Source organism: Nicotiana tomentosiformis, chromosome 6, assembly GCF_000390325.3.
Source record: "Nicotiana tomentosiformis chromosome 6, ASM39032v3, whole genome shotgun sequence".
Classification (NCBI taxonomy): Eukaryota; Viridiplantae; Streptophyta; class Magnoliopsida; order Solanales; family Solanaceae; genus Nicotiana; species Nicotiana tomentosiformis.
Genome location: NC_090817.1, coordinates 26,949,466 through 27,021,186, shown reverse-complemented (window position 1 = coordinate 27,021,186; position 71,721 = coordinate 26,949,466). Strand labels below are relative to the sequence as shown.

The window sequence follows — 71,721 nt, the reverse complement described above, 5'->3', positions numbered from 1 at the left end:
TGATTTCTGAAAGAGAAAGAGAAAAATTCTCACTTCAAAGGAAAAAGAAGGAAACATTATATTCTCTATCTTATGAAGCTAAGGTTGTCCAACGGGACGGCACGACCCGACCCATAAAAATTAGGGGGGGAGGGTGAGATATGGGCTAAAAGGGATAAGGGATGGGACAGGCCACCCATTTTGCCCTGGTGGGCCAGCCCGATAAGGGCCCGGTCTCGGCCCAACAGTCCGTGAAACTTTTTTTTAAAACCAAAGAGTCGTTGGCCAATGGTTGATTTTTCAAAAATAGTCGTTGGCAACGACTATAAACGGCCAAAATGGCCCCTCCCCCAAACACCCCCTACCCCCCCAAACTTTTAATTTAATCCCTATGTTTATTAAATTATACTTTGGCTCTATTTTTAACTATAAATACCCCCATCCTTCTTCATTTTTTTCCACAATAATCTATCATTCTTTCTCTAATTTCTTACATTCTATCTATATTCTTCTCTCAATTTTCTCATAATCAACTACGTTTTAAGTATTTGGGTAAATTTTTGGAGCAAGTTTCAAGCTTCAAATTAATTCGTCAACTATTTGGAGTATTTTTTTGGGCAATTTATTCAAATTTTAATATTTAATCACGGTGCACTCATTTCATTTCTTATTTTTTATATTTAAATTTTGCGTATCATTTTAATGTTTACTTTATGTGTTTTATTTTCGTGTTTTATTTTTGTGTTTACTTTCGTATTTAGTTTTCGTATTTAAATTATTACTCCTAGCAAAGTATTTGGCAAGCTCAATCCATTTAGAAAAAGTAGTAAAGATGCTAGTAGTACCCCTAATCCTCTTCCTAGAGTTAAACAACATATAGAAGAAATGACTCATGTTGATGAAACTTCCTTTACCCAACCCCTCATATTTTATGATATTAATCTGGGAGGTCCACTAAATCATGAAACTTTACAAAGATAATTTGGCAATGATATTAATTATAATAGGGAAGAAGAAAATAAGGAAGAAGAATTAGATGAATCACCCACTAGTCCAGCAACACAAGCTCCAACTCAGAGTCAATCTCGGTCTGGAGCTTTACTTTTCCCTTACCTCCTGTAAGGGGTAAGGCTAAGGTTGAACCTATAAGAACATCACTTGTATGGAATTTTTTTGAATTAGATAAAGTCACTTTAGTTGCTACCTGTATAAAATGTAATGCACAATTTGCACATGGTACGGGTGGAAAATCAGGTGGGACCGGGGAGGGGGTGAGGGGGTTAACCAGGCACTTGAATAAAAAGCACGAAGATTTATTGATAAAAGCTCAAAAGATGTTTGCACTAGGTGAAATTCTACTTATTAAATGCTTATATTTGCTTATGTGTATCGTTGCCTATACAAATAGTATTTAATATGCGTAATGCTAACCCTGTTGATCAAATTGTTGAATCTAATTAGAATGACATCTGTAAACTTACTAAACTTTTTGAATTTTTTTATTATGCTACAAAATAATTTTCTGATATATTATATTATCTTACTGTCACACAAATATTATGGTATTTGTGAAATTTTTGTTGTATTTGCTAAGTGTAAAAATATAAAGACTATTCACAACCATTAATGAAATAATTTCAAAATTTAAAAATTATTTTTTTCTATTTTTCAAGTTTATTTAAGTGCAACTATACTTAACCCGTCTTTAAAATTAAAAGAGATTTGTTCGTAAAATTTATGAGAATTTAAAAACTAAAGAAAATGAAAAACTAACTCTCGAAGATTGCCAAGTTAGCATATATGTTTATGTAACTTCAGATGGTGTAAATGCTTCTACTACTTTTAAGGCAAGAGTAGAAAACGTGTGGAAAGGTATGAAGGATTTAATAGGACTTGATTTCACTATTGATGATAAACTTGATTCTTATCTTAATCAAGGATTGGATACGAAGAAGGCAACAAATAATTTTTAGCATGGTGGAGGGGGCGTGACAAGGCATTTCCAACACTTTCAATAATAGCGCGAGATATACTGGCTATTCAAACATCATCAGTAGCATCGGAGAGTGCTTTTAACGCTGCAAGATTTCAAATCGGAGATCATAGACATTCATTAACGGAGGACAGCATAGAGATTTCCGTCTTATTCAAAGATTGGATTAATTCAGAAAGAAGAAATCTTGTTTTTGAAAACTTAAACACTAGGAAGAAGAAGAATACAATGAGATACTTTGAATTGGGAGCGATGACGACATGGAACTCATGGAACATCAAGCGACATTGCCAATTCCACAAGAATGTCCCACATATATTATAGTTAAGTTAAAACAAAACTATATAGGAGCTTACATATATTAGTATGATAATTTGTAATTAGCTACTAAGAGGCTTATTTCATACAGAATCCTTCATAAAAGGTGGCTGTGTAGATTAGGTGCTCTTCAAAATACTTGTATTTGTGTGTAAAATTTGAAATTTCTATAAAATAAAATAAAAGGTTTTAGCCTTGATTTTTTATTTTATGAATTGTCTTACTTAATTACTTTATAGCTTGAGATTATATTAAATAAATTACAAGTTTATTATAATTACTAAAATATTTCGCTACAAGTCTTTTGTTTTAATATTTTATAATTCTTTACTTAGTTTCTTTATAATTTATTAAGTTTTAAGTTCATTTAAAAGGTAAAAATATTTAGCCGTTGCGAACTTTAAAAAATTACTCATTGCCAACTTTAAAAAATTAACAGTTGCTATCTATAAAAATAAAATATCTGTTGCTAACTTTAGTGCTTAAATATTTAAATTTAGATTATTTTTTTTAAAAACAAAAGCCTACTTAGGGCCCATGTCCCGTCCCATCCCGTTTCTTAGTGGGACGGGACGGGCCTACCGGATGGTCCTGTTTATCCCGTCCCGAATAAGGCCTGGTCCCTTTTCGTCCCGATAAAATTTCGTCATGTCCCGTCCTGTCTTATCTCGGTAAATTCGTTCCGTCCTGTTGAACAACCTTATATGAAGTATAGAAGTTCCTTTTCTTTTTACAAAAGAGTTGTAATAGTAGTTTTTGCAAAAATTGATTTCAACCTCTTTATTTTACACGTTCCATGTAGTGTAGAAGTAATTTTTCCTTTTGTATCATAACTTTTCTGCAGTAACTTCCTTTATATTTATGAGCAACCATTACCCAATATTCAACACGGGTAACTTTAAGATGAAAGAAAATCACATACTAGTATTTTTTTGTTTGACTCCTAATCTTTAAGATTTACACTAATTTTATTAATCACTATGTAATACCCTTGAATACGTGAGTTTAAATGTATGTATATGTATCTAGAATAATTGCAATCAAACTTGTAAAAAAATATGTAAACTTATGCTTTTGCAGACATACCTGGAATAATTGTATGCAGGTAAAGCGCACAAAAGGGTATGTTATACAAAGCGAGTCATATTACTGATTGTTACACTTTAATATAACCATTTACGTCTTAGGGGAAAATGGTTCAATATAACCATTTACAATTTGAATAAAAATGATCATACAAATATTTTTATGTTTTATTTTCAGATTTCTTATATGTAAAATAAAGATCTTTAGGAATATTTAATATAGAACGAAATAAAATTTGTAATTGACCACAAAATCAATTAACCAAATTAACGAATATAGTAATCCAAGCAATTACCGCGATCTCGTGAGGTCATCATTAGTTTATAAGTAGTCATCCTAGTTCTCTCCTGTTCATTTGTTTTTCAGAATTGATGGAACATGTCAACGTAAAGTTGACTATCCGTTACCAATTTTTCCGATATCTTTGGTACGCGAGATGAGGTGTGATAAGAAAATGTGAAATTCAATTTATACTATTATATTTGGTTAACGAGGATAAATTGATACCGCCAACCAAATATAGTATAAATTTAATTTCATACTTAATCTTGGATATCTCACCTTATCTCATCTTATCTTATCAAATCTAGAATTATTATATCCTACTTCCTGCGTGGAATAAATTAGTCAGGGATTATAATCTCGAAATAATTTAGTTTGCATACCAACGATTATCAAATATCGGATAAAGTGGGATAAGGTGGTATAGAATTGGGGATCAAATTTATTCCATATTTGGTTTGAAATATAAAATTATACCACAAACTAGAATTAAATTATACCATCTCCTAGGTGGAATAACTAATAACGGATTAGTTATCATGAGATAAAGTTATGGCCAGATTATCCTTATTCTGCAAACCTTAATGAGGCTTAATCAGATTCTGCATTATGAGGACCATTTCATTTCCTGTTTCCTGCTGCTCATCTCCGCATCCTTGTAGTTAATGAGTAGACAATTTAAATTTTGAGAACATAAATAAAATAAATTAAATTCTAAGTCCAACTCCACAAATGCAAATTAAATATGACAAGATTAAAATTTCTTCTCCAGGTATAGAAACGATGACAGCAACACCAACATGAACTATTTTTCCGGAATATATTGTTCATGCATGTCCCATGTAGGTTTCAGTACATAATGTATATCCAATCCATACTAGAAAACTTTCGGTATTACATATGCAATTGACTTAAAATTCAATATTCAGAAATCATACGTTTATTTATAACTTAAAGAAGCCAGCAGTCAAGAACCTTAGCTTATAACAATAAATTCAGTTTCATTACTAAAGGCGCGCCATTTCGAATCTCAATTTTCAAAAGATTACAATTTGCACGAAAATACAGATTCTCTCTTCCCCATGCCATTTACACTAATACTGCATACCAAAACTCTATTGTGTCTGTGATTATGTTTCCCTTACTTTTTAGGTTATCTGAATTTAGGTTTGAATTGTTCATAACTATTTGGTTTTCAATTTCAGCAACAATTTGTTGAAAAGTTCCATTTTTTCTTTCATTGAAAATGGAGAGGGCATGAACCATGTGTATTCATATAGGCGGCCCAACTTATTTGGGATTGAAATGCAGTTGTTATTATTGTTTGTTGTTTTATCCCTTCATTCGGTTCGGATGTTGATGATTGGGAAACATAGCTCATAAACGGATGTAGTATATGGTACATTATGTAAAGCATGAAATTTCAACCTGAAATTTGTGCATTCATGGTACTCTATAGGAGTGCCAAACGGGTGGGTCGGATTGGATATAGTTCGGGTTCAAAACGGGTAATGAAAAAGCGGATAAATTATCTGACCCGACCCATATTTAACACGGATAAAAAACGGGTTAACCGACGGATAACCATATTATCCATGACTTCTTGAATATGAACACTTTTGGGAGAATTCCTAATTTCTCAAACTTATGAACCCCCAATTGAGGTTTTTTACAAATATAAAAGTTAAACTCATTAGTTATCCATTGGTTACCCATTGGTTATCCATTTTCTAAATGGATAATATGGTTCTTATCCATATTTGACCCATTTTTAAAAAGTTCATTATCCAACCCATTTTTTAGTGGATAATATAGGTGATTAACTGTGTTCTTTTAACCATTTTGTCGCCCCTAGACTACTCTATAAGCACTTCATTTAACACTTAGTAGAGGCCATAGTTGAGCCCAAGGGCTGCTGGAAGAACTTAAAATAATCCAAATAGTACCAAGAGGGTAATAGTTTTCACATTAACCGAGTTATTTTAAGTGGCACAGTTGATATATGGTAGTGCAATTATACTATGACAGAAAACCTAGAATTTATATTTTTAACAATTCCCAGTTTTGTTTTCCCCAGTTGACAAATTATAGAAGGACATGAACATAGCATCGCCTGTCGGAAGGAATTGCCTTAATTTATAACCACAGAAGAATATGTACACTGATACGTCTCAGTTGGCATTTGGCAAGTAGGAGACACTTACTGGATTTACATGTAAAACCTTTTTCAGCAACACAAACAAGTCATTTCAGTAGGATTTTTCTTTTAGTTTTTAAAAAACTCGAAAACCTTTCTTAACAAACCGGCTAAAGCAACATAACCTTAACAAGGCTAGCTACTGTATTTGCATAACTTGACAACTGCAAATCAAATGTGATGTATGATATCCATGCACCATTCATTACAACTCTTCCTATTAGAAAGTCAAATAAAAACTTTCAATAAATAGGAATTCAAAATAGATGGCAAACAAATACGACAACATGGAAGATATCTGAGGTTTGTAATGAAGTAACACATTGTACTTCATCAGATCTCAAATATCTAAGGCGTTCCTGTTATAATATAGGTAAGTTCAAAATCACCTCCTCGTTCGCACCGCCTGCTGAATTGGCTCTTCTCCTTTACTCCCATAACTATGTAAAAGAGAATCTACCTTCTTCGCTTCCTCCTCACAGTTTGAAATTTCAGTGGAACGGGAAGTGTAGCCAATAATACATGTTTCTCACGAACAAGCTTGCAACCTAAGTACTCATAGTGAGGCCGCAATGTTCCAATATTCATTCTCAAATCTTTGGCTATATCAGATAAATCGCTACGAAAATCATCAACGAAGAGAGTAAGCACCAACACGTAGTTGATAAGAAGACTTTTTTTTTCTTCCGGAAGCCTTTTTGAATCTGGAACAGCAAACATTGAAGAGAACTTCTGGAACAACATGCCAGGAATCTTGTGATGCTTTGCAGATGATACACCATCCATAGAATGTTTATCCTTGAACTTAACAAGATGCGTAATGTATGATAATATGCCTGCCAGCCTTCTCTTCTCCTCTTCATTCTACAATAAAGAATTGAGTTTGGTCACACTGGAAAAGGAAAATATGAAACTGCTAGGTCTAATATGACTACTGCTAATACAAGGAAAAAATAATAATGATCAACATATGCACATCAAACTCAACTATAGTGTAAACAAGACCACATCAGTTCTGCTTACTGCTTTAAATTCAACTTTTAAGGATCAGAGCGAGGATAGCCCCGAATTGGTGCTAACATTGAATATTAGAAGGTAGGAAAAAGCAGCACCAAAATAACTATAGTGCAAGAAAGCAAGTGAGCAATCAACTTGCGCTCTGTGCCCTCAAACTAGCAGAAAATCACTCTTTAGTTAAAAAAAGAAACATAAATCATGTAACTCATGACTCATTCACAATATGAAATTTCAATCGTTTGTTTACCTGTATATGTTCCAATTTGTAGGATCTGTTGCAAACAAAGCTTGGGTAAAGATCAGGTTTCATTTCTGCTCCAGCTTCTGTGAGCTTCAAAACATCCAAAAGATAATCCCACTCTCCTTCGAGAATAATCCTGTTCAGTGGATATGCCAACTGTGGCACCGTGGCTGCCAGATCATGTGGTGGTATATTTCGAGCATTATCTGTGGTAATGGCTACTTCAAGAGCCTCTTTGTTTATTGCCCCGGCTATATTCCTGTCAAATTCCTCTTGATTTCCAGTATCTTCTTGTTGACGTAGGGAATCAAGCTTCCTAGCCTGGAAAGCAAACATAATAACTATATAAAGATGGAAATACTCAACAAAAAAAAAAGTAGAGAATTTTTTCACGATTATCTGTCATTAAACATAAAATTTCCTTGTTTCATGCAAAGAAAAAAAAATTCCACAATGTTCCCCGTGCCTGTCATAATTCGTAGGGAAAATGGGAGGAACAAACCTGTCTTATAGATTTCTTTGATGAGTACATTTGAGTTAATTCTCTCATTTTGTCATTCCTCTCTTCTGCAGTGAGTTCTTGCTTGACCGTATCTGGATCTTCATTTTCCGGTACATCCGACCCTCTAACTCTAGGTTCCAACCTAATTATCTGCAATCATAAGCCAGCAAATATAAAGGAGAATAAGATATCGATAATAAAACAACTATTGCACTCATCGCCTGCATATCGTTACTTAAGATCAGGATTTACAAGATCACCAAAGATGTGTGATAGCCTAGATAATATAACAACTATTGGTTAGACAACAAACCGCATTTATTAAAGTAGAATAACCATTCTAATTTCTAAGCATTTCAAAATGGTAAACACACTTAAACTTCCTTCGTAAGAAGCCTTAACAAAACAGATTAGCACACAGGGAAGCACATAGCACTACGTTAAGCAAAGCAAGAACTCTCTGTTTAATGATTACATGAGTCGAATTGCTTTTTTCTGTTATCAACTTGATTCTACCATAACAAAATTCACTTAATTGATACATGTACATACACCAACTAATTCAACATAATTTTAAGATATTTCATCAAATCATGGAGTTTAGAGATTCTACTTGTCTCCTGAACAAAAATCTTGGAGAACAAAGAATAGATTTCTCGTTTATAATTCCTATCTTGGCGGGAGGGAGATAAGTATATCTCATGTTAACAATGAATCGAACGAATTTCACCCTTTTTCCTTTTCATTCAACCAAAACTATAAGAATGATACAGATCAACTACGATAAATGTTCCGCCCAATCAAAGTTAGAGTGGCATCCGATTTTGACCAACTACAAGAGTACAACCAGGCATACCCTAACATATTCACACCATCTGTTAATTACTTAAATACTGTGTTAATCTAATAATATCTCAGCAGGACTATGCTAATTACTGTGTTAATCTAACATATCCACACCATCTGTTAAACCATATTTCCATCTCTGATTGAGCATCTACATAAGATCAGAAGGAGCCAATTAGCAAAAACTACTCTGCCCAATCACAGCCAAAGAAGCAGAACACCTTCCTTTTACTCACCAATCACACAATATATCCGTCAGAACCATTTACCTTGTTTGCTGCAATGGAGAATATTAAATCCTACATTTTACTCACTTATCATACAACAAAAACTTTCTGAATCAAATTCAATTTGTTTGCTCCAATGGGGATAATTCCTCTTAACAAAATAGCTTTTTCTTACTCATCAATCAAAGACAATAGCCAAGAAAAAGCAAATTGACCTTGTCTGCTAAAACAGGGATAATTCCTAGTGATAAAATACCTTTATTTTGCACCTAAGGGTGTGGCAAATTGGTCAATGAAGTGAGAGGAGAACCATGAGGCCCCCGGTTCAATTCCCAGCGGAGGCAAAAATCAAAAAACATTATGATGATTTCTTAACATCTACCTAAGCCTTCAGGTATTTGGTGAATAGTGCGCGGGAGTTGGCCCGACATTATCATAAAAAATACCTTTTTTTTACTCACCAATCAAACTAAAAAAACAACCTTGTAGGAATAAAAAAAGTACCTTATTAGCAGCAATAGGTACAATCTTAAGAGTTTGGGTTTCCTTATCCAGCACCCCAAGCGAGTAAGTGCATAACTGAGCGGACGTTGCCTCACCGGAATAATTGGTCCCTACAAAATCCACCTGCGCCCCATTGGGGCTGACCACAAGCTGTAACCGGTTGTTCCTTTTCACATTCCTATATAACTGAGCGCTGTTGTTGTTGTTCCTTAACGGGTCATAACCTGACGAGAAGTAACCAACAATCGGAGATGTTTTATTAGGGTTTTCAGCAATGGTTTCAATTGTCACGGCAAGCTGCTTCTCTTTCTTTTTCTTCTTCTTATCGGATTTTACTTTGTCAATTTCTTGATGTCGGGAGTATTGTGTATCATTTTTGCCTTCTTGTTCTGCTTCTTCATCGGCGGGTTTGCTAGGGTTTTGGTGCTCTAGCTTCTTCTTCTTTTCTTTAGCCATGGTTCTTTAGGGAAACTGGAATGAGAGGAATGTGCGACAAGCTTATAAGTATAAACCCTAGTATATGTACTTAAAAACAAATTCGGTCATTATTTTATAAAATTTGTATCATACTAATTTTTTTAGATATTTAATTATTTATAATTAAAATTAGACTTTTATAAATTATACCAATCATGTTGATTTTTCTTTAGTATCGGTTCGATTAAGTTTTGGTATTTTTTTAAATATTATTTAAAAGTCAGTAGTAGAAACACAATGTAATAACATACGTACTTTTATACTACTTAGCAAAACTTTTTAGATATTTTTACTATTTAAAGGGTAATGATTAAGAAAAGATGAAAGATGACTAGAGTATAGATCCATCAACTATTATATAGCAGCGTAAAGGAAACTAAGCAAAGACAAAAAAAAATATAAATCACACGAGTGGAAAGATATTAAGCAAGTTGTGGCTCAAGATTAAAGTCTATAGAAGATTAAATATTCGAAAATATAAATTTAAATCATACGAAAAGGAAACATATTCAATACATTGTAGGTAGTTTGTTAGTCATAATCGCTAGAATACGTTGTGTCTTGCTAGTGAATATGCTGGAAATAATTTAGTTTCAATAGGAGTAGTATAATAGATTTGGGAATTAGGATTTTGAGTTAAATTACTTGTTGGTTAGTAACCGTTTTCATAATTCCAAGGCTCAAGGAAAAATTTAATGCTTTGTTATTTTTACACTTAATATATAAATATTTTTTTCTATGTAAATTTTTTCGGTACGATTCAGTATTTATTTGATTTATTTTCATGAAATAAGAAAATCTACCCTAATTATCGATACGGTTATATATTTATATAAAAACCTACGATTTTATTTAAAAAAATCTAAAATCGGTTCAGTGCGGTATGGTTCTATTAGTTTTGTCGATTTTTAAATATTCATTGACACCGCTACTTATTACTGTGTATAACTGTATTATACATCAAGGGTAGGAAAGGGAAATTATTTAACCTAAAATTCAATTAATATGTTAAATAAATTAAATTGCTATAATAAAGCCACAAGCAATTCATTTAATCTAATTAAGTTGATTTTTGCCAGAGTGTTCTAATTTCCAGGTTGCTTCTCAGTTTTGTTCTGAAGCATGCAATCCAATTTGGATTCAGTTTCTTTACATTATCTACGAAATAGAAGGTTCGTGAAGCTTTCTTGTCAATAGTACTTCTTCTTCTTCAACTTCATCAACGTCATCGATGATAGCCGGAAAATGCATCTCAATGGCATCAGGACTAGGAAAGGTAGAGGTTTCAGCCACTTGAAGGTTGCAGTTCTGATAACCATGGCAGGAAATTGAAACAGAAGATTAAATTGGAGAGATTCTAAAAAAAAAAACAAGGGTTTGAAAGAAGATTGAGACTGGTGAAATCTGACGGAGTTGAGAAAATTAGAAGATTAAGTCATGAATAAAGAAAATGAAGGTTTCTTATGACATCAACTCCAATCGGAATGTGCCATATGCCTTGAGCAGTAAATGAAAGTGCATCAATTTCACAATGGGGTGCTTTGCAACTTTTTTCACTTCCCGAAAAGTAAGGAGACTATATGTATTAATAAAATACGTATGTGATGCGTGGCTAGCAAAGAGAACGATACATGGTATGATTTTTTTTTAGTCGGCGTCACTTCAATCACGGTTACTTTCATCAAAGATTAAAGATCTGTAGAGTTTTTTTTGTAGATCTGGATAGTTACCCCTGAAGTTGCATAGCGCAAATCAGACCAAGGAAGATCCGGAACCAACATTTCAAGGGACGCGAGTGTCCACCATGAACCAACAGACTCCAAGGATACCGGGATCCTCATTAACCACGGCTATCAATTACGCCCCAAATAATTGTAACTGACAAGATTTGCTCTTTTCTCGTTTTATAGGCAGAACAGCTACGCAGATATGGGGGAGCAGTCCTTATTTTTGTTTAACGATTAAGATGTCTAAATCTAAATTCACATCTTAATATTAAAATGTGTATTAAGATTAAAATGTCTTAATCTGAATACACATCTATATATTAAGATGTATATTAATATTTGAATACTAAATAATTAAGATTATTTATTTTCTCAACATCTGGATATATAAGATTTATATTTATTTAAAAATTAGTAAATAGAAAAAATAAATAAAGTACTAATTACTTTAATATTTTATTAATAAAATATATTTTTAAAATAATATGATAGTAAGTGATGGTGGTGGCCAACAAGTGGTGCTAGTGGATGTCGACCGGAGGCGATAGTTGGTGGTGATTCTGGGTAGTAGCTAGTGGTGATTGGTAGTGATAGTTTCGATTGAGGAATGTGGTGGTGAGTGGTAGTAGTTTGTACTAGTGGAAAGTGTCGGCTATGGTTGATGATGGTGGTGGGGGTGGTTGGTGGTGGAATTGAGATGGGTGGGTGGGTGGTTGTGGTTAAGGATGATGGTGGTAGTGTTAATCGATAATGATGAGGGCGGTGGATGGTGGCAATCAATAATGGTAGGGTGGCGTGTGATAGTAGTCGATAATGGTAGTCGTGACAGTTATGGTTGAGGATGGTGGTTGGTGGTGGTAGTTGAGTACGGTGGTGGTGGATGGTGCATGGTGGTAGGTGATAATGGTAGGTAGTGGCGGCGACAACAGTTAGTAGTAATGTGAATGATAACATCTTAATAAAGCCACAAGCAATTCATTTAATCTAATTAAGTTGATTTTTGCGAGAGTGTTCTAATTTCCAGGTTGCTTCTCAGTTTTGCTCTGAAGCATGCAATCCAATTTGGATTCAGTTTCTTTAGATTATCTGCGAAATAGAAGGTTCGTGAAGCTTTCTTGTCAATGGTACTTCTTCTTCTTCAACTTCATCAACATCATCGATGATAGCCGGAAAATGCATCTCAATAGCATCAGGACTAGGAAAGGTAGAGGTTTCAGCCACTTGAAGGTTGCAGTTCTGATAACCATGGCAGGAACTTGAAACAGAAGATTAAATTGGAGAGATTCTAAGAAAATACAAGGGTTTGAAAGAAGATTGCGACTGGTGAAATCTGACGGAGTTGAGAAAATCAGAAGATTAAGTCATGAATAAAGAAAATGAAGGTTTCTTATGACATCAACTCCAATCGGAATGTGCCATATGCCTTGAGCAGTAAATAAAAGTGCATCAATTTCACAATGGGGTGCTTTACAACTTTTTTCACTTCCCGAAAACTTCTCGAGAATTATCCGAAAAGTAAGGAGACTATATGTATTAATAAAATACATATGTGACGCGTGGCTAGCAAAGAGAACGATACATGGTATGATTTTTTTTTTAGTCGGCGTCACTTCACTCACGGTTACTTTCATCAAAGATTAAAGATCTGTAGAGTTTTTTATTGTAGATCCGGATAGTTACCCCTGAAGTTGCATAGCGCAAATCAGACCAAGGAAGATCCGGAACCAACGTTTCAAGGGACGCGAGTGTCCACCATGAACCAACAGACTCCAAGGATACCGGGATCCTCATTAACCACGACTATCAATTACGCCCCAAATAATTGTAACTGACAAGATTTGCTCTTTTCTCGTTTTATAGGCAGAAATAGCTATGCAGATATGGGGGAGCAGTCCTTATTTTCGTTTAAAGATTAAGATGTCTGAATCTGAATTCGCATCTTAATATTAAGATGTATATTAAGATTAAAATATTTGAATCTGAATATACATCTATATATTAAGATGTGTATTAATATTTGAATACTAAATAATTAAGACTATTTATTTTCTCAACATCTGAATATATAAGATTTATATTTATTTAAAAATTAGTAAATAGAAAAAATAAATAAAGTACTAATTACTTTAATATTTTATTAATAAAATATATTTTAAAAATAATATGATAGTAAGTGGTGGTGGTGGCCAACAAGTGGTGCTAGTGGATGTCGACTGAAGGCGGTAGTTGGTGGTGATTCTGGGTGGTAGCTAGTGGTGATTGGTAGTGATAGTTTCGATTGAGGAAGGTGGTGGTGAGTGGTAGTAGTTTGTACTAGTGGAAAGTGTCGGCTATGGTTGATGATGGTGGTGGGGGTGGTTGGTAGTGGAATTGAGATGAGTGAGTGGGTGGTTGTGGTTAAGGATGATGGTGGTGGTGTTAATTGATAATGATGAGGGTGGTGGATGGTGGCAATCGATAATGGTAGGGTGGCGTGTGATAGTAGTCGATAATGGTAGTCATGACAGTTTTGGTTGAGGATGGTGGTTGGTGGTGGTGGTTGAGTACGGTGGTAGTGGATGGTGCATGGTGGTAGGTGATAATGGTAGGTAGTGGCGGCGAAAACAGTTAGTAGTGAATGTGAATGATAACATCTTAATAAAATTAGGTCTTTGTTAAATCTTAATCATTTAGGCCTATTCATATCCATTAAGTAGGTGTGAAATAAAAAAATAAACGCATTTAATGTCTGAGATCTGAATGATTATGATTCGACTTTCATTAAGTGCTAAGAGGCCTTACACTAGATTAACATTATAAATACTCTCTTGCTCCCACGATTGTACCTCATCTAAATTCCCATTCCTATTGTTGCTATCTGAAATCACTATTGATTCAATTATTCTAAACACCACGATCAAATCCAGAGGGGAATCCAGGATTTCAAGAGGATGGATGCACCGTCGTGAAGTGGTAGATCTAGAATTTACATTTGACGGGTTTACCTTTAGTCTTTTACCATGAACCCACTGCATTTCTGAAATTATAGGTTCAAAATTATATTCTTTTTAAAATTTTAGTAATTTTCACACACACACACACATACACACACACAAACACACACACACACACACACACACACACACACATATATATATATATATATATATATATATATATATATATATATATATATATATATATATACACACACTCCGTGCCGAAAATAAGACCGTTCAGATTGGAATTTGAACCGCCAATTTACTTGTAAAGGTGCACCCAATAATAATTGCACCATAAGAGCCTTTGAGCATGGGTTCACGCACATATATTTAAGTAATTTTGAAGAAATATAACATTATTATATATGATTTAGGGTGAGGAGTATGGGTTCACGTGAACCCATATCCTTCAACCTGGATATGCCTCTGCGATCAACTATAAATTTTCTTAAGAGGATTATGAATAAGAATCTCTTTACTTATTTTATTTCCGCGTTACTTTGTTCTCATTTGCAATTGTTAATCTCAGTCGTCTATTTTTCATTAATTGAAGCTTCATGCTGGAGATACAATATTTTTTTGGCCTAGGTGGGTACGAGGGTATAGATATTAGCCGCATGCCTTGGGTTCTTATCTTTTGAAGGTCGGAGAAGAGTTCACTCTTAACCATTTCTTACATTTGTTCTCCCCATAACTCTATTAAGGTGGGGTATATTCACAATTGCCTCCCGAAGCAAACAATCTCTTATCTCTGATACTGAAGATGAACATGACGGGGTATGGTATGAAAGATTTGTTGATGTCTAACCAGAGTCTAGTTTATTCGGATACTCTCCATCCTTTCCCGGAAACTTGAAATGACAAGCATAAGTGTTTGCCCGTAAAACGGTATAGTTAAATTTTTATGTGGTTTCTAGACAAGTGAATTAATTTAATCCTGAAATAATAAAATAATTAAAGAAATGCGCAATACTTAGCCTTGAAATGAAGATAAAATCACGAAAATCAGTAATTCGGGCAGAGCTTTCGGACACAATAGTGATGAAATAACGGAACAAGAAAGTAAAATTATAAGCTTTTAATCGATTATAGCGTAAGTTTGCCAGAAAATTCGTGTCCCTTACAATGATAACAAAGCTCACTATTTATAGTTGTACCTAGGGAACAAGGTCCTAGGATCATGCCCTTCTTCAATGTCAATTATGAGGGCCATTGAAGAAGGTGTAACGGTGAGCATAAATGACGAATTCTCTGTAACAGGCAGCGCACTAAGGGTGTGTTTGGTATAACGGAAAATATTTTCCAAGAAAATATTTTCTTGGAAAACAAGTAGTAATCTTATTCATTTTCCAGTGTTTGGGAAAATTAAAAAATATTTTTTGGAAAATATTTTCCTTCATACCAAACACACCCTAAATACTGTGAAATATTCTCCATTAAATGCTATCAGACGGAGGGTATTTATTGCGTCTTTATGAGCATTATTCTTTCTGGTGACAGACGAGACAATTTCCTTCGATTTTAGCTATCCCCCGCCTTAGGTTCCACGTGTCCTTTTTTTGGACGGCCACGTGGCATAGCATATTTTAGCCTATACAGATAGTCCCCCTGCTTTCCGGTGACACAATATTGTATCACCGGGAAGTTGGTAGAAGCACTCTTTTTGGTGATAATTACTATGATTCCTTCTGAAAAGCTTCTAACGGTTGACTAGTCGTACGTCTCTCAGCATTTAATGTCCCGAACAAGCATCATCCCACGATTCAGCATAACTTTTGCCGGTTATCAAGGTAATCAGGGCCACGAATTTAGCCGCCTAAACCGTTACTTATACGCATCAACCTCTTTTATTCACACTCCATAACTCTCCAAACTCTCTAAAACTCTTTTTATTCAACTTGCATCCTATTTTTCAGCCTTTCTTCAACTCTCTTCAAACGGAAAAGCTTTTTCTTCTTCCATATAATGGGTTCTTCTTCAAAGAATACCAGTTCTTCAAAGAACAAGAACAAAGTCGAGGACTCTACTCCTCCAACAGTGGGAACCATTATCCCCAGAAGTCTTGTTACAACAAAAGACTTCGAAGAGAAATTTTCTTCTGTTAGCCCTCGTACATGGGTCATTAACAGATATCCTTCTTCCATCTGTCCTTCCAGCATTCCTATTGTGAAGGAAGACTGTCATTTCCAGGACCTAGCCATTTTCGCTCCCGACCTGGCGGAGCGGGTAACCTTACCCAAGAAGGGTTTTACGTACTTATATACGTATTCCTTCACTTTGGGGATATTTTCTATGAGTGGAAATCTTGACTCTGTTATTGAAGTGTTTTGCCTCCGCTATCAAGTGTGTTTGGCACAAGTGAGTTCCTCCTTATGGAGGATGATTGCTTGCCTTCAGCACATGTGCCAGGAAACGGGAGAGGAGCTAACTTTAACTCATGTGATGAACCTTTATTCACCCAAGATCTTCCGTGGGGGAATGATCAACTTCAACAAGCGGGGCCACCATGCGCTGCTGTCTAGTATGGATGATGATAACGACCGTAGGTGGAAGGAACGGTTTGTTTTAGAGTCCACTGGTGACATCATTCCGGCTTCGACTTCTTCCTTCCCAGAATTGTAGAACCGCACTCGTGAGTATATAGTCTGTTTCTTTCCTTGTTAAAGATCTTTTCCTCATCATTATTAACTCTCCTTCTATATCCTGCCTCAACGGCTCAGTGGGTTCCCCCTAGGGTTCAAGGCCTGAACCAATGGGTTCAGAAGATTTTGGACGTTATCACGCCCGAAACCCGCTCGTGGAAATAGCTATCCCTAAAATATAGGTGGAAGGCCAAAAATTATGGTAAGTTTAACTCGTTATGTCCTTACCTTTTCTTATGAGAAAATTATCTGACTCCTTCCTTCTATTGAATTTAGGTCTACCCCAAGGCTCAGTTGTTCTCCCCGAGGAGGACATTTTGGTTGATCCTGCTGATGCGACAAGGCTGCTGCAAAAAGCTTTTTCACAGACAGGCATCTCCGGGCCTACCTCTGGTGCAGGTGCTTCTTCTCGGAGTCCCCCGCCAGAGAACAAGCAACCAAAAAGAAGACGTTCCTCTGCGGCCGGAGGGAAAAATAAGAGGGCAAAGAATGATGCCCTGAGTCATCTCCGAAAGTTGTGGTGACGAGCCCTCCGCCGAGTCGGCCATTGATACCGTGATGATTGACGATGATGGAGAAGCTAGCAAAGAAGGAGATTCTCTACATAAAAGATGACGGCCTTCCTCAACTCAACAAACCGCTCAATCCGTTGAGTTAGTTACACTAGCCGACGATGATGTCTCGGCACTCTGGGGGGAGTATGAAATGGTGGAAAATGCCAACTCCCGCTTCCGTGTCCCAGTCGCTTCGCCCGGTACTTTGGGGCTGAGTACCGGTCCCTTCCGTCCTCGGTTGATGAGCAAGCAACAACTAGCACTTCGTTTGTCGCAGCTGCTTCTCACCCTTCAACTCCATCAGCTTCATCTCAATCTTCACCAACACCAGCAATTGCTACATCATTTTCACCTTCATCAACTCTTCCCCCAGCAATTGCTATATCATCTCCACCAATCGCATCTACCCGAGAAGAGGGTGTACTTCTCCCCCAGTCCCCAGTTCATGGGAATTTGGGGCAAAATTATGCTCCCCCCTCAGAAGATCCGCACATGAGGAGGAGCTTTACTCTCTCGGTCTCCACCGGATGCAATTTGATATCCCGATCAGTGGAACTTGCTAACTATCTAAATCCTTTGGCTTCAGAAAAAGAATGGGAAAAGATACGGGCTCTCTCGGGAGAGTGCTTTTTGAACAATGCCACGCACAACGCCGCAACGGTACATTCTTTACTTCTTTTGTTTTTTCTTTTGCTTTTGCCTGAAAATATCCTAAGTTTCCTTTCTTGCTTTGTAGGCCAACTTTCTTGCTTTCGAGGGTCTCTAAATGTTGATTCAGGAAAAGGAAGAACTTACCCCCGCACGGGATTAACTTTTGGCCGAGCAGGAGCAAATTGCCGCTCGCGTCTCAGAATTGGAAGCCAAAGTTGTTGAGGCCGTTGTATTGGAGACTCGTTTGAAGCAAAGTGATCAAGAAGTGGTAACCCTTAGCCAAGAGATTGGCCTGTTGAGGGTTAAATCTGACGAAGCCAGGGCCAAATGGGTTGAAGTCCATAATGTCGTTCTTGCTGCAACCGACCGTGAGGCTGCCTCCGCTGAAAGATTGACCAACTTATAGGTAGCCTTGAACTCCAAAACTAAAGAGCTTGTTGTTGCGGGAGTGAAAAATGCCCATTTGTCGTTGAAGTATAGGAAAACTATCGAGCATAATAGGATCTTTAGCTCAATTGTCTGTGACCTTGATGTTAGTCTCATATCCATTAGATCCGCCTGGGAAAACCTTTCTACCGAGGTAACCCAACTCAAAGAAGAACGTAAGCGCCGAGCAGGTTCCCTTGTTGTTGAGAAAACTTACGTTATGTACAGCATGAGGAGAAAAACCTTAGAAGAGGACAAAGCTGGTATCACTGACTTTGATGCCGAAATTGCTAAGGCACGTGAGCTTGAATTAGCTTTTAAAAGTGGTCTCCCGGTAGAGCATGATGCTTCCGGTTCTGAAACTTCAGAAATGGAAGGCGAAGATGATGAAGGCCAAACTGACGAGGGTCAAAATATTGAGCCATTTGCGGATCTACCCACTTCTCCTAGGGGCGCGAACACTTCTCTTCCTCCGGGTTCCGGAGATGCAACAATTTAGCTTCTGATTTCTTTTTTCAATTTTTGTATCCGTGCCATTTTGACACGTTATTGTAAATAAAAATATTCTTTTGCTCAAGTATTGTTTGAGTCTTTCTTTCGTTTGAACATTTACGCAAGTTTTAACCTTTGCATTCTCTTCTTTTTGCTTAAGAGTTTTGCGCAAGTTTTACTATTTGCGTCTTATTATGCGAAGCCTTGGGTGTATTTTTCCCTGCAAGCATTTTGATTCTGGGCATAAGTTCAACTGAAACCAACCCTTTAACATGAGGGTTTTCATAAGAGAGGGTACTCTTATGTTTACGGTGCTCTTGAAAAGGACGTCTCCTGTTCATTACGACACTAGCATTTGAAGTACTTTTTTAACTTTCAAATGATAAAATCAACTCATCGATCAGACAAGAAACAAGATAAAAAATAAAAAGACTTTATTTTATTCCTTCTGTTTTCAAAAAGTACATAAGCATTCGTTATGTTAGAGAGAAATTATCATTTCTTGTGGCTAATTTGTACAACTTGTTTCTAAGGGGATGGTCGCGTAGTCCTCGATCCCGATGACACAATTATGTTCCCAAATTTTGTCTTCCGGTCGACGTGGCAGTCATTATTGTTGCACTCTCATATCACCCCCCCCCCCCCGGTGTTCAAATTCAAAGAATGTGAATTAGAACACTGGAAATCTTGCACCTTCGAGGATCCCACTAATGAATTGCTAGAGAATCTTCCACTCGGCAACAAACTTTGCTTCCCCTTCGGAATTTATGCTATCAAGCGAAAGACTATCTAACAATCCTCTAGTGGTTTGCACTTGTGAACGATTGGGTAACCTTTGCTTTATAGCAAACTTATTTTCCCGGTGGGAGTTTTGCTATAGAGCCAAAGATTATCTAACCACCCCGGAGTGGTTCTTCACTTGTGTGCCTTGCTATTAAAGGTCTTATTGTTGTCGTTGAAACTTTCTTCGTAGTATGATTTCCTGCTGCCATGTTAAATACCTTCCCAAAAAACCCAATTGGGACAAAAACTGAACGAATGAAAAAAGAGTGCAGCGCATTCTTCCAGTACAAACGATGTTTGTCAATAATAATCTCTCTTGAGGTGTGCCACATTCCAATTGCTTGGCAACTTTTCTCCATTCTGATTCTCTAACTCGTACGAACCTTTCCCGATGACAGCTGAAATCCGGTAGGGTCCTTCCTAAGTTGGGCCTAACTTCTCTGTGTTGCGTTCCCAGGTGTTTTGAGTTACTTTCCTTAAAACCAAATCTCCCACTTTAAAGTAATGAAGGTTGGCTCTTCGATTGTAATATCTTTTCATTATCTGATTTTGTGTCGCCATCTTTATATATGCCAAGTCCCTGCGCTCATCGAGTAACTCCAAGTTTACCAGGATCACTTCATTGTTCGCTTCTTCACTTGCCTGGAAATATCTTAAGGTAGGCTCCCTTACTTCTACCAGAATTAAGGCTTCTGCTCCGTACACAAGGGAAAAGGGAGTTTCCCCCGTGCTCGATTTGGCCATTGTTCGGTATGCCCATAAAACTCCGGGTAGTTCCTCAAGCCATTTGCCTTTATCTCCTTCCAACCTTTTCTTGAGGTTTTGTATAATCACTTTGTTCGTTGACTCTGCTTGACCATTTGTGCTCAGATGATAGGGGTGAAGATATGATCCTCTTTATTTTCAAATTTTCAAAGAACTTTGTAATCTTTGCACCGATAAATTGCGACCCATTATCGCATGCTATCTCTTTTGGTATTCCGAACCTGCAGATTATATTTTCCCATAAGAAATCCAGCACTTCATGTTACCGATCTTCTGATAAGGACGTGTTTTCACCCACTTAGAAAAATAATCAGTTAAAATTAAAAGAAATCTTACCTTACCGGGAGCCGGCGGCAGCGGTCCGACGATGTCCATCCCCCACTTCATGAATGGACATTGAGATAGGACCGAATGTAGTGGTTCCGCCGACTGATGTACTAGCGATGCGTAGCATTGGCACTTATCGCATTTTTGTACGAAAGCTTTGGCGCCTTGTTCCATGCGGGGCCAGTAATATCCTATCCTTACCAGTTTTAACATTAAGGAATCTGTGCTCGAATGGTTTCCGCATATCCCTTTGTGGACCTCTCGCATAACGTAATTTGCTTCAGATGCTCCCAAACATCGGGCCAGCAGGCCTTGGAAAGATTTTCTGTACAATTGTCCTCCTTTAAAGTTATATTGTGCTACTTTGACAAGCAGCGCCCGAGATGCCTTGGAATCTTCGGGCAATTTGCCATGCTCGAGACAATCGATGATCTCATTCCTCCAGTCCCAGACCAAATTAGTAGTATTTACCTAATAATAGTATCTTCATCCAGGACCGGGTGCATCAGTTGTACTACCATCCCGGACTCTGATCCCTTCATTTTCGTCAATGAGCCGAGGTTAGCCAGTGCATTTGCTTTCGCATTTTCTTCCCTCGGGATGTGAGTAATCGACCACTCCCGAAATCGAGCCAGCAGAGCCTGGACCTTCACCACGTATTGTTGCATGCGCTCTTTTTTGGTTTCGAAGATATCGTAGGCTTGATTTACCACCAGCTGTGATCGCACTTGGTTTCTATGACCTTCGAATCTATTCCCCGGGCCAGTTCGAGTCCTGCAATCAAAGCATCATACTCTGCTTCATTGTTAGTTAAAGGGACCATTCTGATGGCTTGCCTTAGGGTTTCTCCCGAAGGCGTGGTTAATACTATGCCAAGCCCGGACCCTTTTATGTTAGAGGCTCCGTCCGTAAATAAGGTCCAAAGTCCCGATGTTGATTCTGACACCATCACTGCTTCTTTGATTGCTAGAGGCAGCAATCCTAGACTGAAATTGGCCACAAAGTCAGCCAAGACTTGTGACTTAATCGCAGTCCTTAATTTATATTCTATGTCGAATTCACTCATTTCGATGGCCCATTTGGCCAGCCTACCCGAGAGTTCGAGTTTGTGAAGGATATTTCGCAGGGGAAATATGGTCACCACAGCTTCCGAGCGGCTACTATGAGAGCTAAGGCCAGCTTATCCAAGTGCGGGTAGCAATTTTCTACTCCTGTTAAAATTTTACTAACGTAATAAATGGGAGATTACGTACCTTTGCCCTCTCGGACAAAAACTGCACTTACCGCTACTTCCGAGACTGTGAGCTATACCAACAATGTCTCACCTTCCTTTGGTTTCAAAAGTAATGGAGGGCTTGACAAGTACCTTTTCAAATCTCTCAAAGACTGCTGGCATTCCGGAGTCCATTTGAAGTTGTTTTTCTTTTTGAGCAGTGCGAAGAAACAATGGCATTTCTCTGATGACCGAGAAATGAATCTGCTCAAAGCGGCCAATCTCCCTATGAGCCTTTGGACTTCTTTCACGCTTGACAACTGGTCTGGGATGTCTTCGATGGCCTTGATCTTATTAGGGTTTACCTCAATCCCTCTTTGCGATACCAAAAATCCTAGGAACTTACTGGAGCTGACCCCGAATGCGCACTTCTCGGGGTTAAGCTTCATGTTATGCTTCCTTAGGATGTCAAAGTTTCTTTCAGATATTTAAGGTGATCACCTGCATTCAAAGACTCAACGAGCATATTGTCTATATAAACTTCCATAGTTTTCCCTATTTGTTTTTCAAACATCTTGTTTACAAGCCTCTGATAAGTGGCTCCAACATTATTCAAACCGAAAGGCATCACATTATAGCAATATGTGCCGAAATTTGTTATAAACGAAGTCTTTTCTTGATCCTCCGGGTTCATCTTAATTTGGTTGTACCCGGAATAAGCATCGAGGAAACTCATTAACTCGTGACCGGCCGTCACATCAATCATTTGAATGATATTTGGCAGTGGGAACGAGTCTTTCGGCACACCTTATTCAAGTCCTTATAATCTACACACATGCTAGACAATCTGGATACTTTGCCTCTCGGATCAAACTGATATCGAGAAAGTGAGTTACTGCTTCTTTGACAAATTTATTCATGGCCTCCGCAATAGGGCATTTCTTTTGTCTTACAGGAGGGATGTTGGGATCCAAACTTAGCTTGTGTACGGCCACCCCCGTTGGGATACCTATCATGTCCGCATGCGACCAAGCAAAACAATCGGCACTAAATTTAAGAAATTCAATAAAGCCAGACTTGAGCTCGGGGTACAGTCCAGTCCCTAAGTGGAATTTCCTTTCTAAGAACTCTTCAAACAATGCAACTTGCCCGAGCTCTTTCGCCGTGGATTTTGTTGCATCTGTCTCTTATGGTACCTAAAAATACCTTGGCAACTGATAAGATTCTGATGCTTCTACCCCCGGGCTAACTTCATTCTATTCGGGAGCGGCGTCGATTCCTATAGTTGCTATGCCGCGTGTTCCTTCCCTTTGCTATTGGAGATTGAAATTGCATTCATCTCCTTTGCCGCCGGTTGGTCGCCCCTTATCTGTTTAATTCCTTCATGTGTTGGAAATTTCAGCAACGACTGATATTTTAACGATACAACTCTCATCTCGTGCAACCATGATCTTTCCAGAATAATATTATATCCCATGTCACCATCCACCACTTCAAAAAGAGTCGTTTTCATCACCCCTTCAATGTTCGTGAGCAATAAAATCTCTCCTCGGATTGTCACGCTCGCAAGGTTTAATTCGACGAGGAGTTTTGTGGCCGGAGTGATGCTTCCGGTGAGTGTAGCTTGCCCAATACTCTCCATTGTTTGATATTGGCTAAATTTCCTGGATCCACTAGAAAACGTTTGATTTTAAAGTCTAGCACATTTAAAGAAATTACCAATGCATCGTTGCACGGTAGCAACAATCCGTCTGCGTCTTCCTCTGTGAAAGTGATGTCGTCTTCAGCAACTTCCCGGAGTTTCTTGCTATGGGTTATTGATACTTTTGTGTTTTTGCTATCGAGAAGGTGACCCCATTGATTTTACCCCTCCCCCCCCCCTCCGAAGATCATGTTGATCATCTAGCGTGAAGGATCTTCTTCTACTTTTGAGGGTTTCGCATTATCCCGGTTGCGACCGTAATTGTTCTTGGCCCGGTCACTTAAGAATTCTCTGAGATGCCCATTCTTCAACAGTGTCGCCACTTCTTCCCGAAGATGTGACAGTCCATAGTACGGTGGCCATTCGTCCAGTGGTAGTCACACCACATGTTGGGATCCCTCTAGCTCGGATCGGATCTCATCAGTTTCGGGAACCGTGCTTCTTTGATGTTTCTCATAGCTGACACCAACTCTACTACACTAACGTTGAAATTATATTCTAATAGCCTGGGTAGGAAGGATCTCGCGTATCTGACGCTTCTTTGTCCTGCAATGATCTATTGTTCTGACCGCGATCAGTCCTTCTATCGGTGGCGAACTTGTCCGCTGATCGGAAGCCTATGTCACGACCTTTAGTCTTCGTAGGGCAAAAATAGGCCCCTTGAAGACCATCTGTCAGTGTCGAAATCATCTTTTGATTTTTCTCTATTCTTTTTCCGTCCTTTTGTCGACGATGAGAAGCCAACCTGATCTTCTTCGATCCTTATCTTCGACTTGTACCGGTTGTGGACATCTGCCCAAGTCGTTGCTTGAAACTCAAGCAATCTTTCCTTCAGTTTTCGGGAAGCGTCTGAATTTCTCGAATTCAGACCCTTGGTGAATGCTTCAGTTGCCCATTAATCTGAAATAATCGGGAGCAACATTCTCTCATTTTGGTACCGGGTAACAAACTCTCGCAGCAACTCAGATTCTCCTTGTGCAATTCTAAATATGTCGGTATTTCGATCCTGCACCTTTTTGGCCCCGGCATGAGCCTTAATAAAAGAATCCACGAGCATCTCAAAGGAATCTATGGAATGCTCAGGTAACAACGAATACCACGTCAAGGCTCCCCTCGTGAGGGTCTCTCCAAATTTCTTCAACAAGACAGATTCAATCTCGTGAGGAGCTAAATCATCCCCCTTCACTGCCGTTGTATATGTGGTAATATGCTCATAGGGTCTGAAGTTTCATCATACTTTGGCACGTCGGGCATTTTAAATCGCTTCGGGATTAATTCTGGTGTCGCACTTGGTTTGTACGGCAACTGAGTATACTTATTTGAGTCCGGACCTTTCAGCACCAGTGGTGCTCACAGGATTTGGTCCATGCGGGCGTTCACTTCCTTTATAAATCGTAAGAGTTCATTCTTGAAGGGATCATTTTCGTTATTGGGGCCGAATCCGCTCTCCCCAGCCCCATTGGAGCCAACCTTGCCCTTTGGGGTTTTGTTGTCGACCCTCTGCGTTGTTTGATTCACGGGAGCACCGGGAGGAACTGGACCTTGTCTATTCGCGTAATCTGAAGCCCCCAAGAACGCCTGCTTCAACTCTGTCATAACCTTATCCTGCCGTGTGAGGTGTCCTAGAATGATCACGTGTTGTTCTTGCAGGACCCTTACCGCGTCAACAACATGCTCCTCTTCAGCATCATCGGGAGTTGCCTCACGAACATGTTGTGGGTACCGCCTGTCGTGGACCGGCATGGCATTGTTTCCCTCATTGTGGGTGTCAGTGATCGAATCCTCGAGATGAGGCTGGTCTACTTGAACCTCAGGATTGTGTGTGTTGTTAACACCATTATCTGTCATTTCTTATGATTTTTTGCTAAGATAAATAATCAAAACACGTTAGTAAAAAAAGGCAAGGATCAACTTAATTACACGGCTATCTAGGCCCACGGTGGGCGCCAAACTATTTACCCCTAAAATGGTACAGTTTAATTTATACGTGATTTCTAGACAAGTGAATCAATTTGATCCGAAAATAATGAAATAATTAAAGAAATGTGCAATACTTAGCCTTGAAATGAAGATAAAATCACGAAAAACAATAATTTGGGGGCAGAGTTTCCGGGCACAACAGTGATGAAACCAAGGAACAAGAAAGTAAAATTGTAAGCTTTTAATCGATTATAGCGTAAGTTTGCCAGAAAAGTCGTGTCTCTTACAATGATAACAGATCTCACTATTTATAGTTGTACCTAGGGAACAAGGTCCTAGGATCATGCCCTTCTTTAATGTCAATTATGAGGGCCATTGAAGAAGGTGTAACGGTGAGCATAAATGACAAATTCTTTGTAACGGGCAGCGCACTAAATGTTGTGGAATATTATCCATTAAATGCTACCGGGCAGAGGGTATTTATTGCGTCTTTATGAGTATTATTCTTTCAAATGACAGACGGGACAATTGCCTTCGGTTTTAGCTATCCCTCTCCTTAGGTTCCACGTGTCCTTCTTTTGGACGACCACATGACATAACATATTTTACCCTATGCAATAAGTTCCTTTCTTCGTTTCTATTTTTTTTCTTGGAAACTTAGTTCCAGAGGCATTCCTCGAGACTGGGAGTGGGTTGGCAAGATCTTAGCCAATTCCACAATGAAATCGAGATCTTAGAAAGCCATATCTAATGTAGCTCACTAGAAAACCAAGAGTCATGGTATGGAATCCTTTCCTTGTTTTCAACTTTTTAATTTCTCTTGTCTTTGGTCGGCTTGATTTTTTTGGTCGGTGAAGGTACAAACTCATCCTCGTGTCTCAACTGAAATTTCCAATCTTGATTAAGCTCAAGATCATATCCAAAAAGTAGCCATTTTAAAGCGGAAGAAGACGAGTATGTCTAACACTGCTCTAGAGGGGAATCATTCTAGCCCTTCAAAAAAGAAGAAGAAGAAGAAGAGGAAGAATAAGAAGTAGTAGTAGTAGTAGTAGTAGTAGTAGTAGAAGAAGAAGAAGAAGAAGAGAACTCGCAAGAAGAAGAACGAATAATTCGGGGATGGTTAGAGCAGTTCCCAAGTCAATCCCCAAACTACTTAATTTCGCCTCCGGGATGAACCAGAAAAAATTGTCCCTACCATTGTGGCTGTCAATGAAGAAGAAGTCCCGGCTAAGGAGAAAAATAAGAATAGTGCAAGCACCATTTCGAATCCGGAGAACCTAAGCAAGTTGTTTGCAAAATCTAGTTTTGATGGTCCGATAGAACTGGAATAGACCTTGAACAGTAGAAGCCGCCAATGTTCTATAGATGGTATCTCCACTCCAAGATCAGAATTTCTATCGGACTTCTTAATATTTCGGTGACAGGCGTTGTCCTTCATCCACCGGCAAGCGCAACATCACGATCGAGGTCCCCAACAATGTCAAGCTCTTATATCTTGACCTTAACATATCGTTGGATAGCTAAAAGGATTTATCACTCCACAAGAGAAGAGAAAATAGACAAAGTTTCTACTATCGAGTTGATCTATATGTGATGTTTTCATCACTCATGGTGAGTTTTCTTCCCGGATTATCCTTCTTCAATTTCCGTAGAGTACTATCAATTACAAGCTTTTTTTGCTGTGCAATTCGGTTGCCATGGAAGTTATGTAGAGGGTTCTCTAACACGAGACTACTATCTCGGAATTTGAGAAACTAAATCGTCACAGGCATCTGAGTTTGAGTAATTCAAGACTGAAAAAGAGACCTCGAGTCATCAGTCCAAGGCAACCATTGAAGAGTTAGAGCAGCTAAAGAAGGCGACGGAAGAACGAGAATATTCTTTCTCCAAGGAAGCATCTAAGGATTATGTGTACGGTCAAAACCGATTAAGTCAGTCGTACGGACTGGTCGAGATGATGATGTTTCGATCAAAGGGTATCTGCATGACAAGCTCGGTCGAGGTCCGAAGTAAGGGCATCAAGCTTCTAGCTCTAAGACCGATCAATAACAAGCTCGGTATCATTATCGAGCTCATATCCAAATCAAACTATGAGGCAAAGCAGAGATTATCGAAGATGCATAGACCAACCAATACTCACCCAAAATATCGAGACCCCAAGTCAGAATCGAGATCGAACCAAGGCCGAGGGCTCGATCCAATACCGAGCTCGAGCCAGTATCGAGCTCGCAGACAAGAGTCGTTGTAACCGCACTATGGGAGAGAATCTTGGCGGAAATCGAGGAAAAGACAATTCATCGTGGGCCCTCTACTATATATATTTATTATTATAGATAAAGAAGGATCCCTCTAATATAATAGGGGGATGTTAACACATTTAGGGGGCATTACGTTGCCTTGTTCATCAACATTTCCTTTTTCTCTACCTTATATTTCATTCCATTTGCCAAATATAGAGATTTTTACATTTCACTCTACAATTTGTATCAAGTTATATCACGTGTCCTTAAAACCATACACAAATTTAACTCTATCCGATTTTTCGGGTAAAAGATTTAGGGTCTCAAGGTGTTACTTGCTCATAAGGAAAAATACTCAAACGAGCTGGTGGATGAGTATTCTCGAGCTACTCGTGATCTCTAGTGATCAGAGAGCAAGGAAAAAACTCTTGAAGTTGCTCTTGAGGCTTCGGAAACAAATAGGGCAGAACTTCAGAACATAACAAAGTTTCTTTTGAACTTGATGATCTGAATATCCAATCAGAGCTTGAAGTGAACTTTGCTACCTTTGCGTCCTGGTTGAAGGTACTGAAAGATACTCATGCAAGAATTCCTAACATGTCTGCGAAAATTTGGAAGGTTGAAACGGCAATAGAGGTTCCCGACATGCCATGAACTCATCTTTGCCCAAAAGTATCCAAAGATGAATCTGCAGATGAGGAAGAGTCCTTAGACAATCCGAATGAGGATACCAATAAATAAAAGATTGGGTCACCTCTTTCTCCCACGGTCCCTCAAGTTATTCAAGCTCCAGCTATTTTGTCACTTCTAAATCTGCCAACCCAAATTCCTCGACTCCAAAATCAAATGATGCTTGAAGATGATTTTTCTTTTTCATTTTTTCTTTTTTTCTTTTTTATTTTTGGATCACGTATAGTTTACTTTCAGGCTTTTATGCCTTAAACTATTAATGAACTTTATTTTTCAATCTCCGTTCTTGCAACTTTAAATATTTCATGCCTTAGAAATATTTTACTTCTGTTTTCAACACTTTCGAAATTAATGCCTCACTTGGGCGCTTACATTTAGTCTCATGGACTTGAGATTTTTTTATTGTTCATTGTTTCCAGAATGATAAACTTGTGCCGAGATATCGAGTAGCCGGTATAAGAAAAAGAGAGAGCTCTTTTATGTTATTTAACGCGTATGAAGATGACCCCAAAGCGGCGAAGAAAAAATAGAATTTGCTACAAAAGCCGGCTAACGGGGGTATTCCTGCGTATGAAAACATAGTAATGGAGAAGGTAATAGCCAAAATAAGATTCGTTTTGGCTAGAGCGCCCAAATCAGCTATATATTTGACACGGGTTTGCCGTAATACTAAAACTATGGCGAATGCATCTATCGTCATTGATGTATAAATAAAGATACCAATTAGTAACTTTTCTTCTATTAGTTAGCTTGGATTGAGAAAGCTCCGCCCAATAGCGCTTAGCCATATGTGTGTAGACCGAAATGGTCTCGCAGAGCCGGTCAACGGTAGCCTAAGAGCAAGTCAAAACTACGAGAAGGGCGCGAGAAGTTTTGTGAAAGTAGAGAGAGATTTTAAAATCAGACTTCAAGTTGGTGTGCCGCGTGTTAAGCCCTCCCTCTTCTAAGGATAAATACCCATACTATTGAACTATAGCTCCCCTCTACGAGATGAACTCAACAGAGAAGAGGGGAGGAGAGCATATTTCTTTTATATTAAAATAAAGAAGCTTTTTTAGTTTCCTTGCAGCCAGGAGACAAAGTCCATGGCTATCTCATCCCACTTCCACTGTGGTATCTGAACTGGCTGTAAGGGTCCTGCTGGTCTCTGGTGCTCAGCCTTAACCAGCTGGCACACTAAGCATTTAGCCACATACTCAGCGACATCCTTCTTCATACCTTTCCACCAATAGTATGGGTGGATAGTCCTGTATATCTTCGTGCTCCCTGGGTGCAGGAAAAAAGGTGAGCTATGCGCCTCCTCCAAGATATCATGGCACAGGTCACTATCCTGAGGAACACATACTCGTCCCCGGAATAGAAGTATGCCATCCTGGCGAAGGTTCAACTCCTTCTGTGTCATCAAGTACCTCAAGCTCTTATGATCCGTAAAGATCTGGCATTTTCCCCCATACAAGTAATGTCACCATATCTGAAAAGCGAAGATAATGGCTGCAAGCTCTAGGAAAGAAAGTGGTCGTGAGGTTACAAAGGTCGTGACTGAGTCTTGGTTGATTAGTTTGACTTTTCTTGGTCTGGTGTGGCTAACAGGCGACAGAAGGATGACGACTTTTTATTGGGAACGTAGCATAGAAAGGGGTTCTTCCGCAGTGAAGTAAATAATCTAGCCAATCATTCTTCTGACGTCACATCTTTATTTAGGCCGTAAAGTAAGATAATTAATATGGAAGAATATCTTGTCCGGAGAGATATCAAATTCGATCCAGAGTATATGAAAATATACTAACTAAATAAGATACATGTCCATATAATGAAAATAATATTCAAACTTCTCATTAATTCATATGGGATAGCTGATCTTTATACACTCCCAAGTAATAAGTCGTTTTAGTAGACTTTATTAAATAAAGGAATAACATATCCGAAAAAATAACTCTGGCCATTTAGAAGGACTAAAATAGTCATTGCCGGACCCAATACAAGATACTATTGCTCATTACCAATTATCTAATTTCGACTGTTATACTCATCCTAAGAGTAAATCTTGTGCAAAATTTCTCCAAAGTTTAAAACTCATCTTCTGCTTTATAATTGATCTCCATGTCTCCGGATAGTATAGTCCCTTGTTGATCGAGTTAGAAATATGAAAACTCGGGCACTGATCTTATCATTCAACCGTTTCATTTTGGCTGCTAGACTCCGTATCCTGATGATTTGATCTTCCATCGGCCCGATTCCTGAAAAGAAAGTAAGGGTGACGAGAAGTGTTTTAGATGAAGATGATGCTTTAGCCTTTTTGGTCAGATATTTTTTATCCTAGCGAGAAATGATTATAGTTTCGAGAGGTTGTCGAGGGTTAGTATAATCATTATCTAGTCGGGCTAGCTATACATATCATCTAAAAAGGTTATTATAAATAAATAAACAACTTAAAATATGTAATTACAGGACAAAGCCATTTTGGATCCTCTAAAAGTAATAATGCTTGAAGTGTGTGACGTTCCAATTAGCCTGAAGCTGCTTTCTATCCATGGTCTCGAGATCATAAGCATCTTTACGGACAATTCCGCGAACTCGATATGGGTCTTCCCAACTGTGGTAGGGTGATGAAGTGATCCTTTTGATTTTCCAACCATCAAAGAACTCGATAACTTTAGCTCCGATGAATTATGGTCTGCTATCACATACTATGTTATTCGACACTCTGAACCGGCATCTTATGTCTCTCCAAATGAATTCTATTACTTCTTTCTCCCGAATTGTTGTAAATGCACCTACTTCAACCTACTTAGAGAAGTAATTAGTCAAAACTAACAAGAACTTTACTTGATCCGGGGCTTGAGGTAGTAGTACAACTATATCCATCTCCCATTTATTGAAAATTCCATGGGGAAAGAATAAAATGTATTGGTTATGTCAATTGGTGTAGTTGATGTGCAAAACGTTGGCACTTACCACACTTTTTTTATGAAGGCCTTTGTATCTTTTTTCATCGAGGACTAGTACTATCCGGCTCTGATGAGCTTCCGGGCTAAAGATTATATCTGAAATGATTACTATAATTTTCTTCGTGAACTTTTCTCATCATATATTCTATTTGTCCGGGTCCGAGACACTTAGCTAAAGGACCATTGAATATCCTATGATAAAGTTCTCCTTCGATAAAGCAGTACTAGGCTGCTCGAACTTTAAGTTGATGAAATATTTTTTTTTATCTTTGGGCAACATACCATTCTGCAAGTAATTTACAAAAGTATTATGCAAATCCCAGGTTAAATTGGCTGAATTTACCTCGTTGTTCCTTTTTGTCGAAAGTGGAGTGAAACAAGTGAACAACTGATTTATTAGATTTAGTAATATCCCCCGTTGATCCGAGATTTTTCAGCGTATCTGCTTTAACATTCTCATTTCGAGGTATCTACATGGCCTTTCTTTCCCAAAACTAAGCCAAAAAATTTGGAAATTATTGTTTTCTTCATCGATGGTTATGGTGGTTAATGATAGTGGTCTGGTGGTGAATTGATTTATGTCATATGGATATCACATGTATGTCACGTGACATACATACACCATGTAGGTGACGAACAATGACGTACAAGTTAGTATATTTTTATGTATGTCACATGTATATTCTATGTATATCATATATCACATACATAGATACAATATATAAGTGACATACAAGTTGACATATCATGTGTATGCCATATGCATATCATTGTAGTCAGGTGTATTCCCATATATACAGTATCATCACCATATAATATACAGTGAAATATAGTGACATACAAGTGTATATAAAGAGAAAAAATTAAGGAAGCCATGCGGAAGAATTCCAATGAAGAAGCAACAACAACGAGCACTGGGAAAACTTCAGTAAATAAGCACTAGCAATGAACAGAACAACAGTAAATTTTCGACAAAGCTAACGATAAAAAACCAGAGAACGTGGGGTAGGATGGGGACAACAGTGGCTAAGAGTTGTGGAAAGCGAATATATAAAGAAAAAGAAAATAGAACGAAAGAGAAGAAAGAAAGTGTAACGACCCATCCGGTCGTTTTGCTTTCTAGATCCCTGTTCCTCTAATTAAAACTTCTCGTATGTAGTTTTACTATTTTATGACTTGCGGGGATGGTTAGTTCAGGTTTGGAAGGGTTCAGGTTGAAATCATAACACTTAGTTCCTTAATAGTGGCCTAAGATGGTCAAGTTTGACTTGAGTCAACATTTTGAGTAAATAACCTCAGAACTGGGATTTTATGGTTCTAATAGGTTCGTATGATGATTTTGGACTTGGGCATGTCTTCTGATCGAGTTTCGGGTGATCCGCAAGCATTTCAACATTTAATGTTGAAAGTTAGCGCATTAAAGGTTTTCAAGTTTTTTAAATTTGGTTTGAAGTAGACTTTGGGGTAATCAAGGTTCGTTTGGGATTCCGAGTCTTGGAATAGGTCCTTATGGTGATTTATGACTTATGCGTAAAATTTGGCGTCATTACGAGTTGTCTAAGTATGTTTCGATGCGTTCAGAGTTGGTTGAAATGAGTTTGAATCTTAGAAATTGATTAATGAGGTTTGTAGGTGTGATTTTTGATTCCGGTGTTGTTTTATGTGTTCCGAAGCTTCAAATAAGTCCTTAATATGTTTATGGACTTATTGGTGCATTTGGGGTCCCGGGTGGCTCGGGTGTGTTTCGGACCACCCGGAGCATGTTTGAACTTGGCATTAGTTCAGACAATAGTGGTATTAGTTTTGTATATTCTCTAGATTCCTCATGTACTTATGGCTCCGGGTTTTGGGGGCTTCTAGCGCTTATGCACTGTTGTGCTTATTATTACTATCACTGTGGTTTATGTACTATTCACACTTGATATCTTTGAGAAAGAAGCGTGTACTGTTGCATGAGATTTTACTTTTATTCAGTGTATTTATGGAAACTTCTGTTTTTAAAAGTTAAAAAGGAACAATTAAATAGGAGGTTCTCGTGTGGACTTGCCTAACGGCAGCGTTAGGCACCATCTTGATCTATTATGGGTTTTGGGTCGTAATTGTTTGATATCAGAGCTTTAGATTCACACAGGTCTCACGAGTCATGAGCAGTCCTAGTATAGTCTTGCGGATCGGTGCAGAGATGTTCGTACTTATCTTCGAGAGCCTACAAGGTGTTTGGAAACCTCTTTCTTTATCTCCTATCGTGCAACTGATATTGTACAAAGTATGTTTCTATTTCTCTCTCACATATGGTGAGAACGTACACGGCAGATGTACCAAGGGGTGGAGAGGAGTTGCTCCCTCATTGCTAGAGGCCGAGGCAGAGGCCGGGGGAGGACTCCAGCTCCTATTAGAGGATGAGGTTGTCCTAGAGTTGCTCCCGTTGTACTACTAGTGGATCCAGCGGAGGATACCGTTTGAGGAGCGAGATGAGGAGCCTACAATTGAGCCGACCACGACAAATATCATGAGTGCACCAAGATTTTAGGAGGTCACATGCCATATGTTGCGATTCATGGACTTTATGACACAGGCTAGTTTATTTCCAACAGACCTAGGCACATCTCAGGCAGGAGTGGGAGCACAGACCTCTACCGCTCAGGATCCAGGGCACGCTGCTGCCATTTATTTGACCCCAAGTGCACTACCTGCGGGCGAGGTCCAGCCAGTTGCAGCGGCTGTGCCAAAGCTCGTACCAGTCGCGACCATTGAGTAGCAGAAGCGGCTACACAGATGGACTATATCACGCCTCGAACCTGGGGGCGAGACCGGCACCCGGTACCTCACCTAACCTAGCGTACCAAATTGTGACTAAGGGAATCTGAATATATAATGTCATAATTTGGCCATGGGGCCACATTGTAAGCCAATTTGCGAAGTAAAATATAAAACTGAACGGAAACTAGCGCTGACTAAACATTAATATAAAGCTGGGCCGACAAGGCCATCATAACTACTACAACTGATAAACCACCAAAATATACATACTAGGCTTACAAGCCAAACATACTACACTAACTGACAAGATATGTCTACAAGCCTCTACTAATGGATGCATTGTAATCGGAACAGGGCCCCGACCTACCCACAATATATATATACATACATACAGAAGATGTACATGAAAACCTAGACCCGATAACTCTGAAGGATGTGGAGCTTACCGATCAGGCTAAACTCTGGAAACACCTACTAAGGATGTCTACCCGTCTGTCTATCTGAACCTGCACACATGAAATGCAGCGTCCCCAGAAAAGGGACGTCAGTACAAAATAATATACCGAGTATATAAGGCAATAACATAATTGAAAGCTGAAACTATACTGATAATATAATAACTGAAAGTAACTAGGAGTCAAAGATAATATGGAGATATACTTACATGCCGATATTGACTCAACTCCTTCAATATAGTAAGTAAAATAAATGTCTGGCCCTATAAGGCTCGGTACGTGTAACTGCTCGGCCATAGTAGGCTCGCTCATAGGCGCTCGGCCATACTAGGCTCTGTATCTCGGCCATCCTGGGCTCGCTCATAGGCGCTCGGTCACAGTAGGCTCGGTATATATAACTTACCATATGATCAGAGGTTGCCCAATAGGGGCCTGCCTACCGATTATAGCTCGATGGTGGTGAAAATACTGTAATACTATATATATACACACACACACACACGCACACACACTCTGCTCTCTTGACTTGAAGAAAACAATACTCAATTGAATATAAAGTCCCGATAAGGGAAAATACTGTAACTTCTGAGACTAGGATAATGTGAATAAATTCAAGAATACGAATTTCTCTTTATGTTGCGTTATCAAATATATGTAGTTACGGGATCATGCCAAAATGAAGGAAATGTTTAGCATTAACATACCTTATCACAATATTTCCAATTACCAAGTTGAACTCGCCTCTTCTCACCTTAATCTACAACAACGATAATAATACTATCATTAAGTTACGAAGGGTACAACTATAGCACAATGAACGACAAGCTTATTTTGTATTAAAACGGACATCATCTCCCCTATAATCCTTACTTCCTCCAAATTCAAGATAACACCAACACCACCAAAACAACAATAACAACATATATACATTATCTTCCAACCTTATGTATACCACAAAATACTACAAAACAGCCCAACACACCCCAATCTCTTCATACATCAAAACGACCACCGGAGTAGTGTCAAACAACCCGAAAATGTTACGACGAACAACCAGCCCAAAACCCTACATTTATGTGGTGTTTCTCCACACCCTTACTTCTCCAAAACTCCACAAAATAGTAGTAAAACACGCAGCTCAACAGCACACAAAAAAGTTCGCTACAAGTGAATAACTCGAACTCACGGCTTCGATCACCATCCTGTGAGTTCTTACAAATATAGAACGACTTACTACGCATTTAAATCAGAAAAAATGGATGAAATAGAGCAGTAAACTTACTTTATTTGTTGAATAACTCAGCTCCTATCTTGGTTCTTCAAACTCTAAGTTTTTACCTCCAATTAGAACTTGAAAGGGAGTGAAAATCAATTGGGGTTTGTGGGAAATTTTGGGAGGATTTTTGCAGAGCTTATGTCTGGTTATTATACCCTATTATCAGTCTAATATATGAAGGAGATAGGCCTTTAAAAATGCATCTTTGGACGACCCGAAGTGGCCCATATTTGGACGATCCGAATTGACCCATTTTTGGATTCTCGTTTAAGCAAGTAGGTGACAGTATGCGCAGTCTCGTAAAAATGCTCATATCTCTCTACTCCGATATCGTATTGACAAACGGTATAATGCGTTAGAAAATAGACTCATAGATATTTAATTTTATGGGTGGAACACCCCATAAATCTAAGTATATTATGCGAAAATCGCAGTTACATTTGACCCAAAGTTTCAGTAAAACCTATGAACGTAACTTGTGATGACTTTCATCGACTTTTGTTCCACCGCTCGCTTGACTTCAAAACATAACACACAACTATTATACGACTAAAATAACTCATAACATAACCTCCTTATCATGTTAAATATCCTGGTCTCACCCCACAAGTACATGTTATAATATTCTCAACTTGTCGACTTTTGACGAAACATTATTTTCTTCAATTCCTTTAGCTTCTGAACCTTCCAACCCTCTTTGTACTTGTTGTTCACGATCTTCAATATTTGTAACTTCTGAGGTAACATGATTAACTTACTTTATATATTTTCAAAGATGATCTCATTTTTGGTCATACATTAGTTTGCTCACGGCGCACTTTTACATACGAAAATATAGGGTGTAACATTATTTCCCCCTTGGGAACATTCGTCCTCGAATTTTTACTCTTAGAGACTTTGAAAATTTGTTTTTTCCAGAGTCTCCTCCGTACACTAGACTAAAATTAACCTACATGTAGCCAGAAAATATACTACGTATGCCACACATGGCCAATGTCTATAAATAGCAACACTTTGCCTCACACAGTCGTAAATTATAAATACTGAAAGTCAAGAAATTAGAGCTTACCTGATGACCTACTAGCCTGAATAGAGTTATGTTGTAGCATCCCATCTCGAGCCATATCTTCAGTTTGAAATAGGTGGGGGTATTTAGACTTCATTTCTTCCTCCGTTTCCCACATCATCTCTTCCACATTCTTGCTTCTCCATAAAACCTTCACGGAGGCTACCTCCTTATTTCGTAACTTGCGGATTTGTCGGTCTAGGATGACAACTGGAATTTCCTCGTATGACAAGTCCTTCGTAATCTGTACATCATCTGTGGGCACCACTCTAGTAGGATCGCGAATGCACTTCCGTAGCATAGATACGTGAAAAACCGGATGGATTGACTCCAATTCTGAGGGCAATTCTAACTCATAAGCTACTTGGCCTACTCTCTGAATGATCCTATAAGGCCCAATATATCGTGGGCTAAGCTTGCCTTTCTTGCCAAACCTCATTACGCCTTTCATAGGTAATACCTTTAAGAATACCCAGTCATTAACCCCGAACTCTAAGTCTCGTCGTTGCACGTCAGAATATGACTTTTGACGACTCTGAGCTGTCAACAGTCGCTCCCGGATAAGCTTTACTTTCTCTACGGCCTGCTGAACTAGGTATGGCCCATGTAACCCAGATTCTCCAACATCAAACCACCCTATAGGAGATCTACACTTACACCCATGCAAAGCCTCGTACGGAGCCATCTGGATACTGGAGTGGTAACTGTTATTATATGCAAACTCGACAAGAGGTAGATGTTCATCCCAACTTCTTTTAAAATCCAACACACATGCTCGTAACATATCCTCGAGCGTCTGAATTGTGCGCTCGGCTTGTCCATCAGTCTGTGAATGAAAAGTTGTGCTGAGATTCACCTGAGTTCCTAGACCTCTCTGAAATAACCTCCAAAAATGTTCTATAAACTGGGCCCCACGGTAAGATATAATAGATACTGGTACTCCGTGTAGCCGCACTATCTCCTTAATATATAACTTTGCATAATCTTCTGTTGTATATGTAGATATGACCGGTAGGAAATGAGCTAATTTTGTAAGCCTATCGACTATCACCCATATAGAATCGAACTTACGATGAGAACGAGGTAAACCCGTGAAAAAGTCCAAGTTTGTCACGCCCCGAACCTGGGGGCGAGACCGGCACCCGGGGCCTCACCCAACCTAGCGTACCAAATTGTGACTAAGGGAATCTGAACATATAATGTCATAATTTGGCCATGGGGCCACATTGCAAGTCAATTTGCGAAGTAAAATATAAAACTGAATGGAAACTAGCGCTGACTAAACATCAATATAAAGCTGGGCCGACAAGGCCATCATAACTACTACAACTGACAAACCATCAAAATATATATACTAGGCCTACAAGCCAAACATACTACACTAACTGACAGGATATATCTACAAGCCTCTACTAATGGATGTATTGTGATCGGAACAGGACCTCCGACTTACCCATAACATATATACATACATACGGAAGATGTACACGAAAACCTAGACCCGATAACTCTGAAGGACGTGGAGCTTACCGATCAGGCTAAACTCTTGAAACACCTACTGAGGATGTCTACATGTCTATCTATCTGAGCTTGCACGCATGAAATACTGCGTCGCAAGAAAAGGGACGTCAGTACAAAATAATGTACCGAGTATATAAGGCAATAACATAATTGAAAGCTGAAACTGAACTGATAATATAATAACTGAAAGTAACTGGGAGTCAAAGATGATATGGAGATATACTTACCTGCCGATACTGACTTAACTCCTTCAATATAGAAAGTAAAATAAATGTCTGGCCCTATAAGGCTCGGTACGTGCATAGCACGGGCCCAATATTTTGAATTTTGATGTCGTTTTGTTAGTGTATAATCTTGCATCCACATAGTGATCCTAAAAAACTATAAATGATTTAGAATAGATATAAGTTCACAAAGACGGAAGCACAATTCTAACCTTGGAAAATAGTGATAAACATAGAACACTATATATTGTCTCCCTAGACTTATTGAAACCGAGCAAATATTTCCTTTTCTTCTACTCCCTTTATATACAAAATCAAACTCAAGCTACGTAATCAACCAAATGTATTTGCTCTCCATTTCCTACCCACCATCATATGCTACATAATCAACCAAATGTATTTGCACTATGAACAAAAGAGATAACATAGTTTACTGGAAACATCTACTATTAGGTACTCTTCACATAACTTCTTGTCATGTTCCGAAAAGAGAAATAAGAAGTCAGACATTTTTGAGATAGAAAACATTAACTGATAAACGTCCCATAGCAAGAATTGAAAAATATCATGACATAAAGACGTGTGTATGCATATGCATGCGCGTGTGTTTGTGTGTGTGTGTGTGTGAGAGAGAGAGAGAGAGAGCATATACACAAACCAATCTGTAAACAAACTACTCGGAGTAAGAATTGAGTTATGGCCCTTTAGAGTGGAGGGCACAAAGTAAGTTGCCAAGACACTGTTACTACAATCTAAAGATGCATCGGAAATCTAATCTTTTATTAAAACAGTATAGGATCTTCCCATCCTTGAGATTAAACCACTTAAGAATTAACGAAAAATAAATGTGAAGCCTTATGTTTTCTTTGATAAGCTAATGCCGACAACTATATGAAATGCAAATAATGTCCAGAAAAGTTGGTCAATACATTTACTTACCCTCAATTAAAGAAAAAAATACATTAAAATCATATGACTACCAAATAACACAAAAAGTCCATTCGTTATAAAGAACATATAAGGATATGAAGTGAATATATCGATACATTTTTTGTCATTACTGCATAAATAAATATGGACTGATATTAATATTTCTCTTATGTTATTCCAACATTATATTAGTGGGAGCTTTGTCAATATAAAAAATTTTGATTGCTCATCAAGAAAAGGGAAATATAAAAAAGTGATCCACTTTGCTTTTCTCAATTTTTTCAGACTTTAATTCGAAAGTTTCTTCTTTGCTTCACGACATTGATAAAATGATTTATTTATTGTATTTATCACATAAAGTATCAAACTGAAGTTCCATAAGTCAAATATCCAAAGAAAACTGAGTATATGGTTTAATTCAAGTACAAACTCTTCAGGACAATTGCAATATAGCACATTTTTTATATCTAAATATATTCAGTGAGCTGGTAGTGTTCAAGAACCAATACATACCTCGGTCATGGGGTTCTTTTGAATCTCCCTTTGATGAATGATCAGCTTCTACCAGAGTCAACAAACGAAAATAATTTAGAGTTCACGAAATATTGGAGAAGATATAAACAAACATAAAATTTTATTCAAGATATAGTTAGCTCAAGATGGTACTAACTCTATAACTTCCCAATCAAAAGTTAATCAACGAACTTCTAATGCTTGATCAGCCAAGTACCATTAACGATTTTATGTTACTCTGTCTGGAAGAGCACCTTATATTTGAAATGACACTCAGCCTAGGTAATATATATATTTTTCTTTCTCAAATTTTTGGTTTGTTACTGTCACCGCTTTTGCATAAACTGTACTTTTTTATAAGTGTATTTGTATATGTAATTTGCAAAGACTTATAAATCAAGGAAACAAACAAAGTTATACCATGTCACAGTTACCAAATATACTCTACAATACTTATGCAAAACTATCCTTGATTCCTTATTTTATTTGTCCTTAATCTTAGTAGATGAATTCATAGAACAGAAAATATCTCATGGTAATAATACAGTGTGCTAAAGAGTTATTGTAATTCAACTCACAAATAAAACTCAATATCTAACAATAGTATAATTTTATGAAGTATTTAATTCCGAAAGATAATACTACTACATGCTATTGTATCAAAAATCACCCTACCTATCTAGCCAAATGAAAATTAAAAAAACTCTTGTAGTCACAAATAATAAGCAACATCAAAGCTAGAACTTTCAGATATAAATATAAAACCTCCTCGATCACTAGTTATTTCATGCATTAGAATACTATCTTTTCTAAAAAGGAGAAAAGTTTTTGCATGCTAGATTTAGTCACCATACGTTCCATAATATTAAAAGAATATAGCTGATCATTAAACTTGTAAGTACAATATGAAAGCGATAAAATATATTAAAAACACAAAAGTAAGCACACCAGTTGATTCAAGTAACTGAATGCGGAGAGAGCTAGGCCTTACCATCAATAATCATAATGATAATCATAAACATGGAGAAAATAACTTATACCCAAAAAAGAAGTGGAGAACAACATGTTGAGGCCTTGAGGGATAGAAAGAAGTGTACCAAGATACATAGTTCACAACCTTTGCCACTTGAAGTGATGGAGGAGGACCTTTGAGTACGCTTTCATGACCTTGAAAATAATCCTTTTTGGGGTTTTCTATAATAGTTTTAATTTACAAAAGTTAAAGTAATCATCATGGAAGAATGTTTTTTTATACATACTATATGTATGTAAAAGCATAGTGCATGTAGGAACGCAATAATATTTTCCATTGATAAATACACAAACCTGATAACCCATGTGCATTCGTGTGCTGAACTAACAAGAGAACAAACCAACTATCAAAAAGTAACCAAGTGAATCAGTCAGCCAAGTATCCAAGATGGCAAGATCAATCTGTCACTTGTACTTTCGGTCAAAATATCTAAACAAAATATAGACTTAAATAATATTCCAATGAAATTGCATAAAAGTGGAAAACAAAAAAAAAAGAATGGGTGAAGATAGCATATGCTGATTTAGTACCTAACTACATGAACACATCAACTGATAATAAGACCATTTAAGCTTAAGACAAACAACTATAATTTATTGTTGAATACACATTATATTAGCAAATGCCAACAAACCGAGAATAAAAAGTAAAATAAATAAATTAAGCTATATCCTTGGCTCAGATCTCCTCTCATACATGCCCTTACATCTCTACCCCTCTTCCCCCGGTCTGTTTCTCAAAGTTGTTGCATAATGTTGCAAGTTCATACAATCTCTATCAATCCTCAGTACTCTACTACTTACACTATGTTTGGATCATTGTTACCCATCGTCTTATAATGTATTGTATTGTACTGTACTGTATTGTATTGTATCGTTTTATGGATATAACGTTTGAATAGATTATATCGTTTGTTGTTGTTATTTAATATTTTTGTTGTTGATTTGACTGTATCGTACAGTATTGTAACTTCCTTTAAAATCCCACTAACAATAATGAGTCATCATATAAAGCAATCCCATTACATGCCCTTTAAAATACCTTCCTTATTCCTTAAATTCTTAGCCAGATAAACGAATTTAAATTCAAACAAACAGATGTTGCTCGAACACAACTTCTAAGAAGAGTTCCCAAATGATCTTAAGCCTTATTAACCCTTCATAAGACATGAAATGATGAATAACATCTGTCAATAAAAATTCACATGCACAAATTTTTTTCTATAGTTATTCGACTTAATTTATCCAATTTATGTCAATCTAAACCCATACACCAATTTTAGTGCTTTAATAAAATTGGGTTATCATGAGTTCCAATTTTTCTTTCCCTCGGCTATGGAGAGTGATGGGTGTGCAAAGAGGCAGTTATGAAGAACCTGGAAACATAATCGCGATTCACAATTCATGAAAATATAAAATATACAAAAAGAAAGAAAAAAGGGCAAAGAAACGGAAGAACAACATGCATTAGGAGTAAAACTAAATATTTCTTTTGTTTTTAAGTTAGCAGAATAATAAATGTCAATACCGTAAGAAGAAGAGATAGAGGCGAATCAGCGAGAAGAAGGCAACAACAATGAAATTGGACGGAGAATAACCCTTAAAATAGTGATTCCTCATCATCTGGTTGGAAAATACGCAATTCAAGGAAATTCATCCATGAAATTGGAAATAGTTAAACAGATCAAAAAGAAACAAAGAAAGAAAGAGATGAGAGCAAAGATTGAGAGAATGATACCTGAAATTTAATAGATAAATAAGAAGATGAAAAGAATTATTGTTGAAAGTTTGAAAAAAGAGAACTGAAGTACTCCTCCGATGTGTTGGAACAGAAGAGATGGAAGTCGGAAGATGTTTCTATGGAGGATGAGGAATAAAAAAAAGGTCGAAAGAGATGGAGTTAGATACAAGAACTTTTTCCTTTGAGGAAAATGACAATTTTGCCCCGTGGTCGACCACCTCTCCTTTTCTATATAATAGAAATAGAAATTTTAGGCCTATACAGGGAATCATTTAGCTCTCTAAGCCCACTCGGAACCCATGTACGTTCTCAATTCTCAACTCAATGTGTCATGAGGTAAAAGTTCAAAAATAACCATTTTCTGAACTTATAATTGAAAAATAACCACAAATCCAAAAGTCATTAAGAAGTTCAAAAGTATCCTGGACGAAATCCAATACTATGCTATGTAATTTCACTGTTTGAATTCATGACACTATATGAATTTCAAAAGTGATGACAATATAATGGATTTTTTTGTTTGTTTAAGTTCGACATTGTATGAAGTTGTCATGGTGTTTCGTAATAAAAGTGATATTTTTCTACGAACGCTGAAAACACTAATTATTTTTCAAAATTTACCCGAAAAGTGACTAGCATGTACATTTTTTTTACTGTGTCCTGAGCATGTTTGAATCACTATCCAGGCCTTTAGCAGACATACATTGAATTAGGATATTGATGATTTTATGAAGGCTATGCCATTTTATAGTTAAGCTGATTCTGGATTTTACTACTTGCTGTGATTATTTTGGGACAATATCTAATGTACCCTTCGACAGTGTTAATTTTCAATGAATTAAACGAAGAGAAATACAAATTATCAAACAAAAAAGAAGAAGGAACAAAAGTAAAAAGTTGTAAGAGAAGTGCACAAGCAATCATTCTTAGAGCTGCTATTTAGTAATTAGCCAATATTTATTTTGTCCTGAAAATTTAAAGTAAAAATCTTAATTTCAGGCAAATTTAGGACACTTTTATCCTGAAAAATTGAATTAAAAAATAAAATTTATTAAATATTGACTAATTCCTAAATAGCAGACCTTTAAAGTGGCTACTTGGTGTCATTTCTACCAAAGTTGTGAGACTGGAATATAGGTACTATTTCCAAAAGAAAAGAGTTACTTATCAAAAGTTCGAGGATGTACTTCACACATTTTGAAACATTAGGGACCAAACCAAACTATAGGGAACAACTTGAGAGGCGTAATTTTCACGTCATTTTCGTTCGCACTTTCTATTAAAACCCGATAAACCCTCCCAACTCATCAGTTTTTCTTCCTCTTGACAGAGCTAGGGTTTTGTATCAAAATGGCGACTCGCTATCTGACTCGTTCTCTACTCACTGCCTTCACTCGCTCATACACTTCTATTGCACCGCCGAGCTCATTATCTGCTTTCTCTCTCCTCCGCCTGCGACCTCTTATCGCCGTCGCCGCCAATCTAAAAAACGCCTCTCCGCCGCCGACGCCTTTTGCTGTTCGAGGGTTTGCCACTCGACAGACGTCATCGTCTCTCAATGACCCGAACCCTAACTGGTCGAATCGACCCCCGAAGGAGACGATTTTGCTTGACGGTTGTGACTTTGAACACTGGCTTGTTGTGATGGAGAAGCCCGAAGGTGATCCCACTAGGGATGAGATTATTGATAGTTACATCAAAACTCTTGCTACTATTGTTGGAAGGTTTGACTCAGTCCTCTGCTTTTAGTTTCTTCTCCTTTTTTTATGAGCCAACAATTTATAATTGTTAGGAGTACTATTCTATTTTTTATTTTTTTTGATGAAGTAATTTGTTTATTGATGGCATCAAGAAGATGCAGTAGTACAAAAGATAATACAGCAAAAAGAACTAAGTCAGCTCTAAAATAATTCTATTATTTTAGCTTCTGTCAATTTTTTACTTGTTATATTATGTGCTGTTACGCTTACTTGTTAGTGTAGTTGCTAAACCAGCCCAGTTTCGTTTATGTGCTACCTTTAGTTCAATGATAAAATGGGTCAGATTCTATAGAATCAAACCTATGGGCTTAAGGAATAATATTAAAAAGAGAGGACAGTCTTATTAAATTAATACTTATGAAGTAGAAGAACCAGATATCATTAATATATAAAATGAATGTGCGACTCCCAAGCAGACATGCCCTCATCCTAATAGTTTTTTCGAAATAAAGCATTTCTACCAAAACAAGGATAACTTACAGAATGTATCTTCGTGTCACAAATTTTACTCCATGTCATATGCTTGGTGGATAATGCTTTATAAAATATGACATTTTCTAACAAACGAGGGAAATAACTTCCGTGATAGTCATTTTCCTTTCAGGATATCCCAAATTCTATGCCATATCTCTTTGTTTCAATCAACACTTGGACATCATTGTTAACTATTAATACTCGAAAGTGAACACCACAACTTTATCCTTGTACTAAATATTACTCCTTCGGGGACTATCCATGTTACCTAATCTTATATCCAACAAGGTTATTCCATGTGAATATTTTCCTCCATACCTAATACACCAAAACAACCTAGTTTAGTTGAACTCAATTGTGATAAATAGCTTGATGAGAAATAGAATAGGAGGAGGAAAAGGGAACTTCCTTGCGGTTATACTTCTATTTGGAAATGTGTGCCTTGCGTGTGAAGTGTGAACCGGTGTTGTCTTGCTCTAATAGTACTAGAGAAGTGTTTGGCATGTTAAGTAGCTGGAAAGAATGATTAGTTTATTTCTATGGATGGTTTTGTATTAATTGCAGCGAGGAAGAAGCAAGGATGAAGATATATTCTGTCTCAACCAGGCATTACTATGCTTTTGGTGCCCTTGTATCGGAAGAACTTTCGTACAAACTAAAAGGTAATGCAGTTGTTGATGTGGTCTCTCTCTCTCTCTCTCTCTCTCTCTCTCTCTCTCTCTCTCTCTCTCTCTCACACACACACACACACACATACACTCTCACACAAACACACACATTTTTTGGTATTTTGTGATGGTGTATGAAAGGTAAAGATGTGGAAGTTCTAATCACTTATTCCTTCCATTCATGTGCAGAGCTGCCCAGGGTTCGTTGGGTGCTTCCTGATTCCTATCTGGATGTTAGAAATAAAGATTACGGAGGTAGGCAGTTCCATGTTTTTCAATGCTATCATCTTTCTGTGTCACCGCTAGCGTAGCTTTTTCAGGCTACATGAATGTTATCTTTGATTGTCACACTTGGTATGATATTAGGATAGGTTTTCAATTTTTTACTTGTAGTATCTGTTATGTGGATGAATAGTAATAGTCTGTTGCTTCTAGGCTTTAGAGAGCTTCTTTTTTCATTTCATTCTTCTGCCAATTAGCTTCATTTAGAAAAGAGATAAAAACATCATGTATTTAAAAAGTTAGGATTGGATGTTTGATTCAACTCACTAATTTCGTTTGTGATGTGATCGACACATGGGCGTATAACATTCAGGCCATTAAACTTGGATAAGTTTTGCAGTATTTGTTTCAAAATGAAAAGCAAACAAAAAAAAACCTAGGTTATGTTTCTTGGTATATGTTTTCTCACAGCTTACAGAAAAGCTGGAGAAAAGCTGGAGATCATCTGCTATAAATTTAATGAATCGCCCCCTTTTTCTCCAACGACAGGCATTACTATGGCATGTGGCTGCAGATGTTTGCAACTTCAACTAGAGTTGTTTTACATGTCTATCTTCTTGCTTAGGTCATGTGTACCAGCTATTCCACTTCAGTGCTTTTTGCTAATATTAGACCACTGTAATGTGTTGCAGGGGAACCTTTTATCAATGGGCAGGCTGTACCTTATGACCCTAAGTACCATGAGGAGTGGGTGAGAAACAATGCTCGTGCTAATGAGAGAAACAGGCGAAATGACCGACCTCGTAATTTTGATAGATCCAGAAACTTTGAGAGAAGAAGAGACATGCAGACTTACCAAAACAGTCAGAACCCTGGATCCAACATGCCACCAGGGGGGCCTCCCAACATGAGGAATCCACCGCCTCCCAACATGGGCGGGATGCAGCAACCTAACATGGGAGGTCCACCCAACATGGGCGGGACGACGCAGCAACCTAACATGGGAGGTCCACCCAACATGGGCGGGATGCAACAGCCGGGCATGGGCGGGATAAACCAGCAGGGCATGGGAGGTCCTCCCAACATGGGCAGGATGCACCAGCCGGGCATGGGAGGTCCACCCAACATGGGCGGGATGCAACAGCCGGGCATGGGAGGTCCACCCAACATGGGCGGGATGCACCAGCAGGGCATGGGAGGGCCGCCCAACCCAGGCGGGATGCACCAGCCGGGTATGGGAAGGCCACCCCATGGGGGCGGGATGCAGCAGCCAAACATGCCTCCCAACACAGGAGGTGTACCACCAGCAAACATGGGTGGAGGGCCTACCCATAACTATGGAGGAGTGCCAAACAATGGACCCAATTTCCAATACAACAGCGGATCAAACAGTGGAGGCACACCTTACCCAACAGGTCCAGGACCAAACCAGAGCTACTCTCCTAATCCATCTGATGGAAACTCTTATCAGAATCAAAACTTGCCTGGAAGAGATATGCCCCCTCCAAATTACCGATAAGCAGATGTAGATAATAAGTATGAAGTTCTTAATGCTAGGGTTTTATTTTGCGAAGTAGTGTACCATCTTATGTTTTGGTAGCATGATTTCATCATAATGGTTGGAAATGCAAATGATTACATATTGAGTGCTGTACTAAAAATAATTCATATTTATTTAAGTGCCATCACCTTATTAGAATTGCTGTATTCACTTCATTGTGCCTTTTCAGCCTGCCAGGGCCTCCATGCTATACAAGCCTTTAACTCTCAAGGCTTAATTGCAGATAGAATGTGCTCTGTCAATGTAAAGTATCTAATAACAATAACTCTTCTAGGTATGAGCGATTTTCTGCTCAATAGAAGCTACATTACCATTCAAGATTAAGAACAGTGGTTAATACTAGTCTATAGGTGACAATAGTTACTCGTTTAAGAAGCTATTTCTTAATAGAGCATAAGATTAGGTTCCAATTTCCTTTTAAAGCTACAAATATAGATTCACAGCCGTGGAAATATGAGGTTTTCAACTGTCACAATAAACAATGGTCCTTTGCATAATATTCTCTATTTAGGAAGTGATACTAACATAGCCAGGCAAATCACTATCATTTCTTAGTTGAACTTTGAGCAGGCACGACAGAAGACTACTGAAATTGTAACACTAGGGAATAAACTAATTTCAACTCAAACAAATCCATCAGGAGATGTATAGCTGAGTTCCAGTCCAATTTTTATGCAACTTGAAGGTCAGAGATGGACAACTCGATGCCTTCACGTTTTTCTCTTTTCCCTTTTTCCCCGACACTAAACCTGAAATCGCAGATTCTGACGTCAGAGTTCTCTCCAAGCGATGTGGGATAGTGCCATAAGGTCGTATATTGATTATTGAAACGGTAATGTAAAACCAAGGGATGTAAAGATAGGATGAGAGAGAAAATTAAGTATAACTAATCTTTCCAAACATAGACAAAGGGTCACAAAACTCGGAACAAATCACATATCTGCAACATAAGTTGTTTTCTATTCAGTTGTTCCTATTACAATCAGTAGTCACTCCTGAGTTTTATGCTTAGAGAAAAGGAGGTCCACAAGCTACAAAAGATATAGTTTTCCTGAAAAAATGAAGTAAAACACTATATTTGTGAATGATTTGAGAAAGTAGTTTTTTGGTTCATTCTGAATCCACTGGTAAACTGCAGAATTAGGCCTCTGCTGATATTTCAACGGATCCAGAGGATGCAATACTAAAGGCTTTTCCATTCACAACCTCTGTTCTCTTTTTGGCAACACGAATCTGATCTGCAAGTGAAACTGTATTTTGTATTTGTGCTCTCTTTATGAACCCTACATCAAGTCTTTCCCAAGCTCGCCGATGTTCTCTGCAAACCTGACTGGGTGTGGACTTCTTCTTCTGAATCTGTGAACATACAGGAGATGGTCAGTTAAACACAAACAACGCACCAACATGCCAACTTTTTAGCTGCAGAAGAAGCTGTGAACATACAGGATATGACATCAGTTATGAAACACAAATAATGCACCAACATCGCAACTTTTTAGCCGCACTCACATGTGGAATGGAATTCGTTTCAGATTATATTCCATTTCAGTGCTAACTTGTGCATGATAAAAAGTTCAGCAAAAAGTTCAAACTTTGATGTTTGAGAGAATATAATCTGTGACTTTATTTTAGCAGACACGGTAATTTCTTGGAATAGCCAAAGCAATAGCAATTAATTTGGAGTAGCCAGCAAACAAAATAGAAGGGTATTTCAAAATTTTCTGAAATATGAATTTGTCAAAAGTTCGGGAGAAGCCATGGCACTCCTACACCACTTGGGTCCGCCCGTAGTTATCTCCATAATTAGGCCCAGTTAAATGATCTGTAATATGTTATCTTCTAAAAATGAAAGTTGGCAAAAATTGATTTACGTGAGTAAACCATATTCAAGTGTTCAAGCAAGGTTTTGTTGAGTTTTGACCTTCACTAATTTAGCCTTGAGTTTCAATTCTTCAGCAACAGCTAGCTCTTCTTTCTCTTGCTTTGACCGTCTCCTCGGTCTGTTTATTTTTCCTCCAACTTTTTGTTTTTCTTCTCGTTCTTTTCTCCTTTGAGCTAGTCTCTGCATCTTTTCTGTCTTTCTCTGTGCTGCTCTCTCAGCTCGTATGCGTGCCATTTCTTTTGCCTTAGCCTTTTCTGCAGCCGACTGAAGCTGTTCGAGAGCTATCTCTCTTTTAATCTTGTCATAGCTGTCCCATTCTAGTTCTTCTTGGTCACTCCCACCTGCCTTAGCAGCATTTGCAATGCTTTCAGCCCATGACTGAAAGAATTTCTCTCTTGACCTTTTCCATTTTAAGCGTTCCCCCCACAGTTTTCTCAGAGATGTGCGTATTCTTATCTTGGTCTGATTGCTGCAAAAGAGAGTTATTATTGACTTCCAGATTTAAGTTAAAAAAGTTAAATTTGCAAGTTATCCTTTGTGGTGAACTATTATTCGTGCTGCAGTTATAGTGATGTCAAACAATTCCTACCATTCAATATTAGAGTAAAGAGAATGATTTCTGGCAATACTAGTAACTTTCACAAAGAAGATCATGACACCTCACACTAGTATGGGTCAGGAAGAGACCCTCTACTGAAGAACTTCTAAAATTTCAAAACAGGGAGTCAAAAGTGCCTTAAATACATTTTTTTATTGGTAAAAGTGCCTAAAAGAAATTTAAAAAGGGAGCGGACTACTGTTTGGTAACTGATTACAAAGCCACCACGCAACCTATGCATAGTATGAACGTGAAAATATGAAATAGCCATCATCTAAATTCTAATGCTCACTTTATTTGCAATTTATACGGCTTAGCAGGAGCATGTATTCCTAGCTGATCAATTATGTCTAGTTGTATACACAGTTATCTGAAACAGGGTGCAAGTCTACTGAAATTTTGCCTCATGGACTTAAAGGGAGTTTTAAAAGTCTAATATCCTGCTATTCTCTGTCAAGCTCTCTTATCTTGCTTCAAGCCTACTCATTCTGTCGTTTCTTGGTGGAAATATACATGCTTGTGCGCTTTGATTTGCGTGCTACAGAAGAATTTCCAGTTTTCACTGTAGGTGGATTATGAAGTGGGAGTAGCTAAGCCTGCTGATCGTACTTTTTGTGATTATAACATAGCAAGGATGGCAATGGGGCAGAGCTTGGGCAGGGCGGGGCAGGGCAAACTCTAAACGGGGCGGGGCAGGGGAACTTTAAAATGGGGCGGGGCAGGGTACGGTAAAACTTAAATTTTGAAGAACTTTAATGGGGCAGGGCAGGTTTGGGTTTGGTTTGCCGGCTAAAATCGGGCCATTAACCGCAAGATGCCTGAGTATAGCATATATAGGCTATTACCTATTCAGCCAATAATCAATACAAAAAGGATGATCAATCACAGCCCAGTACAGGTTTTCTGCTTTATTACCTAAGTTTTGATTTAATCATTTTCTGATTAGTAATAATGGCCTTTTGATTTGTGTTCTTTGGAAAATTCAATTGAAAACTGATCAAAAATTGAATTATTTGGCCTAAAGATTGGTTTTTTATCATTGCATGCATCTAAAGATTTGATTTTTATTTTCTTGATCTTTATTTCCTGCTATGCATGTTATTGAAAGTATTGATTTTTTCTTGATTTTTTAGAAAAAAATTGAATTGTTGATGGGTCATGTGGGGGTGCTGTTTTTATTTGATAGTCTAATTTTTCTGAATCATGGTGTTTTTCTAGGAAGTCTCTAGTGTACCGGCAATTGTAGACATCATCTTTTAGATCAAGGGGTGTTACCGTGGATCAATTAAGTGGTCTCACATGATGGTTAATATATACTATGTTATAATCGAAATCTTAATAACATGGGTTTGGAATTTAGTTTTTTCCTTTCTTTCATTAGCAATGTAAAACTAAGAGGCCGATTAATCTGGAGGCCATCCAATCCGGACTACAAAATTTGAATTGTCTAAGGGCACACTAATTTAGAATAAAATAAAAAGTTAAAAGAAAAAGATAGAGCACTGCAAAGTGGGATAGGAAAAAAAATTCAAATGGGGCAGGGCGGGGCAGGGCTTAATGGGGCGGGGCGGGGAAAAATTTTCAAAAAATGCTAAATGGGGCAGGTCAAAATCTTAGAGCGTCAAGGCTAGCCCTGCCCTACCCCATTTGCCATTCCTATAAACAGAGACTATTTATCACCTTTTCTTCGTTTGCCCCTGCTACAATGACGACTTGCAGCAGATGCTGCAGCTATGTGATGCATAGAGAGCCTCTGAAAAACTACCGCGCAGTCTATTCATCAAGAAAAAGGGGAAAAAACCTATCATGCAGTCTGTGTCTATCATATCTGGTCAGAAATGACACAAGAGCCCAGCTGAAATTGTTTGAATAGTTGTATCATTAGCAATGAAAGTAACTGTGGCTGGTCGGAAGCACATGCAGAAGCAAGAAGAACAAGGAGCGATCAGTTGGAACTTTAAGCAAAATATATTTGCTCAATATAGTGGTTTCAATGTTATCTTTCTTTGCCAAGGGTATGCAGTAGTATCTTCAGCTTGAACTTATAAAGAGAGAGAGAGAGAGAGAGTCTTATGAAAGCTGACACATACCACACAAAGACATGCAAACACGTATATTCATTGACTTAAGTTAGTCGCCCCCTGCTAGGCTGTTATAGTTCCTCAAGATTGTCCAAAATCCTGAAATTCAAGCTATAACTAACCTAACTCTTGCACGCTTAAACAAAGCAGTGAATGTTATTTATTCCTTAGCAAAGTAAACGTGACCTCATACTTTGAGCCTTTACTTTCATTACACCTACCAAAAATCATAAACATTTCAGAGCATCGGTAACAGACTTGAATGTTTTATATCAAGATGCAATGAAGTATAACTACAGAAGTGTGTACAGCTTCCAATTATAATAAAGATGAGATGGAGAAGTACCTAAGAGCGCGTGGACATTCAGACATCTTTAGTCTAACCTGAAAATAGATAAAATGTATTTCAGGAAAAGAAAATGATATCGCTATACATGTATGTATAAATGTATGCATACGTACCATATAGTCAGTACACTATCATGCTACCATTGTGATTCTCTATGCAGCAGAACCAATGGTTTGAGGTAACAACAAAAAATGGAAAAAAGTAAAGGAGTAGTGGATGATATTGTGGTCTTTCATTTGCATGTATAAACTCCAAAGCAGAACCAAAAGTAAAAACATTTGGAGATGTAGAATATATGTGAATTAAATAAACTAAATATTTTTCTTTATTCGAAAAAGACTACATGTTTTACACCTATTTCAGAAGTAAATGAAGGACATATCATACAATTGATTCTTACATGACTTCACCTTGGGATCACTCAGAGCTTCTTTGGTTCTCTGTCTGATCTTTTCACGAGTCTCTGCAAGGTGCTGCAGAGTAGTTAAACTACACAAATATATGTAGTAGAAACTAACATATCATCCTCCATATAAAACCTACCTGGACTGTGTTTTCTGCCTTTGTTCCATGGCACTTTTCCTCTGTTTGCTAATCCAATCTTTCTTCTTCTTTCTGCTTCCTTTTCCTTACTATCCTCGCAGTGAAAACCCTTGTCTGTGTTGGAATAATCCTTTTCTCGAAAGTCTTCAGCCAAAACTTGCTCCTTGTACATATCAGCCCTTTGTTTTCTTGCATTACACCTCATTAACTGCAACACCTCCGCCGGACCATTTCTAGCATAGAACAATTTACACAAGTCTTCTCCTTTGGATGAAACAGAAAAGACAGATGATAGGGAGTTGTTCTGAACCACAGATGCATGACAAATTGACTTTGATATGCTCAGTCTACTTCGTGTACACTCACCGACGCAAACCGAAGTTGGGGAGAGAAAAGTGCTATGCGTAGTATTGATAGGAAGGTGAGAAGGAGATAATTTCCTGAGGAATAAACAAATGTATAAATCAGAGCTGCTTCCATTTGATAAATAGCATTAATTAGGCAACATGCAACGAAAGGTTAAGTCTCCTAGTGTGAAGCCAAAAGAAAAATACATCCACTGTCCATTTCTTATTAAACAACATTATTACTATCAAGGTAACAAAGCAACCAAAGGTTAAGTCTCCTAGTGTGAAGCCAAAAGAACAATACATCCGCTGTCCATTTCTTGTTAAACAACATTATTACTATCAAGGTAAGATATCACCTCTTGAACATAATGTTATACAAGAGTCTTGTGGTGTCTACTAAAACATAGGAAGTTAGGCTCCAAATGAATTGTCTTACCTTCTGACTTCTGAGGGGAAAAGCAGAACATGTACCAAATGATAAATTGAGTAATCAGTTAAGCAATTATTAAAACTGATGGAGGACTAAACATTTATTAAAATAACACTCATGCAGAACACAAATGATCAGAATATGAATCATAATGGGAAAAAAAGATAGGGAAAAGAGAAACAACGATACAGGTCGGCTCAGAATTTCAGATACATGAAACAAAAGCAAAAACTGATGAATGCAAAATTGACGCCTTGGTATTAGAAAGGGCCATTGGGAGATATCACCATTAGTGGAAAATTTCTTATGCTCAAGTAATTTACCAAGTGCCTCATTCTCCTAATTCACGAGAAAAAACGTGGTGTCATTCATTTACAATTTACAAATGAGTTCAACTGTATAAAGTCCAGATAGAATAATTGAGGTGCTTACCGAATAAGATTTTAGCTGAAATGGCTCAATGAAAGAACCAAGTTAGTCAAGTCACCCTATTCGTCCAAATGATAGCTAAACAAAAGCAGTAGCCGAGACATACCTCCCGCTAAAGAACACTATTGACAATGGTGGGTCCGGGAGGCCCTAAGAAAGCGATAGAGCAAGAAAGAAAGAAAAGATCAAAACATCAAGGGCCGCACGCAAAAGAAGAGAGAGGTCAGCCAGAATAGTATTGAGGCCGCCGCAGCAAATATCAACAAGTAATTTAAGGTTTTACACCAAATCACCAAGAATTTCAAATTTACACTTCCAAATACCTAATGCCATGCCTGTCCCTCAGCAATCTATTTCCAGGGTGGGTTTAAAGACTAATTTTCTCAGCAAATGGTCAAGGAATATTGTGTACATTGATAAATAGGGTTAAGCTCCTTCAATGTGGTCACATTGCTCAAATTTGTGGACACTAACACGTCTCATATATGAACATAAAATAAATGTAAAATAAGGTCGACAAAGTATTCGATAAAATGCAAAACCGAACCCAATCCACAAAAAAATATCAAAATTTTCACTAGCAAAAACAAATGAAACCGATATAATGCCATTACACCGGTAGGGATATTAACTAAATTATGAAACAAAAAGAAAAACAGAAAGCATTAGCTATTGTTCAAATTACGGAGACGGCGTTTCTGAATTTGCTCCCAAATTGCAGTCAGATTTTTTGCAGAGCCAAGAGGAATAATAAGGCAGAAATCCAAATTCAAACGTACAGAGAGAGTGTGAGAGCTTTACATGGGGGAGAAGATGGAGAGACGCATTCACCATACGTTTGTGATAAAGTGTTACCTGCTCGCTGCACTACTATTTGACTGTATATTCCTCGGTTAATAAATTTAAAAATATGACATTTTTCACCAAAGTCTTAAATAAATAAAAAAAATCATTATGACCGAAAATTATTTTTTTATTTTAAGGCTAATAAATAATAACCCAATTAAAATAAGAATGGTCCAACCCAATACTCATATACTTAAATTCAAATAATACTAAAATTGAATCATCCCCTCCCTCCCTCTCTCTCTCTCTCTCTCTCTCTCTCTCTCTCTCTCTCTATATATATATATATATATATATATATATATATATATATATATATATATATAATGATTTGAATTATTTTATAAATAATATTATATTTCTTTCTTTGGAGTATTTTACATGAGATTCTAACAATAAACAAAGAAAGAAATAAAATGTATGGATAATCAAAGAGCTCTTGAAACAATAACGCTATCTATTTGAATGAAAATCTTAAAAATAAAAATAAAAATACAAGTATTGTATATTTTCGGAGAATGATTCACTTTTGGTATTATTAAGTTATTTATACGGATATTAGTTTGGATCAGGTCGGGTTGGGTCATTCATATTTTAATTGAATTATTATTTATTAAAATCAAAATAAAAATTTAAAAACGTGGAATAAGAAAACACTATTGGAAAGTTGTGTTTATTGGTCATTATGATTTTTGTATGAGTTAGTGGAAGTTTTATGATTTTTGTGTGACAAAATATAGTTATATAACTTTAGTAAATAAAAAATCATAGTTATATGACCATTTATGAAATTTACCCTATATTTCGTCTATTTTGTTCCGAGATAAATATAATCTTGGCCCACGGTTAATTTGGTGTACTAATTTTTTGAAAACTCTTGATTCTTGACCAAGTTTGTTTTTATTTTGAACAAATAGTCGGCTAATGTATAATATTTTTATAATCTATGCATAATCATGTATAATTATTGTATAATTTATGTATATTGACTAAAAAAGTAAACAATGAATTTAACCGGTTATTTGTGTAAAGATCTCTTTTACTTTGTTTACCCGAAAAACGGATAGAGTTGAATTTAAACGTAGTTCTAAGGATACGTAGTATAACTTGGCACAAATCGAAAAAATAAGTAAAAATATATTGAATATTGATCGTAAAAAAGGAATGAAATACAAACCAAACTGAATAGGAAACGATTTATGAACAAGCAAGATGAATCAATGTACAAATCTCACAAAAGGATAATCTCTCATGTATCTCTATGTGAATAATAATATCTGAATATCAGAGTGTATGAATGCCTCAATGTCCGGTGCCTTTACATTAATGATAGTCACTCTTCTTATAGTAGAGAAAACCCTACTTTAGATATAAAAAATATATAGTGGGGATCTCATGATAGATTAGTTAATTGGCTTTTCCTTAATTACAGCCGAGATTCTCTCCCTTAGTGCGGCTATAACGGCTTTTGTCTCTTAGCTCGATCTTGATCGGACTTGGTATTGGTCAATCTCCAAATTTAGAGCTCGATATTGACTCGAGATCGGTATTGACTCGGGCTCGGTATTGGTCAGTCTCCGACTCTTGAGCTTGATAACACCACTTCACGTCATAGTTCGATTTGGACTCGAGCTCGATAATGACTTCGAGCTCGGTATTTGATCGGTCCCTGAAACTTGAGCTCGATAACCTGGCTTCAGATCTTATCTCGATATTATGAAGACGACGTTCGGTCCATTATGTTTCAATCTTGACTAATCATATAAAGGTCGAAACCGATTTTGACCGTATACAGATAGTCCTCTCGTTTCTCGGGAAGGATGTGCAAGAAACGACATGATTTTCTAACGGTATGACTAGATATACACTAACATTTGCATCAAGCCCGACCATGACGTACGTGTTAGCTGTCCCATCGGTTCAGTTACCAAGGCATTAAGTGTGTGTCAGATGATGGTCGGCCACTGCTGATTTTGAACCGTCATTGCTAAATCTATAAATAGCTCCTCTCTTTACCATTTTTTACTTTTAGATCTCCATTCTCCAAATCTTCTAAGTTCTTTTTCGCATCTTCTGAGTTCTTCATCTGCAAATCTGTGAATTTCACTGCAAATTTCTTCTCAAAACACCAAAATACTTCTGATCTTTGTTCATAGAAACTTAGATGGCCAAAACGTCTAAAATTGTTCCTCAAAAAGAGAACGCCTCTTCATCGCGGCCTGTCGGTGACAAAACACCAGCGGAGCCACGACCTGAGGAGTGTGTTCCCGGGTATGTTTGTTCTCACTTCTGATTTTAAGACCGATAAAGCCTAGTCGGTTCCCGGTCGATGCGAGCCAGTATCGAGGTATATATGCTCGATAACTGAGGGATACCTCGAGTAGGTAAGGAAATATTGCAACTGGAAAACACAAAGAAGTGGTGATCCCGGCTCCCGAAGAAGATATCACCACCTACGCTGAAGGGTTTATAAGTGTGTACACTTACCCTTTCATGTTGGCCCCCCTCGACCCTGTTGTCGTTGACTTCTGCCGCCAATATCAAATAACCCTAGGAAAAATTCACCCTTCCTTTTGGCGAATCGTTATTCTGCTTTGATTTTTTGTGAGCAAAAGTCGAGGGGATGCATTTTACACTCGACCACCTCATCAAGTTATATAGCCCCCGCCTCTATCGAGGTGGGTTAATAAAACTTCAGCGCTGAGCTACCAAAGTACTATTCTTGAGCATAGATAAGGATAAGGACCGAGGTTGGATGAGCCAGTTCATTCGAGTGAAGACTTCTGACCTTATCCCGACCGAGAAGATGCAATTTCCCAAGAAATGGAATATGAAGTACAATTCTATTGTTAGCTCCTATTATTTTGCTCCTTCGTTTCTTTCTCACTGATATCCTTTTCTGTGATGTAGCGGTTGCTTGGATATCCAGTGCAATTGCTAACCATAAGAGCTGGGTACGGGACCTGGCTTCGACCTCTACATATGTCGAGCGCTCGTGGCGCGATTTATCAAAGGGATGATGGGAGGACAAAACACATGGTAAGCTTCTTTCCCTCGTCTTTGTTGACTTTGTAAAGCGTTTCTTACTTATTTTCTTTTTATACAGGCCTTGGCAAAGATGCTGTTATGAGGCCCTTATCCGATGAGGAGGAGACTTCGATCCTGACACCGAAATCGGCGAAGGACAAAAAGAGGAAAAAAATCTCGACCTCCGAGGATCCGGAACCAAAGAAGATGAAGGATCGTAAGCCGAGGAAGAATATCACCTACCTGACCGAAGACTCTTTTCAGCGTCTTAGGGATAAAGATGAAGAAGAGGAAGAAAATGACTCAGGGCTGGTAGCCCGAGTAAAAATGAGCACCGAGCCCCCAAAGGCTACTGAATCGGCGAAGGCTGCAGAGATTCCATCCCGCGATGAGGGAGTCTCGGGAAGAGAATTGGTCGAAGTCCCCGAGCCGTCAAGGATCGAGGCTACCTCCCACCATAATGAGCCAATGGTGGGTACAGATGCAGGGATGATCTCGAGTCCTCCAAGATGGAGAGAATACCCCAAGTGATTCAATTGGGGCAATAGAAATTGGAGGCTCCCCGCGTTTTCTAAGGAGATGATTCGAGAGGCTCGGGCCTTGAAGACTCTTTCCGTCAAAAAAGGCCACGGAAGGGAAGATCCCTTCCGTGATTATTTTACTAGGGTTGAAGATGCTACCAGCCTGAGCGACTTGGAGGTCTAGAGGAAGGACTCGGGTGAGGCGTTGAGCCTTTTCAACGAAGTGCAGCAAGCTCTGAATCAGGTAAGCCTTAACTCCCTTTGTTTGTATTACCTTTGTGTTTTGTTTTTCTTTTCTAACTTCTTTTATTCTTTCTGTGTAGGCCTCAACGCTTCATCAGGAAGCATGTTCTCAGTCTCAAGATGAGTTAAGTCAGTATGAGGCCGACCTACGAAGGCTCACGGAGGAGAGAAACACCCTTAAACTCCTCTTTGGGCAAAGAAAAGAGGAAATCAAGGACCTCCGAGCCGAGTTAGCCAAAGCTCACCAAGATCAGTCTGACCTGATCTAGCGGGTAATGAAAATCTTAAAAGCTCACGGGCTCGATTCAGGAACGGTGGCTAACATTTCAATCTCACAGCTGCAACAGAAGATAGAAGTGATCGGGCAGCTCCGCAAGGAGGTCGATATGATGAAGGCAGAGACCTTGGGTTGGAAAGAAGGTATGAACCGCTTTGTTACAGGAAAAAAGACTGTCTTATCCCAATTGTCATTGGCCGAAAGTCATATTCGAGGAATGAAAGAGAAGAGCTCGGCTCAGGAAAATAAAATAGCAAAGCTCGAAGCTCGGTTGGCTTTCGAACTTGAAAAGGCTAAATCTGAAGCTGAAAAGGCTAAAGCCGAGGCAGACGCGATCGAGGTCATCTACCGAGCTGACGCTGAAGCCGCTCAAACTCGAGTACATTGGGTTACCGAACTCGCCAAATGCCAATCTCGGAGGAAAACTCTTGAAAAGATCCATGCTCGAGGTTTCGATCTTACCGAAGAGATAATAAAGGCTAAAGAGCTTGAAGCCGATGCTGGAGCCCTGGCTTCCAATGATGATGATGATGATGATGACGAGAGCAAGAGTCTATCTGAGAGCGGGGAGGAGCTCGATGGAGAAGAGACTGCCCTCGGAGAAAATTAGGAACCTTAGGGTTTTTCATTTTTGATCTCTTTGTGTAGGGTCCTGATCGGACCTTGTAAATACCCTTATATATATAAAGATTTTTTCCTTTCCCGACTTGTCTTTGTTTCATTTTCTGCCTTGTGAAAATTTTGTTTTGTTCATGCCTTATGAAAGTTTTCATAAGTTCGAGGCTTTAGGCAATTTGGTCGAAGTCGGACCTTGTAGTCTTTATAACTGAGTGAGCGTTTGCCCGAACTCTCATTAAGAGTAGCCCTTGGGCTTAATAGTCGAGTGAGCATTTGCTCGAACTCGTAGTAATGTAGCCCGTAGGCTTTATGATCGAGTGAGTTTTTGCTCGAACTCGAAGTAAGAGTAGCCTTTAGGCTTAATAGTCGAGTGAGTATTTGCTCGAACTCGAAGTAATGTAGCCCGTAGGCTTTATGGTCGAGCGAGAGTTTGCTCTATCTCGAAGTAATATAGCCCTTAGGCTTAATAGTCGAGTGAGTGTTTGCTCGAATTTGAAGTAAGAGTAGCCCTTAGGCTTAATAGTCGAGTGAGTGTTTGTTTGAACTCGAAGTAATATAGCCCTTAGGCTTTATGGTTGAGTGAGTGTTTGCTCGAACTCAAAGTAATGTAGCCCTTAGGCTTTATGGTTGAGTGAGTGTTTGCTCAAACTCGAAGTAATGTAGCCCTTAGGCTTTGTGGTCGAGTGAGTGTTTGCTCGAACTCGAAGTAAGAGTAGCCCTTAGGATTAATAGTCAAGTGAGTGTTTGCTCGAATTCGAAGTAATGTAGCCCTTAGGCTTTATGGTCGAGTGAGTATTTGCTCGAACTCGAAGTAATGTATCCCTTAGGCTTAATAGTCGAGTGAGTGTTTGTTCGAACTCGAAGTAATGTAGCCCTTAGGCTTTATGGTCGAGTGAGTGTTTGCTCAAACTCGAAGTAATGTAGCCCTTAGGCTTTGTGGTCGAGTGAGTGTTTGCTCGAACTCGAAGAAAGAGTAGCCCTTAGGCTTAATAGTCGAGTGAGTGTTTGTTCGAACTCGAAGTAATGTAGCCCTTAGGCTTTATGGTCGAGTGAGTGTTTGCTCGAACTCGAAGTAATGTAGCCCTTAGGCTTTGTGGTCGAGTGAGTGTTTGCTCGAACTCGAAGTAAGAGTATCCCTTAGGATTAATAGTCGAGTGAGTGTTTTCTCGAACTCGAAGTAATGTCGCCCTTAGGCTTTATGGTCGAGTGAGTGTTTGCTGGAACTCGAAGTAATGTAGCCCTTAGGCTTTGTGGTCGAGTGAGTGTTTGCTCGAACTCGAAGTAAGAGTAGCCCTTAGGCTTAATAGTCGAGTGAGTGTATGCTCGAACTAGAAGTAATGTAGCCCTTAGGCTTTATGGTCGAGTGAGTGTTTGTTCGAACTCGAAGTAATGTAGCCCTTAGACTTTGTGGTCGAGTGAGTGTTTGCTCGAACTCGAAGTAAGAGTAGCCCTTAGGCTTAATGGTCGAGTGAGTGTTTTCTCGAAATCGAAGTAATGTAGCCCTTAGGCTTTGTGGTCGAGTGAGTGTTTGCTCGAACTCGAAGTAAGAGTAGCCATTAGGCTTAATAGTCGAGTGAGTGTTTGCTCGAACTCGAAGTAAGAGTAGCCATTAGGCTTAATAGTCGAGTGAGTGTTTGCTCAAACTCGAAGTAAGAGTAGCCCTTGGGCTTTATGGAGCTTGGTCTCGTTGATTATTCAGTTGGCAGTCCCCGGTTTATGGGGTAATTTTTCAAGCTGCAGTCATAGTCATCCCTTAAGCCTATTTGAACATGAAGTGGAAGGATCTTTCTAAAATATGAGATACCGGTAAAGAAGAAGTTTATCTTTATAAGTCATTATACATGTGTTCGTGTTTTGTGACAGGGCTCGAGCAAAACTACGCAGGCATGATTCGTTTGACCATTTGGCCCTTACACTTTTTCCTATCGAGACCCTGTTTGACATGAAGTAACTTTCTTGTATCGAACTTGATTTATTCGATGGCAATGCCCCCCAGTATTCAAGGTTGATTGTAAAGAGGCCTAATATACTGTTGAATTGTTCTAAGTTAGCACGATCAATGGTTGCCTCATTAAAAACCATGCAGAAAAACCCATTTGGGATAAAATCGGTCTAAGGGAAAAAGAGTGCAATGCGTGCTTTCAGGCCTAAAGGCTTCGGGTTAAATAATCCATCCTTGTTCCTGGTTGAACTACTGCAAGGGTTAGTTTCAAAATATAAATGAACATGGGAGGGTCGTAGCTTAGTAGTAGTATCATTTTAGGTGAGACACGTTCCAATTGCTTGGTAGTTGTTTACCGTTTATCACACCGAGCTTGTAGGATCCTTTTCCCACTATTTCGAGAACCTGATATGGTCCTTCCTAGTTCAGACCCAGTTTCCCTTCATTTGGATTTCGGGTGTTGAGGGTGACATTCCTTAGCACTAAGTCCCTGATAAGTAGGGATTTTGACCGCTTATTTGCTCTCTTTTACTTGTATTTTAGCTAAAAAATACTTAAAGGTATTCCCGAAAACTAATGAAATGTGCTTTTGTACAGGAACATTGGGAAATGAGCCAAAAGAGTCAAAATCAACTCATAAAGGAGTCAAAAGTGGACAACGACCAAAACAAGGAAAAAGGCACACAGTGCGGACCGCACAATACTGTGTGCGGCCGCAAAACAAAGAAAGAGCCATGTCAGTCTTTCTTCAGAGTATGCGGACCGCATAAATATTGTACGGCCGCAGAAGAGGAGATTCTGATAGCTAGTTTTAGGCAAGTTGAAGGAGCGAGAAGCAGAATGACAAGTGCGGCCGCACTCAATATTATACGGCCCGCAGAAGTCAAAGATCATAGAGATGGGATTTCAAGTTCAAGAAGAAATGCGGACCGCAACTTTTTTGTGCGGCCGCATAATCAAGAGCGTGACCGCACTCATTTTTATGCGGTCCGTAGAAGTCTCACATAACCAGAGATTAAGATCAAAGAGTGCGGACTGCACTATAATTGTGCGGTCGCAGAAGCAAGAGTGCGACCGCACTCACAAATGTGCGGTCCGTAGTAGTTGAAGGAGTGCGGCCACAATCCAGAATTGTGCGGCCGCAGAACTAGAATCTGTCAAGCCAAGTCTCGTTGTACGGACCACACACATAATTATGCGGCCTCACAACCTCCGCATGGCCATTTTTTTCAGATATTTTCAGCTTAGTATAAATAGAACTTTTTGTCATTTTTAGGGTAAGTTTTGTTTTGGGAGAGCACCTGAGTCGTTTTGTATTTACTATTTTGAGTAATATTGTACTAGATTAGCTTCTAAACATTAGATTTTCTTTCCCTAATAAATTATTATGCATTCTATCTTAATTTCTTCTTGTATTTCTTTATTTTTCATGAGTAGCTAAATTTCTAGCTAGGGTTGTGGCCCAACCCTAGTGTGGGTACTTAATGGGTGTTTGATTTAGGACTTTTTTGTGATTGTGTTAGTGATATTTAGCCTAGTTATTGCTTGAATTCAAAAATTAATAGTTGCAAATATTGATTCATGCATAATTGACTTAGTCTCTACTTGAGAAAGAGAGACTAAGTCTAGGAAAATTTGGCTAATAAAAAATTGGGATGATCTCAAGAAATTGATAGTCCTAATTAAAGGGTTGAATCTAGATATAGTAAGACTCGACTTTAGCATTATTCATCTGTTTTGTGCAATACCCATTTGAACTTGAGAAAGCTAAATTGGACGAAATCACTCAAACTACCGAGAGGCATAGAGTTGGTAATTGCGTGCGATTGTTATATTACAACTCCGGCCAATCAGGCTTGTCCTAGAGTTTTCAACCCATTAGGCAACCACATAGGTGGAAGTCATGACCCTAGATCTTTTATCATTTGGAAAACAACCAAAACCAAAAATATTGTCTCCTAGTTTTTTAATTGCAATCAATAGTTTAAAGTAGAAGTAGAAAAAACAAACAAGAATGTGGAAGTGTAATCTAAGGCATATTGTATAATTACACTAAATATATACCTACTCCCAATTCTAATTCCCCGAGGATTCGATCCCGGCTTGCGTTGGGTTTTATTATTGCTTCGACCGCCTCACTGCCTATATTTGTTGTGTGAGTTTGGGCGACATCAGTCCCCGATTTTAAAATGGAGAAGATTGGTTCTTCGATTATAGTATCTTTCGATCCATTGTTTTTTGGCGGCCAATCAGACGAGAGTTGCTTCTCTTTTTTCGTCCAGTAATTCTAGGCTCGTGTTTATTGTTTCGTTATTCGACTCATTTGTCGCATACCAAAATCTGACGCTAGGTTCTCTGACCTCAACCGGGATAAGAGCTTCGGCGCCATAAACCAATGATAATGGTGTTGCTCTGGTACTGGATTTTTATGTCGTGTGGTACGCCCATAGGACTTCAGGTAGTATTTCTCTCTATTTTCCTTTAGCGTTGGTTAATTTTCTTAAGATTTTGGATGATGATTTTGTTGGTCGATTCGGCCTGTCCGTTCCGCTGGGATGATAAGGTGTTGATAGGATCTTTTTGGTTTTATGGTTCTCGAGAAATTTAGTTACTTTGCTGCCGATGAATTGCTTTCCATTATCACTTACAATCTTGGATGGCATCCCGAACCGACATATGATGCGGTCCCAAATGAAGTCTATTACTTCCTTTTCTTTGACTTTCTCAAAAGCCTGTGCTTCAACCCATTTAGAGAAATAATCAGTCATAAATAAAATAAACTGAACCTTACCTGGGGCCGATGGGAGGGGCCCTACGATGTCCATCCCCCATTTCATAAAATGCCACGGAAATAGAACCGAGTGTAGAAGTTCCCCCAGTTGATGAATAATGGGCGCATGTCTTTGACATTTGTCGCATTTTCGAATAAACTCTCTTGCATCCTTGTCCATATCGATCCAATAATATCCTGCTCTGATTATTTTGTGGACCAACGAATCGGCACCGGAATGATTCCCACAAGTGCCCTCGTGAATCTCACGTAGGATGTAGTCGGTATCTCCCGGTCCCAAACATATTACCAGTGGACCATCGAACGTCCTTCTAAACAACGTTCCGTCATTGGACAAGGTGAACCATGCTGCTTTTGTGCGTAGAGCCCTTGATTCTTTTGGATCTGATGGAAGCTTTCCATTCTTGAAGTACTCTATATATTTGTTTCTCCAATCCCAGGTTAAACTTGGGGAGTTTATTTCGGTGTGTCCTTCTTCGACCACCGATCTTATGAGTTGTACGATAGTCCCCGAGTTGAGTTCGTGATCTTCGACCGACGAACCTAAATTTGCAAGAGTGTCGGCCTCGCTGTTCTGTTCTTGGGGTACATGTTGCAAAGTCTATTCCTTAAATTGATGTAGAGTTATCTGTAATTTATCTAAGTACCTCTGCATTCGATCTTCTCAGACTTCAAAAGTCCCATTAGCTTGGTTCACCACTAGGAGGGAATCACACTTGGCCTCTACGACCTCAGCTCCCAAGCTTCTAGCTAGTTCGAGACCTGCAATCACAGGCACATAATCGACCTCATTGTTAGTCAGTTTTGTAGTTATGATAGAATGCCTAACCATATTACCTGTGGTGTTTTTTTTAGTACGATGCCCAGTCTGTATCCCTTCGCGTTCAAGGCACCGTCCGTAAAGAGGGTCCAAACTCCCGAAGAGGTACCCGATTCTATCAATAGTTCCTTTTCAACCTCGGGTACGAAGGCCGGCATAAAGTTATCCACGAAGTCCGCTAAGATTTGAGATTTGATAGCGGTTCGAGGTCGATAATCGATGTCGTACCCGCCGATTTCTATGGCCCATTTGGCCAATTGACCTGAAAGCTCAGGTTTGTGCAAAATATTTCAAAGAGGATAAGTTGTTACAACATGTATCGGATGGCACTGGAAATATGGTTTAAGTTTCTTAGAGGCACTTATTAAAGCAAGCGCTAATTTTTTTAAGTGTGGATATCTAGTTTCGGCCTCGCCTAAAGTTTGACTAACATAATAAATAGGAAATTATGTACCTCATTCTTCTCGAATCAGGACTCCACTTACTGCTATCTCCGAGACAGCTAAATACAGATAAAGCTATTCTCCTGCCTTCAGGGTATGAAGCAACAGAGGGCTCGATAAATACCATTTTAGCTCTTCCAAAGCCTGCTGACATTCCAGTCCATGCAAAATTGCTTTTCTTTTTAAGCAGAGAGAAAAATCGGTGGCTCCTATCTGAGGATCTCGAAATGAATCGTCCCAGGGTGGCTATCCATACTGATAGCCTCTATACGGCCTTTACATTATCTACCATTGTGATGTCCTCGATAACTTTGATTTTATTGGGGTTAATCTCGATTCCTCCATTGGACACCATGAAACCAAGAAACTTGCCCGAGCCAACCCCGAATGCACACTCTTAGGGATTGAGTTTCATATTGTACTCCCATAGTATGTCGAAAGTTTCCTGCAAATGCTTTAAATGGTCCTCTACTAGCAGGGATTTAACTAACATGTCATCAATGTAAACTTCCATTGATTTTCCTATTTGCTTTTCGAACATTCGGTTTACTAGGCGTTGATAAGTTTCACCAGTATTTTTTAGACCGAATGACATTACATTATAACAGTAAGTCTCGTACTTAGTGATAAACAAGGTCTTTTCCTGATCCTCCGGGTTCATCTGTATTTGGTTGTACCCAGAATAGGCATCGAGAAAACTGAGAGTCTCGTGGCCGGTCGTGGAATCAATCATACGATCGATATTAGGCAAAGGAAAAGAATCCTTAGGGCATACTTTATTCAGGTCTTTATAATCTATGCACATTCTAAGTTTGTTCACCTTTTTAGGGACTACCGCCATATTTGTTAGCCATTCGGGGTATTTTACTTCTCGAATGGATCCTATTTTAAGAAGTTTGGTTACCTTGTCTTTGATGAAGGAATGTTTGACCTCGGATTGGGGCCTTCTTTTTTGTTTTACCGGATGAAATTTTGGGTCCAAGCTTAGCCTATGAGTGGTGATTCTCGGTGGGATCCCTGTCATGTCAAGATGGGACCAAGAGAAATAGTTCATGTTAACTATAATAAATTGAATAAGCTTTTTTCTGAGTTCGGTATCTAACCACGTGCCCAGGTATACCTTTTGTTCGGGCAGATGTTCGATTAGCGTAATTTACTCTAGTTCTTCGACCATTGATTGGGTAGCGTCAAAATCATCGGGGACCACGAAGGATAGAGGGACCCCATGTTCATCATATTCGCCAGTCTTCTAATTCTCTAGTTGGGTCAAAACTGACGTTTGTGATTGTTATTTGGTATCTCGTTCCCCCTTTGAGTCCGATCATTTTGTCGATGATAGTGAAGATATCAGAATTGCTTCCTCGATGACAAACATATCTTTGCAGACGGTTGTTCTCCATAAACTATTTTGACTCCCTCCGATGTTGGGAATTTTAGAACCTGGTGGAGGGTCGAGGGTACATCTCTCATATTGTGGATCCACGGTCTTCCAAAAAGGGTATTATACCTCATGTCGCCTTCGATTATGTGAAACTTCATTTCTTGGATGGTTCTGACCGTGTTTATTGGCAGAATTATCTCGCCCTTAGTAGTTTCACATGCCATATTGAATCCGTTTAAAACCAGGGTTGCGGGCATGACCTAGTCCTGTAGATCGAGCTACTTTACGACCTTCGATCTAATAATGTTGGCCGAACTACCTGGATCAATTAACACACGCTTAACTTGAGTTTTATTCATAAGTACAAATATTACCAATGCATCATTGTGAGGTTGCATGACTCCTTCTGCATATTCATCATTAAAGGACAAGGTTCATATGGGTGCGTAATCCAGAGTCCGAGATCACTTATCTCTTACAATCAACATCTTAGTGCGTTTAAGCACCGGCCCCTGAGGGATATCGATTCCACCGACGATCATGTGGATGATGTGTTGTGGCTCTTCTTGTTCGTTTTGTCTACTGAAATCCCTGTTTTTGAAATGGTTTTTGGCCCTGTCACTTAAAAATTCTCGAAGGTTCCCTTTATTGAATAATTGGGATACCTCCTCTCTTAGTTGCTTGAAATCCTCCGTTTTGTGGCCATGAGTGTCATGATATTCGCATATTTGATTAGGGTTCCTCTAGGCAGGATCAGTCTGCAGAGGTCGAGGCCATATAGTATCTTTGATGCGTCTGATAGCCGACACGATGGCAGATGCATCGATGTTGAAGTTATACTCTAATAACTGTGGTGCTTCCTTAGGTCTGGTATGCCTGTCGAACCCATTCATGTTCATCAGCACCCGAGACCCTTGGCCTTGATCACTTATTTTATCGCTTTGTACGGGGTTACGTCTTTGGTTTGTTACCTCTATGATCTCCACTATATGGTCGGTATCGGTCCCTGATCGACCTTGGTTTTCGGTTGATGTCCCTTTTAATAACGGAACCTGAGCCCAACTGGTCGTCTTCGACTCTAATTTTTGATTGATATCGATTGTGCACATCGGCCCAGGTAATAGCTGGGTACTCAATCAGGTTGTGCTTCAATCGTCGTGAAGCAATCGAGCTTCGTTCGTTTAGACCTTGAGTGAAAACTTGAACAACCCAATCGTCTGTGACTAGTGGTAGATTCATTCATTCCATTTGGAAACGAGATACGAATTCTCTTAGCATCTCGTTATCTTTTTGTCTTACCTTGAAAAGGTCTGACTTCCTGGTCTTGACCTTTATGGTCCAGCATGTGCTTTTACGAAAGAATCTACAAGCATAGCAAAAGAATCGATAGAGTTAGGCGGTAAATTATGATACCATATCATTGCTCCCTTTGAAAGGGTTTCACCAGTTCCTCGAGTATCTTAACAATTTCGAGATTAGTCCCCGATTTTTGCTCATTTGACCTTACTACAATTGGCCCCGTTATGTGGGTGAGTTCTCGGGATGTACTGGGCTCCGGCCTACTCGGTGCTTGGGTTTGGCTTTGCAACTGAGCAATCGTTACCTGTTGAGCTTGCAACATTTTAAAAATCATATGCAAGCTGATTCCGTTTTCCTCAACGTTTTGGGTATTTCGAGTTGCTGTCACGACCCGAAATTCCCATCTTCGGACCGTGATGGCGCCTAACATTTCACTTTCTAGGCAAGCCAACGTTAAAATAATATTAGCCATTTTAAAACAATTTTTAAATTTATTAATAATAAAGAAACAAATGCGGAAGTAAGGTCTGAAATATAGTGAATAATCCATAAAAATAACGGCTTCTAAATACCATCCCAGAATTGGTGTCACAAGTGCACGAGCTTTTAAAATAATAAAAATAAAGGTCTTAATAAAATAAAGTTGTCTGGAAATAAACACACAGCTAAAGTTGTCTGCGAACGCCGTGCAGTTATACCTCAAGTCTCCTCTGAGTAGCTGAAATCCGAGCAAGTCTATGGTACGCCGCTGGGACCAACTCTAAAATCTGTACAAGAAGTGCAGAGTGTAGTATCAGTACAACCGACCCCATGTACTGGTAAGTGCTGACCCTAACCTTGACGAAGTAATGACGAGGCTAAGGCGATTCACTTACATTAACCTGTACGCAATATTAGTAACAATATCAATAATAGAAATAAATCAGGTCACTCATTTATAATGGTTGAAGCCAACTTAGCAGTTATAACCAATTATCATTTTCATAAATTCTGTTGCAGCGTGCAACCCACTCTCACAATATATTCACATTCAATTCTGTTGCAGCGTGCAACCCGCTCTCTCAATATTTTCCTTTTAATCAAGTATGTTATATATTTATTTCAATCAAGTATATATATAAACTTTTAAATAAGTTTGTTGCGGCGTGCAATCCGATCCTCCAATATTGACTTTTCAATAAGTCTATTGCGGTGTGCAACCCTATCCTCCAATATTACCTTTTTAACAAGTTTGTTGCAGCGTGCAACCCGATCCTCCAATATTAACTTTTAAACAAGTTTGTTGCGGCGTGTAACCCGATCCTCCAATATGGACTTTTAAACAAGTCTGTTGCGGCGTGCAACCCGATCGGAGGCATGCAACCCGATCCTCCAATATGGACTTTTAAATAAGTCTGTTGCGGCGTGCAACCCGATCCTCCAATATGGACTTTTAAACAAGTCTGTTGCGGCGTGCAACCCGATCCTCCAATATGGACTTTTAAACAAGTCTATTGCGGCGTGCAACCCGATCCTCCAATATAGACTTTTAAATAAGTCTGTTGCGGCGTACAACTCGATCCTCCAATATGGACTTTTAAACAAGTCTGTTGCGGCGTGCAACCTGATCCTCCAATATATTCATTTCAATCAACTTTGTTGCGGCGCGCAACCCGCTCCTCCAATATATTCATTTACCAATTCTTATAGAATAAATTGCTCCAATAAATGCAAAAATTAATATAAAATTTTAAAACAACAAGCATTCAATAGTTATGATTTAATTATGAAACAAGCAATGATAAGAGCAATTTATTATGAAAATCTGGGAGAAAATAGACAGTGTAATATTTAATATGCTAAATGTCAAGTAGCAATTAATACACATAAATCAAATAGCATGTAACAATTATTGCAGGAATTCAAGAATTAATATTTGTCAAGGAATATGAAAGAAATAATTATTATAACAATTAATTCGTCTCTTAGAACAATTTATGATTTTCAAATAATTAATTTGACGACGTATAGACACTCGTCACCTCGCCTATACGTCGTTCACATGCATTTCACATAACAAATAATTTAAGGGTTCTATTCACTCAAGTCAAGGTTAACCACGATACTTACCTCGCTGTGCAAATTCCAATAAATTACTCGACCATAACTTTTTCTTTTAAATTTGTTTCCAAAAGCTTCAAATCTATTCACAAATAATTTGATATACTCAATACAAATCGTAGAAATTAATTCCATATGAATTTACTAATTTTTCGAATAAAAATCTGAAATTCACTTTAAAAATTGATAGTGGGGCCCACATCTCAAATCTTGAAAAAACTTATGAAATTCGAACACCCATTCCGAGACGAGTCCAATCATTAAAAAAATAAATCAAAATCCAACATCGGATTGACCTTCGAATCTTAGTTTTACATTTTTGGAAGGTTTTGTAAAAATCTAATTTTTCTTCCATAAATTCATGGATTCATGATGTAAATGAGTATGGAATCATGAAATATAATTAATATAGGATAAGGAACACTTACCCCAATTTTCCCCCGTGAAAATTGCCTAAATCGAGCTCCCCAAACTCAAAAATGAGCAAAATGGCTAAACTTCCCGTTTTATGGGGTTTCTGGCGTTTTCGAGCGCCACAAGTAGCGTGGGGCGCTGCCTGTGGCGTACTTTCCAGAACACCAATAATTCCCAGCGCCAGGGCTAGCGCCCCACGCTACCCTGGGCGCTGGCGGCTACGAAAAATCTTTTCCGACGCGAAAATGGGCATAACTCTCTCATACGATGTTCGAATTCGACGATTATTTTTGTTATGACTCCAAAATTTCAATACGGATCTAATGCTTCCATCAAAACTAAATTTGGAATTCATTTGCTTAATGGGATACCACTTATTCTTGAAGAAACGACGCCGAACGTTC

At 38.4% G+C, this 71,721-nt stretch overlaps 4 protein-coding genes across 52 annotated transcripts; 1 reads left to right on the top strand and 3 right to left on the bottom strand.

Annotated features, from left to right (window-relative positions):
- Positions 1-6,020: 6,020 nt before the first annotated feature.
- LOC104112534 (uncharacterized) lies at positions 6,021-9,699 on the bottom strand. The gene is made up of 4 exons (XM_009622479.4): positions 9,193-9,699; positions 7,616-7,765; positions 7,120-7,434; positions 6,021-6,719 (listed from the first exon to the last, which is right to left on the bottom strand). The coding sequence occupies exons 1-4, from the start codon at positions 9,646-9,648 to the stop codon at positions 6,312-6,314; spliced, it is 1,329 nt and encodes a 442-aa protein (XP_009620774.1). The 5' UTR covers positions 9,649-9,699; the 3' UTR covers positions 6,021-6,311.
- A 24,965-nt stretch (positions 9,700-34,664) lies between these two features.
- Positions 34,665-43,565, bottom strand: LOC104112532 (uncharacterized). 37 transcript variants are annotated; one of them, XR_011408441.1, is made up of 9 exons: positions 43,246-43,561; positions 43,036-43,130; positions 41,802-41,851; positions 41,593-41,669; positions 40,476-40,523; positions 39,036-39,189; positions 38,818-38,893; positions 35,650-35,702; positions 34,665-34,996 (listed from the first exon to the last, which is right to left on the bottom strand). XR_011408441.1 is itself a non-coding variant. In XM_070177217.1 (8 exons), exons 2-7 carry the CDS (start codon positions 43,128-43,130, stop codon positions 35,698-35,700), a joined length of 429 nt encoding a protein of 142 aa, XP_070033318.1. In that variant the 5' UTR covers positions 43,246-43,561; the 3' UTR covers positions 34,665-34,996; positions 35,650-35,697. The 37 variants fall into 37 exon arrangements, 12 of the variants coding, with proteins under 12 accessions (XP_070033318.1, XP_070033322.1, XP_033516240.1 ...); XR_004511166.2 differs by having other exon boundaries at positions 34,665-38,113; XR_004511165.2 differs by having other exon boundaries at positions 34,665-35,702.
- On the top strand, positions 43,562-48,071 carry LOC104112530 (multiple organellar RNA editing factor 8, chloroplastic/mitochondrial). 6 transcript variants are annotated; one of them, XM_009622472.4, is made up of 6 exons: positions 43,562-43,584; positions 44,579-44,972; positions 46,047-46,144; positions 46,340-46,405; positions 47,065-47,334; positions 47,488-48,071. In XM_009622472.4, exons 2-6 carry the CDS (start codon positions 44,599-44,601, stop codon positions 47,889-47,891), a joined length of 1,212 nt encoding a protein of 403 aa, XP_009620767.1. In that variant the 5' UTR covers positions 43,562-43,584; positions 44,579-44,598; the 3' UTR covers positions 47,892-48,071. The 6 variants fall into 6 exon arrangements, with proteins under 6 accessions (XP_009620767.1, XP_070033315.1, XP_009620764.1 ...); XM_070177214.1 differs by having other exon boundaries at positions 47,446-48,071; XM_009622469.4 differs by lacking the exon at positions 43,562-43,584 and having other exon boundaries at positions 47,380-48,071.
- Positions 48,072-48,846: 775 nt separating this feature from the next.
- On the bottom strand, positions 48,847-55,531 carry LOC104112529 (uncharacterized). 8 transcript variants are annotated; one of them, XM_070177207.1, is made up of 7 exons: positions 55,397-55,531; positions 53,753-53,826; positions 53,387-53,650; positions 53,254-53,306; positions 52,841-52,878; positions 49,855-50,284; positions 48,847-49,289 (listed from the first exon to the last, which is right to left on the bottom strand). In XM_070177207.1, exons 1-7 carry the CDS (start codon positions 55,420-55,422, stop codon positions 49,074-49,076), a joined length of 1,101 nt encoding a protein of 366 aa, XP_070033308.1. In that variant the 5' UTR covers positions 55,423-55,531; the 3' UTR covers positions 48,847-49,073. The 8 variants fall into 8 exon arrangements, with proteins under 8 accessions (XP_070033308.1, XP_033516237.2, XP_070033312.1 ...); XM_033660346.2 differs by having other exon boundaries at positions 55,281-55,444; XM_070177211.1 differs by lacking the exon at positions 55,397-55,531 and adding an exon at positions 54,599-55,366.
- Between the last annotated feature and the right edge of the window lie 16,190 nt (positions 55,532-71,721).

Coding starts and splice junctions, on each gene's coding strand:
- LOC104112534 (XM_009622479.4), bottom strand. CDS start 9,648: ATGGCTAAAGAAAAGAAGAAGAAGCTAGAGCACCAAAACCCTAGCAAA. Junction 7,766..9,192: donor TACCTATTGCTGCTAATAAG/GTACTTTTTTTA, acceptor TTATGATTGCAG/ATAATTAGGTTGGAACCTAG. Junction 7,435..7,615: donor CAAAGAAATCTATAAGACAG/GTTTGTTCCTCC, acceptor TTTGCTTTCCAG/GCTAGGAAGCTTGATTCCCT.
- LOC104112532 (XM_070177215.1), bottom strand. CDS start 43,130: ATGATGAGGAATCACTATTTTAAGGGTTATTCTCCGTCCAATTTCATT. Junction 41,852..43,035: donor CTCTATCTCTTCTTCTTACG/GTATTGACATTT, acceptor ACTTTTTGATAG/TTGGTTTGTTCTCTTGTTAG. Junction 40,524..41,592: donor CATCACTTCAAGTGGCAAAG/GTTGTGAACTAT, acceptor TGACTCTGGTAG/AAGCTGATCATTCATCAAAG.
- LOC104112530 (XM_009622467.4), top strand. CDS start 44,599: ATGGCGACTCGCTATCTGACTCGTTCTCTACTCACTGCCTTCACTCGC. Junction 44,973..46,046: donor CTTGCTACTATTGTTGGAAG/GTTTGACTCAGT, acceptor TATTAATTGCAG/CGAGGAAGAAGCAAGGATGA. Junction 46,406..47,064: donor TAGAAATAAAGATTACGGAG/GTAGGCAGTTCC, acceptor AATGTGTTGCAG/GGGAACCTTTTATCAATGGG.
- LOC104112529 (XM_070177205.1), bottom strand. CDS start 55,429: ATGGTGAATGCGTCTCTCCATCTTCTCCCCCATGTAAAGCTCTCACAC. Junction 52,879..53,253: donor AAGCTCTGAGTGATCCCAAG/GTGAAGTCATGT, acceptor ATCTATTTTCAG/GTTAGACTAAAGATGTCTGA. Junction 50,285..52,840: donor GAATGTCCACGCGCTCTTAG/GTACTTCTCCAT, acceptor TCTCTTTTGCAG/CAATCAGACCAAGATAAGAA.